This window comes from Anopheles nili, chromosome 2 (assembly GCF_943737925.1).
Source record: "Anopheles nili chromosome 2, idAnoNiliSN_F5_01, whole genome shotgun sequence".
Taxonomy (NCBI): domain Eukaryota; kingdom Metazoa; phylum Arthropoda; class Insecta; order Diptera; family Culicidae; genus Anopheles; species Anopheles nili.
Window position 1 is genome coordinate 35,718,930 of NC_071291.1, and position 70,878 is coordinate 35,789,807.

Below are 70,878 nucleotides of genomic sequence, written 5' to 3' on the forward strand. Positions count from 1 at the left end.
ACACAACAATGGATCCGGTGGCCAGTCGATGGCAGGCAGGGGAAAAAACTCCGCGAACTGTCAAATTTGTTTTATTGTTTAAAAATTACACCACGCGGCCACGATATGCTTTGGGTGGGGTTTTTTTTTGGTAAGATCACACAAACACTCGTTGTGGGTTGGGACGGATCGAACATAAAAAGCTCGTAAAATAAAACCGGATAAAGCTAAAGAACGTACCCATCAATTCCGGGCCAAACAGGACACTCGCACTCGGCTTCCGGAGAAGTTACACGGTTTCGGAAGAAATCGAACGCGGATTGTCGTGCCGTACGATCGGCTTAACTGCAAGCTGCCAGTGGTCGTTAACCGACCATTGATCGATCGTTTCAATTCCAAAAGGACCACCAAATACACCCGATGCTAATCGGGAGGGCGGGAGGCTTCAGTTCCTTCGAAAATCACACCGAAAACGGATACGGCAGATGAATTTCAGCAGAATTTCCCACCAACCAAGCTGCCGTCCAGCGACGTGCTAGACCGATTGGCATTCATTAGCAACGGCGATGGTTGTTACCATCGTTTGCGAGGTTCGCTTCCCTGCCAGGACGATGCGAATCGTGACATCTTTCTGTCCTGCGAAGGGAGAAACCAAACGGCGGGCCAACTATTGCGCTGATTGCATATTAATCATTTCACCGGAATTGATTTCTGGCTGCATAGCGTGTTGTTGGCATGTAAATATCTCCAACCCCCAGCCCAAACGGGGCTGTCTGAGTCTGGTGGTTGCTCATGCGCTTGATCCATTGATGAAGCATCATGCTATGGAATCGAAAATCGTAACGAAAATGCAGTAGCAGCAGCAGGAAAAAGCAACGAAACGGGAAGAAGCGACGGAGCGTACGGAACAACTGCACCAACTTGGGCCTCCGCTTGGGCTGAGGTGTATTCTCCCAAATCCACTGCAACAGGCTGCGCGAGGGCTCTCGATATGTCGCCGGGATTAAGATTGCCGGGATGCTGCAAGTTCCTGGAAGCATCGATGCCAAACCATCAACCGGTGGGATTCCGTGAACGGGGTACACTAATTAAAACTGTATACGGTAATCCAACTGCAATCCGGCCATCTACCGAGAGAAGAGAAAGAGAGACAGAGAGAGCGAGAGAGCGAACGTCGTCGTCGTCGATCGGAGTTGATCTGCTGGCAAATCGTCATCTTGGGCAGGAGCCATTGAGGCAGTTAAATTGTCCAGCTTTTTCGTTTCTCTCGCTAAACCAACCCAAGTCGATGCTAGGTGTTGTGGTTGAAGAGGACATCGCCATTCATTACAGTGAATGAAATTAATGCGAAAAAAAGGTGCCCTTACAGGTAAAGCCATGTCATTACAAAAAAAGCACATGAAGCTTAATAATTGCTGATCAATTTTTGCAGATTCATTTAACGATCTTTGCAATGTGAGTTTAAAATCAAAAATAGGTTTTATTGCTCGTAAATAAATGGCATAGTACCTGCTTGCTTTAATATGCAATCAGTAAGCAAGAGTTTATCTTTTTTGTTTATCCAACATATGAAAAATTTTACCTTTATTTTAATCTAATTTAATATAATTTTCAATGTTTCTCTACTTCTTTCAATGCACATATAGACATTAACAGGCTAACATGTTAAAAGCTCTTTGAAAAAGGGTATATTTTCAAAATCTTCCTCGATCAATCATGATGCTGAAACCTAAAACAAAGTATTCTTCCCATAAAGGAACAAATCAACGGCCTCCATCCCAAAACAGCATGAGTCACCACACCAGCCCATTAGCAATGCGAGCATGGAAATGGAAAGCATGGAAATGGAACCCAAATTCTGATTATGACATTTGCCAATCGGTGTTCGATCAAACCGACCGGATTCGATTGATCGCCGACGTTCCCATCACATAAATCGCCTCGGCGTGCCCGCTCGCGCCCATTCCGAACTATTTTACGGCCCAATAATGACGTCATTTAAGTCAATTTATAGCTACTTTTTTATTTTTGGGTAATCGGGTGAGGGTGGATGGAACGCATGACGATCGTAAAATTATAATGCCATCCGCGGCGGCCGGCATGTGACACACACCGTCAATTTACATACATCCTTCGAGTAGCGGGGGCCAGGCGAAAGGATGAACCCGGTTCTGAACGACGGGCCAGGCCAGAAGGCCGAACACAAACCCCGGTGCTTTAAATATTCATCACCGGACAGAGGCGGCCAGAATATTGAAGCGTACCGAAACGTTTACTACCACAGCGAAGCGTAGTGTGTGGTCGGCTGGCGTGGAAAGCCTTACTAACTCGAGGCGTAACACCGGTGGCACCGCTATTGCAGGTCCAATCGAACTTCTACGCCACTTCCTATGCTCCTTCCTGTGCCATTACTTTTGCTATTATCGTTATTTTATGATAATTCCCCGGACGGCCCGGGGGGGTATAATGCATTATGCTGTCATCGAAGTACGTGAGAATATTTATGAAATAAAATCCAAAACAAAAAAAAATGAAAGAAAGCATTAATTACCGTTCGGAAGGATTCAAATCCCTTCCGAGTGCGTACTGAGCGGGCTTCAATCCCCCAGGCATGCCCCACATGTTATTGGTGTGGGTGTGAAAAACAAGGTAATAAACACGGCCAATGTTTGCCCATTTAGGTGATATTAAGGAGCACTTGCAGTCTTTTAAAAGAGCTTTCAAAAAGGCGCTTGTAGAAAAGTCTTTCCATCGAAATAGTATCCTTACGAAATTGTCAGTGAAGGATGCCTGTTGCTACCGAGAACGGGTGACTGACCATTTTTACTACCGTCACCATGACAACCAGCCATCGAAGTGTGCCACGGAGGTCCACGAGCCATCAACATGACGTAGGGCAAACGTTTCGGCCTCTCGCGGTAGGCTGACCGGCCGGGAAACCACCAGGGACAGAAGTAATAAATCTTCCCGCGCACCACACACACACACACACACCAGTTGGCAGCATGATTTAGACGAGTTCGAACAAAACATCCCATAAAAAGAGGGAATAGACAAACCGAAACCGAACGCCCGAACCGAAGCGCATGATTGAGGTGAACCAAAACGCGCACGAAAAACAAGAAGGGGTGCCATCAGGACCAAACGGCAGGGGGGGGGGGGAGGGAGGAGGGTGGGGGCGAGGGATCTGAAACGAATTGCTTTTCACTTGACGCGATTTGAATAGCTAATCAATTATAGAACTATTTTGGAGTTTTCATTTTCTTCTTCCTTCCTTTTTATTTCTCTCGTTTTCCGCTGCCATCCACCCTCACGATTCACTTGTTCGTATCAATCCCGCCTGGGTGGAGGCAGCCGATATGGAGCCTTTTTTATATTAATTTTTTAAACGTTTCTTTCTTTTCCTCTTCACGGCCCAGAACAAAGCAAGAGAGAGAGAGAGAGAGAGAGAGAGAGAGAAAAGTGTGCTCTTCGTCATGCACGGATCGATGACAAGATCCGTTTTGGGTGGGGGAGTTTATTCGCCTCCCGGTCAACCGATAGACGTGGAATGTGATTCCATGTGTTCTTTTATGTTTTTTTTTCCTTTTGCTATGCTCTCACCGGGACACGCACTTGCGCCTCTAGCGGGTCGGAATGCGATGTCCACGGGGTCCGAGAACCGGAGCATGGCACCGTATCCGTCATTCACCTTCGTGCTGATCGGTCAGTGGCCAAGCTGTCTGGTGCGGTGGTTTGCCAGCGAATGCGTAGTGTCTGACAAAAAGGCGATTTAGATGATCAAATAGATTCATTTCTATGGGGTGCTTTTCCCCTCAGAACAGCCTTCAGACGTGAGCATGAATGATGGATGTGAGCACCCATGAGGCCATGTGGGGGTGGGTGAGTAAGAAAGATCGACCGATCGTTGCAAATAAATGAAATCGATATCTGTTCAGAATCACAATGGCCTTTATTCCATAATTGATACAACAACTACAGTACGCACGCCCTTGCTCCAACAGCCAACGAATATCTTGGTTGAAATATCGTTAAACTATACAGTTTATGTTATATTTAAATTTAAATACTAAAAATTAGTTTATATGCACCATGTTAGCATTGCTTCTCTTTGATTAGCTTCCGAGGAGGAAGAAAGTTTTAAACTTCTTTGTTAAATCACAAGCATCTGGCAAAACGGGAAACAGCAATTTCCTTATTCTAAAAATAAAATATGACAATATGCTCCAAAATAACAGCCATGACTATAAGCGTGTCTAGTGCAAGTACATCCTTACGCAACGGCTATTGGACACTTGTGAATTAGAATTGTTAGACGCGAATCACTTCCGATCCCGTACAGCGCGTCCAGTCTCAACATCGATCGTTCACACCTCCCAAGGAGCTGATCTGCCGGGCTCAGCAACAACAACACCATGAACAACAACCCACCGAACGATCGTGTCTCGCCGACGAAACCGAGAGGATAAAAGACTACACCCTACTGGCGAAAGCCGAAGCTCTGTGGTAGCGGGAAAGAGACAAAAGATGATTTTCTACCTACCCCTCACCGGTTTGAGTGATTTTGGGTGATTTTTCCCCGCCTGGCTGCACGAAGCGAACGAAATGGGCTAGATATCTCCGCTTTGCACCTTCGCACCCTTGTGCGTGTGCATGTGTGCGGCTGCCAGCAGCGATTTTGGGTTTGTGTGCGCGTTTCTCCAAATTCTAAGTCCGGCCGATGCGTCGGCGAAGAGAACTTAGCAAATTTGTGGATTGAAGCAAACGGCGAAGAGTACGGGTAAGTTAAAGAGAAAACTCAAACTGCCAGTGTGCAAGTGCTGTTCTTGGAGAAAGGTCGCATCATTGCAGAGGAAGCGGTACCGTTGAGGTAGGTTAAAAATCATCCCAATTGAAGTTTGATCTGCTTTCTAATACTTTCATTATCTTATTTCATGTTTGCTGCTGCTTGACGAGGGAACTACTATGCAGAACAGGATGTTTGCTCCTGTTTGACGAGAAAATTATGTCACAGCATTTCACCACTGGAAATACTGCTGATAAACGTGAACTACGTGCAATTGGACGATACAGGCAAGCAGTGTTACTGGACGATGAAGGCGTTTATTCCCCGTACACGCAGCTGAAAGACGCCACCGCAAACAAAATAATGAAATAAGAAAAACGCAATAAAATGTACTGTATTCCCTCTTGTAGGTTCTTCCGCCTGCGCGTTTGTTCTGAAAGAGAGCGCAGCCGTAAGCGCGAGCGTAATTGCGCTCGAAGCTTGCGCTCGCGGCTTGCGTTCTCTCTACCTTGAAAGAAACTGAGCTGCAGAAATGAGAAATGTGAGCGAAGGGGAAAAGGGCCGAAGCATGCACGAGCGTTTCCGGCCGCGGTTTCATTTTTGACGACAAAACCGCAAATTTGAAGCCTTTTGAGAGCCTCGGTCGTGAGTTTCTTTTGAGTGATTCTTGGCAGTAGGGCAACGACGACGGCGTTCTGAAAACGAAAACGCCCCACGATCGCGGGTGATTCTTTTTATTGTTATTATTATTACTGTTGCCGCGCCTCTGTCCCGGCTACGATGTCATTTTTCGAGAATTTCGACTTCTTCAGCAGCAGCTCCCAGGGACAGGAAAGACGATCTTTGATCCTCGCTTGGGCGCGGATCGGATGTGGGATAAAAAATGTGCATAATAAACGATTGTCAAATTTCTATAATTGAAATTCATTATCCAAAAACCCCTCTGCCATGGAAGCGAGCGAGACGGCGAACGAGAAACGTTTCCCCCTGGTTGAGACGATGTTCGACAGTGCGTTTGATCGATCGGATAAATTCTGCTGCTCCGTTTGTCCTGTGGTGTGGCGTTTCGCACAGCACTGCAACGTGCAAACGCAGTGTCGCGATTCACACACGCCCGTTGGCGTTCAAAGGGTGGCACGTTTTCGGGGGCGAAAGTCATTTGTCTGGCAGACCATTTGTAACTCGCTGCGACGAACGTTTGCAGACGGGAAATGTGATCGCCGCTGGACGCTTGCTGCAGCGAGCAACCGATCACTTCATGCGCTTTATTCTAGGAGACTTTAGGAAATGCCATTAGATTAGATGCAGATTTGTGAATGTAAAAACACGGATCTACCTTGAAAAAGTCCACGCACGCAGTGAACGATCCGCTGAACAGTTATTTCGACTGCAAGCACCAGCATTCCCATGTCATCGCTGGCACATCGTTAGGCATCACAGCTCGATCGCGATGATTGACGGACCCGTGGCCAGACAGATTGTTGGACAGGCGTCAAAGTCCGATTCCAAACCGTAACCATTTCCCGCACCAAACGCCAAATAACGCTGGTAGGCACACAATTACTGGCAAAAATGACCGAATCCGAAACAGAGTTTTTGTCTTAGCCTTTAAGATCATCGGTCGCTGCTTTCACCGGATCCGAAGCGATCGAGGGCAGCATATCGCGCAACGGCGTCACGCCATCCTGACACACCGGTCGCCCTAGCGAATCTCCTCCGGTCAGGATGAAGTGGCATTAAATCCAAATCAAACATTTGTTATTAATCAAATCCGTAAAATCGATCCAATTTAATGTGCCTCGTCATCGCTCGACTATCAATCACCATCGGCGAGGGTTTCCGAACACCGAAACGATCCTCGTGGAAAGGGGATTGGGATGATCGTGTCATTACTGTTGTTAACGCGATCGTAACTAGAATATAAGTTGGTAGGTAGAATGCGAGAATTACATTTCACTCTATTCGTTTGAAGGCAAATGTGTATGGCGCCATCGAGACGAAAAATGCTACATACAAATTCTAACCAGGTCGGTCGTGCATCCGGTTCTTTCCTGCCGCGAACGAATTGTGCATACAAGCGGTGGATCTTTAAATTGATTTCTTAGATTGTTTTATTTTTCCTGTTTAATATACCGTCTTGCGTTATAATCATATGCTTGTCAATATATACAATTCAATTTCTAGTTGCTGTTGTAATTATTGGTATCGAGATAGTTTGCTATATTTTTTCGCTTCCACTTTGATTTCCGTTTGCTTAGAACCAATACGTTTTCCACCTTGCCGCGTTGCTTCTCTCGCTCGATTCCCAAATCGCTACTATCTACCTTTTTTCCGCTGGAAAGTTTCTGCCTCTTCCTTTCGAATCTAGCAAATGGTTTATACCGTGTCACTCGCGTCAAGGGTTTTGTTTTAACGTTGGCTTCCAAATCCATCATCACGATATCCTAGCTTCGTGGTTTGTTATGCTTTACAATTTTGAATAGGTAATAGTTTCATGATAAGATAATATATTCTACTTCAGAATCACAAAATTTCTTTTATATACTTTTAAATGGAAAAAAATAATATATTGCAACAGAGTGACGATAAAAAGCGTAGAGCCTTATCTAAAAAACATAATTAGCAAAAAAAATATTAGTATAACCTGGAACTGATTGATCTTTGACATCTTTCGCCCTGACAAAAAAAATACATTTGTGTAAAGTTAGTTCATGGAGTTTTTTTTTCGAGCAAATTATATAAAACAATTCGGTTAACTTTGAGAAATATGTATAAAAAATAACATGCTTGGCCAGTGCCCTCATCGGGCGTTAAGCCACAAAAAGAACGAACATTTTGTTGCGATAGATTTGGTTGAATATTGTATCGAGCTTCTTTTTTTATCTATATTGAAACAAACGTTCTCGTTCTTACGTACTCTCATCACACACATGCATCAAACACACCCCACATTCACGCTGGCTGTCGTTCGTTCCTTTGCGTTGGTATCCATACGGTTAACTGCTACATAAAACCCAAACAAAAGTCTTGCGTACGTCGCTAGTTAATTCAGTATAACATTTCAGTAACTTTTCTCTTAACCCTAGAGCACGTGTAACTGTTTCCTGTCGCTTGCTTACTGCCAATCCGCGAGAGGTATCCTTTCTGAACGTTGCCATCAAGCGTAAATAACCGAAAAGGTGGTAGCGATGGTATAGCTCGGAAAAATGTCGCTTCCCCCGTTTGGAATCTTTAAATCGTTAACAAATATTTTTTCTGCAATTTTGCCGATCAACTATTGCTTCTTGAGACTGATAAACGAATGCGTTTGTACCGGGTCCACTGATAACAGCGATCATCCTCACGATCCTGCTCTGTCTAAGATCAAGATGAATGAGTGTGCAATTCCGGAATTAGTCTATTATTAGCAGAATCATCGCTCTAAGCACCGAATTAGCGATTTTTGTTTGTCCTATGGTGCCCTTTTGTATTTTGATGGCTTTCTCTCTTTCTCTCTCTTTTTTGGGATTACAGGCTGGGGGTTTTCTCTAGCGAATGCAGCTACATTTCCTACCTTTTCTAGGCATCTGGCTTTTGCGGGCTACCGTGCAATAGCGGCGGCTTCGTGAGCAGCACTAGTGCTCCGCGTACATCGACAGCATTCAGCGTGGCCGGCTGCCCTACTAGGTACGTTAGTTTTGATACCATAATGCGCCATGAGTTCTATCAAGGGTTCCCTCGCTGGTGTATCGTACCAAAACCATTGAACAAAATAGCATATGCTAAAAGTGTGACTTCATCCGCTTATCTCACACGCGCTGTGATGAGTTGGATTTTACTGACGAACATGTTTTCAGTTCCTTTGTTTTTTTGTCTCTGTTCTTGTTTCCTCAATGCAACGGGCACACGTGACGCCTCCCTAACTGCCGTTGCGCTCTACGGTTTAGCGAATAAAGTGCGAGACAACCGCCCCGGCAAATTAATATGAGATTTTCTAGCTTATGCTCAGGATTGTGTGCTGAACGGTCGGTTTCGGCTAGCAGTTTACCCTACGACGTGACTCAATTATTCACTTCCATACACTTTCACTCGCTTGCTTTTGATTCTAATACCAACGTTTAACGACTTTGGCTCTTCGAATGGGCGATTAGCCACTGCAATGTGATGTCGATGTTGTCCTTTTCTTTGCAAGAAATACTATAACAACAGATCTCTCGATCTTGTATGCTGGAAAGGTTCCTAAAAGTATAAAAAAGAGTATGGAATGAGATCATCTCTTCTAATCTATTTTAGCAGCCATTACTATTTCAATAACATATGAATTGGTTTTAGTATGATCAAATTACACCACTTATAAAAAAGAGGGTAGTTTATTTAAGTTTGAACAAATATTTCAAACCAATAATGTTGTAAAATTGCCACAAAAATAGATGATGGATGTTGACCGTTAAGAGAGGTACAATAACCCGTGTGTTTATGTTCGAATTATTAATAAAAAAGGCTTTCTTATGATTGCCTTATCGTCATTCTATGCTGATGGATGTGATAAAATGCCACAATTACCTGCTGTCAACTACAGGTTTCAATAAATCAGCCCAAAATAGGTGTTTTTTTGGGATTTGGATGGATTGTTAAAAAACATTCTGAATAAATGGGTAGTATTTGCCCTCGTCCTGATCTGATTCTACTTACATTCTGTCAATCAACCCGGTCTCCTCCAATGCCCCGGGAATATCTCGCTTGTTGCCAAGCACTAGCACCGGAATGCCGGCCAGCTGGGGCTTATCAAGCAGCGAGTGCAGTTCGTTCCGGGACGCTTCCATCTTATCCAAATCCGCCGCATCTACCATGTACCTGTAAGCACGAAAAACGAAATGCTGGTGATAGGTGGACAAGCCGAAGCGACTGCGTCAAAGAACGTACACGATAGCATTCACGCCTCGGCAGTATCGCTCCCACATGGACCGGAACCGTGGCTGACCACCGATGTCCCACACCTTGATCGTGACATTTCCTTTCGTCACCTTGCGCATGTTGAACCCGACCGTCGGTATCATGTCCTCGCAGAACTGTCCAGACTGTGGCAGGAAGTAGGAAGAAAAAATGAGAGTAAAAGGGTGAGAGAACGAAAGAGAAACCAAAGGGAAAGCAATGTATCCCGGCTGAGTGGTGTGGCTGCGGACATCGCAACGAAACGTTTTACTGAAAACTCTGATAAGGCCCACCGGTCCACCTTGAGAACCCGCGTGCACACACGTACACGGGGTCGACGAACGAGATAATCTGCTCCCGAAATATGGTATTCATTGTAACACCGCGTTACTACCCGTAGCCGTCTGCAACCGCCTGACGGGTGTTCCGGAGGTGGGACAGAAGCGCAATACGGCATCTCGTGTGCATCAGCTTGGAAAAATAAATCGATAATCGACCATGACGTAGCCCCTGCGGTCGAAGTGTGCCATTTCGCTTGGCGTTGGTGAGCAACAGTCGCGACGTGCAACATTTCAAGCTAAGCGCTCAAATCGGGCGTACGCTGATACGAAATGGTGGTGACAAAGCTGACGCAGTAGGCCGATGACTCATACGGCTGAATGTGGCCCGCATTTGGCCATCGTTGACACATTCATTGGCCCGCAATGATAACAACCCGGGGGCGAGTAATCCGGTCATCGCGCTGTCGCTTAACAACGGCCTTTGAGAACAAGGGCCGAGCGAAAGAGACAGCAACGGGGAATCGAAGTGGGTTGGAATGCAGCCAACAAGGCCCACCTGCTAGCCAGACACTTACGGCGATTACGTTGACAAAGGTGGTCTTGCCGGAGTACTGCAGCCCGACGAGGGTCAACTCCATCTCCTCCTTCCAGAAGAGGCTCTTGAACCAGTCCAGGATGCGATTGATGAGGGCTAGCATGGTTCCGGCACTTGCAAACGGTTCCGGTCGACGCACTGCACCACTACCCTTATTGTGGGTCGATTTTCTCTCGCGTAGCGCACCCGCGTCCCGATGACAAAAGATTTGTTTGCAGCAGCAGCAGCAGCAGGACCAGCAACGCAAATTGTTTAGATTCCGCCGATCTACGCCGAAGGCACTGGTACGGTATGGCTGCTGGGATTTTCACCGACGGGGACACACGCGCAGCCACCCACGCGAACACAAATGATCAACAATAATTGTGAGGAACGACAACACAACATACGGCAACACTTTATTCGGCAAAAAATCACTACGGTTCCGAAAGTAGGAGATACTTTCCCGTCACAAAATCGCTCCTCGGAAAGAGAAAAAAAGATGCTGGCTTTTGCACTATCACTTCTGCAACGTGGGAGGTTGGTCAATCGGCGCTGGTTGACAGCATGCTATCGCTGGGGAATCCAATCGAAAAAGGGAAAGTTAATAGTATGAGATAAAGTGCAAATACAAATTTCTCAAACGTATCCTGCGTAAGGGTAGCATAAATTCATCGTTTATGAACATAAAAATGTGTTCCACATGAGGTGTCTTGAAAGCTAATATCTGATCGAGGATGTTAATAATCGAAGGCAGAATATTGATGAAAAATAGATAGCATTTCATGGCACTATAGTTATTGCTGACTGTGTGAATCAAAAATCGAAAAGCACGGCTCATTTTATTGTAAGAAGCTAAAAATATATTTAGTTGTTTCCAAAATTTCATGGATTTGTACAAATCTCATAACTTTGAATGAAATATTTCATTAGACCAGATTTGAAATTTATATGAAACATTTCATGACCAATTTCAAAACAAGAATGATAGTGATTCATCTCTCAAAAGAATATTTTTATTCATGTAAATTACGTATTTTAGAAAATATTTTGATACAATATTGTATACAGGAATCAATTGCAGTCGTATTATTTTCTCGAGTATTGCCGGCAAAAAATGTGCTCACTTTTACGAGCTACTTTCCCATGGTGATAACACGTGCGTGTGCGTGGATGCAAATGTTTTTCTTTTCGTTGTCATTTTTCGGAAAGAAAGAGAAAAAGTATTCCACAATTTCTCCCTTGCAACGGAACCCTGGTGAATGTCGTGAAATAATATGCAATATACGAGTTTTGCGCGTGTTTTCTAACAAATTACCGCCAGCAGCTGGTACATGCAGGATGTCGCCACTGTAAACACCCGCTGGCAACCAGAACCGACAGCATCGTTCCGGCTGCTGCATGTTCGAAGGCAATCTGTTGTGGCGCACGGAACGAAAATTAGTGCTGACTGTAGTGAAAGCCACCAGGCTCGGGTCGACGAGATGGAGGCTGAAGGCTCGAACAAATACCAGAAACTAGCCACCGAATACTCAAAGGTAAGTAGCAGGACACCCGGCCACAGCTACCGTATTTGCGGGCTTGTTGTGTGACTCTTCCGGGTGCTTGGAAGGGGCGTGTTTTGATACCAACAGCTATCAGTGACGGCACGGTCCTGGGAAGCAGCAATTTAATCTGATTATCGTTCCGGTATCGCCCGCAGCTCCGCGCCCAAGCCAGCGTTCTGAAGCGGGCCGTTCTAGAGGAGCAAAACAAAAGCGCATCCATGCGCGAATCTCTACGCCTGAAAGAGGCCACCCTGCGGAAGTCGGAACAGGAAGTGGACAGCTTGGGTTTCCGGAACAAACAGCTCGAGCGGCGAGTGGCGGCCTTGCAGGAGAACCTGGAGCATGAGTTAAAGAAGGGTACGAGTGGTAAGGCGGTAAAAACAAAAGCTTCCAACAGCGACAACGACACGGGGATATCGAACGCCGATGAGAGTGTGATCGCGGAGGAACTGCAGAAGAAAATTCTCGAAAACGCACAGCTGACAAACACCGTCGAAGATCGGAGTGCGGAAGTGAAGCAGCTGCAGAACCGCATCGAAAGTCTTAACCGGGAGCTGCAGCAACAGGCAGTCGTTGAGCAGAAGTTACGCAAAGAGCTCGAGCTGCTGACCGTCCGTAATTCGGAACTGGAATCGAAGGTGTCGGAAGCGGCGAGTACGGTATGTTGGCACGCCGTTATGGCCATCATTTCGCACGCCTCTATCTATACGGCATTGTTTGTTTCGTTAACTTCGTAGATCGGAAGTGAAGATGGCCTGAGCGTGACGACGGACGTGGAAAATCACTACAACCACTTCACGGGCAGCTCGAACAGTGCGTCCCAAGCGCAGAATAATGGGTCGCACAACGCCAATACGACGGCTGGTGGCACGCTGGACGATCGGGTGGTGTATCTCGAGAAGGAACTCACGCACTGGCGGGCCCAGTACGAGCTGCTGAAGATAGAAACCTCTAGTCAAATGCGAAAGGCATCGAAGGGCGAACAAAAGGACGACATTTTTAGTCAAGGATCGGACGGTATCAACAGGTATGAGGGGTGTTTATCGCCAGAACGGTGGGAATCGAATGTATAATGAATGCAAGCGCTTTCTCCCGCAGGACACTGGAGGACAATCAGCAGCAGAATGAGGCGCAAACGAGGGAGCAGAAGCTAATCGCGTGTTTTACGAAAAGCATCGAAGATTTGTTCCTTGATAAGTGTCGCGCAGAATCGAAATTAGCTTCGCATTTCATTGAAGTACGTATGAAGCGCGTTGATTTTGTGAATTGCAAGCATTCGTGTAACCTTTTTTTACCCCGTCGCAGAGTCAAAGACTGCAGACCCATTTGGATATTTTTAAAAATCGTCTTAAGGACCGTGAAGAAGCCAACCGCGAGGAGGAGCGCCGTATGCGCATCATCGAAGATGAACTGGTACGCCCGACGGCACGTCTCAAACGTTACCGTTTCACTCACCCCGATCCGCTTTATTTACAGTCCCGAACGAGGCTCAATTATGAGGAGCAGATCAGCGTTCTGACGGAGCAAGTGATAAGCTTAAGTGATCAGTTAGCCAAGGCCAAATAAGCCGGCGGGAGGTGGCGTTCCGTTCTTTTTCGTGTTACGGCCACACACCCGAAGCATTGTATCCAGTTCGGGGCGTATGCCACTCTCAGCGATGTGAATATCATGCAAAAAAAAAATCCTTCCGGTGCTAGAAGGGAATGCGCATATGGACGTGTGAGCGCAATATGCGATGGGATGAAAAGTGCAACCGTGTCGAAACGTTTACTGAATGTGTAATAAATTCTTACAAAACGATTCTATGAAATCGCTCGAGTTACTCTTATTTATCCCTAAGCTAGTATGCATTTATTCATCATCCTCGATGCCGTACTTTTTCATCAGCTCCAGTTTCCGTTTCTTTAGCAGCGCGGCCTCGATGTCCTTCTGGCTGGGTACAGGAACGTGTGCGGTGAAACGTGGTCCCAACAACCCCATCGGGTCTTCGGTCGCTTGCTTTTCCGCATCTCGCGTTATGTACGCGTCCGAGCCGTAGATGTCCGGTTCGTCGTCGTCTTTGGAAGCCGTTTGCTGCGAACCCTTGGCACTGTTCCATTCTTCAACCGCCCGCTCGATGGCAGCCTTTTCCGTCTTCTCCTCTAGTGGTAACAGTATGCCATCGTCATCATCCCGATACCCGTAGTAATCCGCATCGATGTCTTTCATCAACTCGGCGCGCGTCTTTTTGGGCGGTGGTGGTGGCTCTTGCTCGAATAGCTCCCGTACGCCCGGGAGATCTTTGGCGGCACCGAAGTACTTGTAGCCGCGGTTCCCGGGCACCTCACGTCCTTCGGCGTCGAACATCCGCGGTCCATACCGGCGGTAGTGTGGTCCGCCGAGGTCCGATATTTGATTCTCCCAATGACGCTTCTCTCGGAGTAGTTTGTTTATTTCGTCGTTTAAATCTCGTATCCGGAACTCTCCTAAACCAGCTGTAAAATGAAAGCAACAAGTGCGTTAGCAACTTGTACAGCATGCAACTAGCCGCTGGAACTAAAAGATTATACCGTTTTGAATTTGTGCTACTTTTTTGGAGATTTCACGGATGATCTCTAGCCGCCACTTTTCGCACTGAGGTAAATCGCGACATTCTGAGGCGAGGTACGGCCGACGCTCTTGTTTACCCGCTTCCGTTTCTTTTGCTGCACGCCAACGCGCCAAAGTTGTCCTGTGCTCGAGATGTAAGTGAGTTATGAGTTTAATAAACAATGCGACTAGAGTGCAACGAAGAAAATACTTACATGGCCTTTTCTGCATTTCGGGCCTGTTGTGGGAATTAGCGAAATGATTAGAATAGTAGCTAAAAACGGTTAATTTTTTAAGCACTTACCATTTTGAAGCCGCGTTTATTTTTCCCGGTTGCGAAATGTAAACAACAGTGCTTGTTTGACAACAACGGCTCTGTCACGTTTGACAGTTGACAATTGTTTCGAACAGAGGAGGTTTACTTTTTTCGTAATTCACCAGAATCATACGCCATATATATATTTACGTCGCTCGCACGGAGTAAATAAACAAGAAACGATCGATGTCATGGGGCTGGGCGACGAACTGCAGCACGCATCCAATTGAACTTAATTCGCCATCTGAGAACTCGTGCGAAAAGCGAACCAAAGAGTGCTATCGGTTTGCGTTACCCCTCGAATCCCAGTGACCGACCGTATCGAACGGCTCGTGTGTCTAGGAAGTGCGTAATCCTGAGTACGGGGCACTTATCGACAGATGGTATTTCGCTCAGCTGATAAGTGATGTTCCCCCTTTTTTCGTCACATTTTTTCGGTACAGTGTTCGGTGCGGCGATGTAACAGTGCCTGATGCTGCGAGCTGCTTCCTAAACAGGCCTCGATGGAACGTGAAGACACACAATCCTGGACAGTAAGCAGTACGACGACGGTGAATAGCAGCCACGACCACGGCCCGGGCTGTGTTACGTTGAAGTGCGCGAGGCGTCACGGGAATAGATAAGCTGCGAATGCAAGATAAACCACAGCTCCACCTGGCACGCGGTACCGTAACACCCGGGCGTATAGTGTAGCCTAAGCGTGTCCCGGATGACGACGGCGGTGACGATGGAGAGCGACGCGATACCGGACGGCGAAGCGATGGCCGCGAACGGTGGCACGAGCAGCAAAATTTGCAGCGTGTGCGGGGATAAGGCACTCGGGTACAACTTCAACGCGGTCACCTGCGAAAGCTGTAAGGCGTTTTTCAGGCGCAACGCCCTTTCGACGAAAAGCTTCACGTGCCCGTTCAACGAAAACTGCGATGTTACGATCGTCACCCGGCGGTTCTGCCAGAAGTGTCGGCTCGAAAAGTGTTTCCGAATCGGCATGAAGAAGGAGTATATCATGTCCGAGGAGGACAAGGTGCTGAAGCGCAAAAAAATCGAACAAAACCGTGCCAAGAAGCGGCTGAGCAACGGCAGCACGATGGAGGACGGTGTCGTGTCCGGTGAGCGCGTTTCACACACCGTCCGAAATGGTGTGCCATCGAAGGTGAAACGGGAGAAATCACTAGAATCCTTCGATGACGGTGACTGCTGGAATAATTCCTCGTCGTCCGAGTATACATCGCAGGAGCTCTTGCAAACACACGGAGCTGGCAGCTTGTCATCGGCCACGACACTGACCATCCTGGAGCCGCCCTCTAATTCGTCAAATCAATCGATCATTTCCAACGGAACGTCGAATGGTTACAGTCGGCTGTCTTCACCGTCGGACCTGAGCAATACGCCTAGTTCTTCGGCATACATTCCTCACAGCTCGCTGTCGTCGGAGGCAGAGCTGCTGTCTTCTGCCGTTGCATCTCTGCAGTCATCGGCAAACGCTGCCAAACCGCCGGAGGAATCGCCTTCATCGCAAACGAACGCCCCAAACGGCACACGAGTGGGCGGAAGCGATGACCGCCTCGCTCCGGTCACGATTGATTCGAGCGCGGAAGATATCGTGAATCACATCGTGAACTATCCGACCCGGGCAAGCCAAACGATTGCTTCGCTCATGAAAACCCCCAAAGACGCGGTGTTCATAATGTCGAAGATCATCAACTCGCAGTGCGATGCGCTAAAGCTGATTAGCCACTTCATAACCGCACCGGGCGATGCGTTGCAGATAATTAGCAAAATAATGAACTCGCCGCTGGACGCGCTGACGGTGTTCGCTCAGTTCATGAGCTCCCCAACGGACGCGCTGCAGCTGATAGGAAAAATCGTCAGTTCACCGGCGGACGTGCTGCAGTTTATGCAGCAGCTCATGAACCAGCCGGAAGACGCGCTGCAAATAATGAACAAGTTCATGAGCTCCCCTGCCGAAGCGCTGCAGATGATCAACAAGATGATGAACCATTCCGACATAGTGAAAACCATCAAGGAAGCGGCCGATACGTCCCAGAAAGATGAGGAAGATCAGCAACAACCGCCGATGTCACGCCCCCAACCGTCCCCTGTGGTGTCGGAGTCCGAAAACGTTGATTCGCTTGCGTCCGAGCAGCAGCATCAGATGATACGCTCCTTGATGCAGGAATCAGCAAACGCCCCTGAACCGGCTGGTGCGATCAGTGCGGCCGCTTCGCCTTCGTCGACGTCCAACTACGAACCTCCGTACACGTCGATGCTCGATCCGCTGCTCTCGAGCACCACGATCTCGCTTGCACATTCCAATCACTATCACGCCGGGCAGCTTCAAATGGCCACCACGATCCAACCGGCGGCGTCGCCAAGTTGCTCCAGCGAAATGGTTGACGTTGCATTTTCCGCCTCATCTACGTTGGGAAACGAACCACCGATGATGGAAGCACCCGCTGCCAACGATTTGGGCATTTTTCAGGACATCGAAGCTAAACCGGTCATGCCAAACACGCTGGAGTCGATTCTCATGCAGGCGATAAAACTCGAGTACGAAGGCTACAACAGCAGCCCGATCGGTTCGAGCACGGGTCAGCAATCGACATCGCATCACCCGCCGGTTGGGAACAATAGCATCGAGTTAAATGATGCTGAAAGGGCCAAGCTGAACGAGCTGATTGTGGCCAATAAAGCGCTGTACGCACCCGTTGACGAAGATCTCGCATCTCTCATCTCCGACGACTGCCGCATGAAGGTGAGTTGTTCGAGCGATCGTGCGCGATCATGAGCTGATCAGGCTTCTAATGGGCAGGGTCGTACACCAAGTTGAAAGCACGCTGGGCGTAATCGAGGGCATGAAGTACCCATCGGAAGGTGGGAAACCTGCTGTGGTATCTAATTTCGCTAGAAAACAGGCCCTAATTTATCCCGCGGATAACACTTCACATCCGATCGTATTTGGGCTCTTTTGGGATGGCGACGGTTTTTGGCATTCACATTGTCCCAGCTACTTTATTACGCCCGGGCCATCGGATTGGATGCCTCAGCCATTTTATTGCCCTTCCGTGGCTTATCTGTCAACAAATCATGGACGGATTAAAGGGCGGGGGTCCGTGCATTTGTATCGTTCGACCGAGGTGGCAATAGAGCGCGGAATGTCAGGCGGTACCGCCGGACAGCTGATAAGCGAAGGGCAGTCGACTGATTAGTGATTGCCGTTGCAGCACACCTGTTGCGCTGGTGTACCGAAAATGTACTCAAACGGGCGGCAATATTTTCGTTCGCGTTGATGTTTTTCTTTATTTTCATCTATTGCTCGAACGTCCTTAGATTAAGATGCTCGGTTCAATGCGATAACAAAGTTTGCACTGAGCTGGGTACGGCAGATTCGCCCCAATTGGGTTGGAAAAGCAACACCATGAATCATTGCATTGATGTAATCGGTGTTGACCTTCGTGTGTTTGATTATTCATTTATCAAGATGCTTGTATTGTATTGGTTTTTTCCCTTTTTTTTGTCATACCATTTAACCCCAGACAAACCAAACTCAACAAGATCCGCAACTGCTAAAGGTGATAAATCTAACCGCCATCGCCATTCGGCGTTTAATCAAGATGTCCAAAAAGATCAGTGCGTTCAAGAATATGTGCCAGGAAGACCAGCTAGCGCTGCTGAAGGGAGGCTGCACGGAAATGATGATTCTGCGGTCCGCGATGCAATACGACTGTGATAGAGCGACATGGAAGGTAGCTTTTCGTTTATATTTCTCATTCTTTTATGCACTAACATCAATCTTTCAACGCGCGATTAGATTCCCCACAGTCAGGAGGAAATGTCAAACATACGAGCGGATGTGCTCAAACTTGCCAAAGGAAACGTTTACCAGGAGCACGAGCGTTTCATACGAACGTTCGACAAGAAATGGCGATCGGACGAGAACATCATATTGATAATGTGTGCTATCACGCTGTTTTCTCCATATCGCCCCAAAACCATTCATTCGGATGTGATCAAACTAGAACAGGTATTAGATATTATTTTACCGGATTATTATTTGTGCAACATGAAGTAACGGGTTGTTTTTGGGTTTCTTCGTCAGAACTCTTACTACTATCTACTGCGTCGTTATCTGGAAAGCATCTACCCGGGATGTGAAGCGCGCTCAGTATTTCTTAAGTTGATGCAGAAAATTTCGGAGCTGCACTGCTTGAATGACGAAATCATAAGCGTTTACCTTAACGTCAATCCATCCGAGGTGGAACCGCTGCTACGAGAAATTTTCGACCTGAAAGTGCATTAAACCAGTCCAGTGCCCAAGCTGTTTATTATCATGCCTAGCACAGTGCAATACCGATAAGCTCCGCGTTGTTGTTTAGCTTACACTCGGGAGGAAACAAGGTGCAAAGTTGTTATTTTTGTAAGCAAACAAAAAAAATGTTACATATAGGATAATATTTGAGCTTCTGTTGGGAGACAAGCAAGGTTCGATACCTTTTATTTGCATTCAAGCCGTTTGCCAGTTGATTTCACTTTCCTTTAATCGTTGCTTTATTATTCCTTTGCATTTATTGCTATGCAAAATTTCCGCCATCCCATAGCAGTAATTGTTTTTATGTATTTTAACGCGATATTCATAGAGTTGAAATTATTTCTATAAAGTAAGAAATTAAATTTTTTAGTTGTTAAAGTGACCGATGAGAAGCTTTAGAACAAGAAAGTATATTTCATGACACACCAATAATGCTGTATTTTTTCACAAGTACAATACGACCAGCGTATTAGCGGGATGCTTGTGTTTAGGAAAGTCTAATTTGTTCCCAAAGGTGACATATGAGAAAATGATTAGGCAAAAAGTGTTTTACCATTTTATATTACTCTGATGTGTTAACCGTACGGAACTGTAAGGTTCCTTGTTAATTTGTAAAACGATGCAATAATAACAGTACAGTGTGCGGTAAATGTTGAACCTCGGTTTGAGTAAGCTTTAAGCTTGTTTCCATTACCTTGCAATTTCATTCAATCATTTGTCGTCTACAGAACGATATAGGACTTGTTGGGAAACGTTGTTGAACATGATTGCCTTATAGAATTGTGATTAAAAAACGATAGTAAGGATGAATAAAAAAAAATGGAGAAAATAGAAAGCAAGATATGCAAACGATTGCCAGTTTTTGTTATACCCTCGATATGGCTATTTAAAATCGAAACAAATTACGTGCTCCTTATATGAGGCTTATTTATTGAGTTGAAAAAAGTAAACAGCCAAGCAAAACTCCGCATCCCGCAAACAAATAACATATAGTTCAAATTACATTTAAACAAAAGATGAAGCGTAGCTTCGGATATTTTCCTATGTAGAGCGTAATTATTTTTTTTTCCTGCAGGAACATATTATTCTTTATTTGATTGCATCATCAGTAATAGATGTATTTTTGAGTATAGTGCTTTCACGTTTGTAAGGGCGGTGAATAAGATGTGAATAAATTAATGTTGCTTAACTGCATGTGATACAATTTGGCGTTGTAGTTGTATATTATAAAAAATATCGAAATAAAAATATAATAATTAGTTGACAACTTTGAGCAATCATTCAAAGGCGTATACTGCATGAGATACGTATACAATGTGATTGGAAACTTGTCATGTTTTTTGTGTTTAAATATGTTTTCTAATCGGTTATGAAGCTTATTGCAAGCACGCAATGTTTTCGACTGGTTAAAATATGTATTTCAAGCAGAAATTTGTGCAAGTGGATGACGAAATAATAAAGGTGTATACAAAATGCATCAGCAATGGCAGAAGCTGGATTTTTTCATGATTTCCATCAGTAAAAGCACCACCGTTCAACATTCGCCTATATTGCCTTACGAAATAAAATAAAGCAAGACAAACAGAAAGCTGCGAGAATGGGTGATTCGCGAGCAGCATTTGGCGATTGTAATAGGAATAGGTTTGCCATGTGAGATTTGATGATTTTTTATCATCACGTTACTTGTCAACACACGTTCTGATGGAGGCGCATGGTAGTTTGTACCGAAGAATGTTAAAGCACCAGGCGTCTCCATCATGTACCGCATGTGTTTCATAGTTGTGTCATTTGATAAAAGAAAAAAACATTTTCGCACTTACCTCAATAAAATTGCTTTTCAGACCAATGAACTTGTAATGTTCAAACGGAACCAGAAAAAATTGCCTTTGGGAAATAATGAGATCACAAACCATGTTTGATTGCAACTAAGAAAGGAACCATTTATGGTATGCATGCCACGTGGTTTGTCCCTCCCATCTTTTCTGCCCACCAGGACCTATAGATTATTATTACAGCTGGTTACGGGCATACACGCGCGAACCAAGCTGCCCCGACCATACACGCTTGTCAGACAAGTGGGAAAGCCGGCACCGGAAGCAGCTCCAGACATAAAACCCTTATCAAAGACGCCGTGGCTGGTAATACGATTATGCTCGTTGAACGTCCGTGGGATGTTGTTTGATGTTTGCAAGCGTCATGTTCGGCAGAATCGTCTACATCGCCAGCGGGATACTTGTTGGGTGGGTGATTTTTCGTTCATGAGAACGATGGTACTTATGCTTGTCGAGATAATGTAGAACAAAGACCCGCCGAAGAGCTTATGGACGTTAGGGTCGTTTTGGAGAGGATGCTCAATTTTGTTGCATATTTGGGTGCACTCTTCACGTTTCGCTCGGCAAATAATGAAACAGGTTTGCCTGATTGCATTCAACGGGATATTTCAATAAGCGGTAAGAACATCAATCGTACCTGAATGATTCGTATCGAGCTGAAGTGCTTGCGATGATAAGAGTGTGCCGAATGTGAGCCCTTGAGTTTCGTCAAGTACATCTTTGAGAAACGAAACAAGTGAAAATACGAGAAAATAAAACCAAAGATTGCAGTTACCTGCAGGCAGTTTACATACTCAATATTGAAAAGGTTATGAATTGTCGTGGGTTAATTTGAAAGAGAAAGTATGTTTCTGCTCAGCCTATTTTTTCCAACCCTCTGATGAGCCTTCTTTCTTATTGCTTATCTAAAATACTTCAATAGCGCCAGTTTTACTCATAATATTATAAGTTTGAAACATGTTCTACGGTGTTACAATGTTTGGTAACGTACCGGAAAACAATCGCCACCAAATTAATGCACTTTTTGAGAGCACGAAATAACTCATAAAACAGTGGAGTCTAGCGGACAATGGCGCTACATAATAAATCATCACCGGGGGACCAACAATCGCCGTCACTAACGCTGTTCTTCACGGTGTCAATTTAAGGATCCCCGAGGTACGTTTTAAAAATAAACCCGTACTTCATCGTGAGACATGAATATCATTTATTTACTCTCGAAAGCATCGCCTCGGCGGGCCAACGGATTAACCGCGCCTTCATTTACACCTGCTGCGCGTAGGGCTCGAAATGCTTGACGGACATTTTTGCAAACACCTACCTTGCCGCGCTAAATCAAGATTGATTACCAGAAATAAAAGCAGCTCTGTTGCTCAGTCTCGGTCTCGGTCTCTCTCTCTCGCGCGCGTGTTTTGTTTTTTTTAATGCCCTTTCTGCTAGTAGCCGTTTCGGGGTGGGATTTTTCACCACAGTACAACGATGGTAGCATCTTTTACGGCGGCCATTGAGAGTGGCTTCTTTCGCGCTTCCAAGCAGCATTTACAAGTGCTGCTCTGCACGGAGGCATTGGTAAGGCATTAAGCTTACCCATTCAAACGCACGTACCTCCTAAATGCATCGCGCGCCAGCTGTGCACACATCCTTGCGTTCTCAGGACGTTCTTGTGCTTTCGAGCGCACGTGAAGCCAAAGTCGAGAAAAGAAGCGATAAATTATGTGGCGAGTCCGGGAGCGATGAAGTCGCGACCCGCGGTGCCATCAACTCTTTCGAACGAATGTAAACGTTCTCGCGAAATTTGGGAAAATATTTTCTTGCCGAGCCAACGGATGCCCGCAGGCGATTGGGGCTCCTTTTTCGGCTGAGAAGCTCGCCGGTTGCGTCTTTGCAAAAATGTCAAAAGGATGAAGCGACGAGATCGGTGAGCATATGTTCCCGCGTTCCCGGAAAGGACTCGCATCCACCGGCAGATGTTTGAATATGCCAGCGTATTTCATATGAAATGTTGGCTACGTTCAACAAAGAAACCGCGAGATAAAATGCTGGTTTAGAAACGCACGCCAAAAACCTTCATCCATGGTGCTGTTGGTGTGAGCTGCGGGCAAATGTAGATTATCCAAGCGGATGGTGGGCTAAATATTTTTGCTCCCATGAATTCTAGCGCTCGCGAGAATGACGAGGAACTGGATAACAATACAACGGTGCAATGCAAAGGCAAACACGTTTAGCAGAAAATTCTAACAATTTCCAGCAACAGCCAGCGGGAGCGTAAACCGTAGGCGAAAACGTCAGCAAATTGTGTGCGAAAGTTCAAAACGTCATTTGTAAATTGTTGCTTTTCTTTCTTCGGCATAAGAATAAAATATGTATGCTTATGTTTCATTCAATTTGCATTATTACAATCAAGTTTTGCCTCGGCTTCGGAGCTTGCATAGGTTATTTCAAAGTATGATCGTATCGGCTGATATTTGCATTTTACGTACAAAAGATTTAACATGCATAGTAAAAAGGCGAACAAGACTTATAGTTTCAATGTTTCAATTAGAGATTGCATCGATTGTATTTAAACTCGCCCATTTTGATACAGCAAATAAAGCCCCCGTATGAAGTGGTGGCTGAAAATATTTCTGAACATATTGCTTAAAAATCAATGTGTTAAAATAGCATTTCATGCTCTGATTTAATTTCTAATGACCAACTTTTATTACTAGCAGCTTTAGACTTTGCTGCAATCATGCGCTGGATGTTCGTTTGTAAAAGCTCCTCTGAAATCACAAAACAGTTGCTGTCCATCATTAGGACATCAAAGTGTTTGATTCGCACGGCCGGGGTTATGTTTCCCAACAGCCACGCGAGGTGTCGCGTGGACTCACCCCGTGTTCCATTTATAAAATGCATTAGCATCATTTGCTCTAATGCGCCTGTAAATAATCCCACAAATTAATGGTGTCCTGGCATCGCCATCCATCATAAAAGCCCCCCCACCCCATAGGGCACTAGGAAAATGGCATTTACACCGTCGGTGACCGTACACACTTTTCCCCGGATGCACCGAAACCTACACCAAAACCCGCTCGTTTACGCGGCCTCATGCACCGAGCTTTTAAAAACACAATCAAGCGCATTATGTCCGGCGAGTGAATCGGCCTGCTGCCGTGTCCGTGGCATCAAGGACACCGGGACCGGGTTGGCTGGTGGTTGAGGCTGCGACATAAATAAAATTTCGTGACCACCCATGTGCGACGTGCGAAACGCTTGTTGGCAACCCGGGTCGAGTCTTCGCACTCCGGACTTGGGTGCGCTCGGGTGCAATAATTTAATGTCACATCACGTCCTCGTGACACCGGACAGGATGCCAAAGCGAACCCCGAGGTTTGCACATTGCACATCCACCAACGTGGTGGAGAGACGGCGCCGTGATAATCTACATTTTGATGCAATTTTATAGATCCGATCCGTCCGGGCGGGAATGCGACCGTATGTGTGACCGATAGCGCTCCCATTATGCGCTCTCGGGCGTGATAATCGCCCCGGTGTGATGGGTTTTCCGTTTGTCCGTGGCGCGTCACTGATTGATGAATTCAATTTCCGTCATTCTTCAGTCTGCCAGCCTACCGTTCCACATGAAGGACTTTCCCCCAGCTGTTTCACGGCAACATTTGTGAGTGTTTAATTTGTAGCTGCTGAAAAGAATGCTTCGTTTTCTCGAGTCCTTGTTGCGCTGTTGAAACGTCCCTGGCTTTTGTGGAATTCGATGTGGAAACGACCACTAAGCCTCGGGTCGCTCGAGTGGCACCGTTTTAAGACTCAACTAAATAAGCATTCCTAGCTCGGGATCACCCGGGCTAGCCTTCGAGAGCGCCTTCCATTTGCTCGTATGAGTCGCCTCAGTTCCCGCCTTTCCACAGCTGGCACTCTCATTTGAGGCATTCATCATATGTTTCGAGGGGCGCCTGGCTCACCGGGCATACTTTCTGGGATGAGTTTGAAACCACACCTAGGCCCCCTAGGAACGGAAGCGAAACGGTCGTGATCATCTTCAAACGTGCACCGGGTACCGTTACCAGGGATTAGCAAATGTAATTAGTTTTACGAAATATTCCGGCCCGCCAGTCTTCCCCGTGGGCCATAATTCTTTCTGCCCTTTTTGTGCGCGTTGTTGTTCGTTTTGTTCGTTCGCTTGTGGTCCCGTACCCTGTCCGTTGGCGCCGGGATGTCATGGCCACACGGCCGACGGGCGCGGGTTTTTTGTTTTTGCCCCTCGCTTCGGCCGTAGGCCGTAGGAGATGAGCTAAATGTTCCATGTACAAGTACATTAACCAGAGCTTTAATGGTCCGACAGCGATCCAACGCGGTCGGAAGGGGCCGTACGAATTTCCGCAAACAACGCCTGGTGGAGCTTTTCCGGCACGAGATTAAATAGAAATATCCGCACCTAATTCCGCTGATTACAGGGATCTGCATGGTTTTGCTAATTTTTGCTCCAGTTTTTTTTTCTTGTTTGATCTTTTATATCGTTTTTAGTTATCAACTTGCAGGCCGCACGATGGCTGTTTGTGAACAAAACGCATTCGTGGAAAACAATCTACCAATCCCACTGGTTGTAATTAATTTAACGTGCAAAAAAAAAAACAAACACTTTGTACTGATGCATTTTATTCAAGCTGGATGGGATCACAGGTGAAGCAATCAACTAATGGAGGTGCCATTAGCCTGTCGTAACATTTCAATACGCTGAATTTAAATCAAACTAATGAGTGCCCGATCTCATTGACGAAAATTTGGCTAGCTTTAGCGTCTATTCATTTTATCAAAGTGATTTATTTTATTTCAGTTTGTTTTATAAGACACATACAAAAGATTTTAAATAGCCCCATCTTTTATATTTGAGCAACATGCATTGTACAAAAAACGGTAACCCAAACTAGCACACAAATTGAGCTCTTCAACGCCTTCTACGCTCTGCTTCATGCCTACTTTGATGAAATTCAAGCGCATTCCATGCCACCAACAGTATATCTATCCAGCGCGGAATCCTACTATGAATCATCCAATGTTAGAAATATCAACAGTAACATGGCTTTTAAGCATGCAAAAGAAAATGAAGCATAATATGTTGAGCAAACACGGCGTCCATTTGAGGCGTACGTCTACGAAGCATTAAATAAAGTTCGCCGGTTGGTGTTTCATTCACACCCGAGGTTTCGCCCAAAAAGTTGAAAGGACATCCATTACGCTTATCTGACGGCAAAAATCAAGCCAAGAACAATGGCCCATATGACACGTTATCACCCATGCAAAGCTGCACCGGGTCCTTTTTCGAACGATGTGTGAAACAAACACCCACACACACACGAACGCGCGCACACCGATACCGGTTGATCTCTTTTGTAAAAACAAAATCTCGGCTGTCTGGAGGGAAATAAACCGTTAATCCACCTTCCGGAGGCGTGACATGGTAGGAAAGTTTTGCAGTCATATCAGAGATGAAACAGCTCCTGTGGAAAAGGATGTGTGTGTGTGTGTGTGTGGGGTGGAGGGGGGCGTTTTTATGCTACCTACCTAAGAACATCGCTAACGAACCACCTCGTAGGCGGGGAACACCAGCGAACGAACTAAAGAACGTTCCACCGGATGAGGCCAGTTAATCTACTTGCTAATTGAATTATTCAGTGTTTCTTCGATCCCGTCGATACCACCTTTCACGGTGGGGGCTGATGTGCTCCTGCGGCTACCATTCCAACAACGGTTTGGCAGGAGGGTTATTCCGCACCTGCCACTGCTGATTGCCCACCCCCGAGCACTTTTTTTTTTCTCTCTTTCCTTTTGCTGCCCGCGTGTCAGAGCATACCGGCTCATAATGCGCCACGGGTTCACCCAACCCGTCCAGACACACTCGCCCGTCGTGTTGCGACGTGGCTGAAAATATCAATTTCACCAAAGCATCGAAGCACGAAGCGTGGCGACCTTTGCCGTGCCGCTAAAGGGAAAGCGCGCTATCGTGTGCCCTTTTTTGCCGCAGCCACAAGGAAGGGGCCTTGCGAGAAGCCACCCTCTGGGGCGCACAGGTTGTGCCAGCAAGGACAAAGGAAACCCTGTCAGGGCGCGTTCCTAACTTTCAATCAGTGTGGCACACACACACACACCCGCCCACGCACACAAGCTTATACCCGTGGGTGGGTGGGTGGGTCGCATGTTGTTCAGTTTTCCATACACGATTACGCGGCTGGTTTTTTTTCTTCTTTTTGTGATTTGCCACGGCCGCCACCGAGAGCTGCTTATAGCCGCGTCATAAATATGACTCTTGTGTTTAGGGGTTTCTCTCGTTTGATTTCACTCCACTCGGCGCTCGGCTCGTTATCCGTGGGGCAGGGATGTCGTACGTGCCCCGATTGGTAGGTGATGGATGATGGATGATGTTTTGTTGGGGGCGAGATTTCAGCGCCAGCAAACTTTTCGTTTTTCCGAGATTGTCGTTCGTCATTGGAAGTCTAGTTTGGGTGGAAGTTTTGCTGGAAAAAAACTGTATCACCGCTCGGTGGGGCAATGAGGCAAAGGAACGGAAGCGTAGCCGTTTTGGAATTTTTTTATGCAATATAAACGCTTCGTAAAAGCTCGCTCATGGGCCACGAAACGGGAGCTGTTACGGTCCTTTGATTTGCTATGGTTTCTGCAAGCGAACGCTAAGAGCGACTGTGAAATTCATTATTATTTTATTCCGCTTTTGGGGTAAGCTCCACACGTGTTATACCCGTTTTGTTGTTTGTGTCAGGCGGGCCTGCGAAACCCAACCGGAAAGCATACAGCAGAAAAGAAAAGTGCAACAGTGTATGTTGGGATCACTGCTTAGTGCAGGCAAGCACTACAAGAGAAGAAGTATAAATGTAATTTCCTGTTGGATAATAAATTTGGAAATATTCCCTTGATCATGAAAGCTAGCAGCGAATGTATGGTTTTTGGCTCACTGGAAATGACCCGGCGCGTAGTCCTGAAGCTGGAAAGTTAAACAGCTAGCGAGGATGCCATTTTTGCGTTGCATTTCATGCATAGATAAGCCGGTGGATGGCATACAGCTGTGAGAAACTTGGCCCATATCTGCTTCTTCGTAAGAACAAGTAGAAACTGCCTTAAAAAGATTTATCGAGTCGCAACGTGAAGCTGCTATATTTTCTATGAAAAGTAAGCAAAGCTGTATGAGCACTGAATACGCCCTTGTCAAGTAACAGTTCAAGCTTAGATTGCTGGAAATGATACAGCTGTTAGAAGCTTAGATCGTCTTTTGTAGCACGTAGTAACAAGTTTATGTGCCACGGTTAGATTTGCCGAATTACCCTCTGAATTAGACCTTTAGAGTTGTAGCAGAACCTGCTTTACTAGAGTTGCCGTAAACTATAGCTAAAGGCATTTAAAACACACGTTTCCATTCACTTTTTTACGATTTAATTAAGCAACAAATCATTCAAATATCGAACACAAATATGCGAAACAACCAATGACATTGCGCAATCTAATTTATTGTGTTCTCTTCTCTAGGTGTTTTGAAAGTCATAAAAAAAGATTGAATAAGAAAATAATGCTTGCATTAACAAAACCTTTGCTGGTACATGTACACAGTTATGGCGCCTAAATGCGCAACGGTAGATAAATCCGGCGTCTCACTTTCCAGGAAGCTCCAGGGCTCGTATTATCAAATAATTCATTCCGGGCAGCACAGCAGCATATCTGGACACTCCAATTACATTCTTCCTTCCTTTTTTTGGGGAATTTTAATTTGGGATGAGCCAAACAAAAGCAACGCCACCGCAACGCATTATTAATTATGGAGAGCTTTTTCTGCGTGCTGGATAATAACGAAAAGGAAACCGTACGGGATGCCTTAATCATCTACCTTCTCGGAAAATTCGCTCTCCAGCTCGGGTTGGTTTTTTCGCAGAAACAATGCTGCCCGCGCAACTACCCAGCCGAAACAAACAACAAACCAAGATTACGGGGGCTCCGGTTTGGATAAGTTTTCATCTCTACCCGGGAAAGCGAAAAGCGCATGGAGCGCGCAAAGGAATACAAATTTTCGTGGCTGCGGTGAATGATTTCGAGAATTTATTGGCTCGCAGGACACATTCCACCCCGAAGGATGATGAAGGTGTAGTGAAATAAATCCGAGACCGTAATCTACACCCTTTCGGGCTGAAGGTTTTTTTTTATTTTGCTGCTTTGCTCTCCCATTTCAAAACAGAACAATCCGTTTCCTATCATTGGGATGCTTTTGGATACCAAAAAAAAAAAAGAAACAAGAGACTATCCGGAAAAAAATGGCTAGTCAAATGGAAACGAGCACACTGGAACCGATCGATAACAAACAAAACATAATTGAGGTAATTACTTACAAAAAAAAAGTAAATCAATTACGGGTTTCCTCACTAATTTCCCGACCAAGATTAGGCGCGCTGCGAACAAAAGCTGGTGCGCAAAAAAAAACCGAAAACCCGGAACCGAATCTTTTTTGCAAAAAAATGAAAAAAAATAATCCCCACCAACCAGCGGAGGGATTTTCCTGCAGGCACCCGCCTGAAGTAATATTTGAAATCACCAAAAAACACAGAAAAACAAAAAAGTGAAGTGAATTAAAGCGAAACCAAACAACGCTGGATGTGAAAGCGGCGCTAAGTTTTGCACTTCGGCGTGAAGTATTTTGGGCGCAAGTGGAGAAAGCTAATTTTTCTTGCTACGAAAGCTGATTTCCCCGTTTCGGGGCGCGTGATGGAGGATGTGTTTCAATTTTTAGATTAACTGCGCGAACCAGCAGCAGCTTGGGCACGCGGTGGGCTGCCGAAACCGGAGCGAGAGCAAACCCCAAAAAACCAGCGAAAGTTAAAATTAAGTATCCCAATTTCCGTTCCCCGGCGCAGCGTTGGTTGCTCCGTTCGCATTTCACTAACTCTGTCAGCTAACCACTCAGGCTGGTGATTAATTAATGTAGGTATGCTCACCGGATGAGTGGGTGGAGATGGAGAGAGCGAGAGAGCGAGAGAGAGAGAGAGAGAGAGAGAGAGAGAGAAAGGCAAATAAAAAAAAAAGCTCAAACAAACTGACTGCCAACCGGCGGGATTAGTTGTGCGGAGAAAAATCCCGACGTCGTCAGCTGCCAACGTGGTGTTACTTTTCATATAACCTTCAGGTCCGTTCGGTGGCTCGCTTGGCTCTATGTATGTGTGCGGGTGTGTGAGTGTGCGTATGGCTTTTCCGGATCGTTTTGTTTTGTACCTGATGAATTAACTAAGCGTCGTCCGAACCTTCGTCACGACGTGAAGCTGTTGCACGGGTGGCTAAAAGCTTTGACATTAATAAGTAATATCGGTACTCGGGATAATCAGCAGTGCTTTCGGGCGAACGCACGATTCGCAGGACCTTTCTGAGGGTAACAAACCGTCACACGCAAGAAACCGTAAAACACGCTCTACGCTGGCCTACGATTCCAGGCAAGAATGACTTGCAAAACGCGAACGGACACCGCTCGGAACAGCGAACCCTCGCAGGAATGTTGTGAGAAATGCGATAAGCAGCGAGTGAAGTAGCGTACACCGTAAACAGCTCTATTTTGTGGAATTGAGGCGTTTATTTTCCGATCGAAGGACGGAGGACCTGAAGCGGTGCAACATCAAAGTTGAAATCCTACCCCATGTGCTCGATGATGATGTCTCCCGTTCGGGTGTTGTTGATATGAAATTGAACCATTCTGGGGGTGCTATTTGATGGGCATTTGACGTCACAAAGCTTATTGACTCACCCCGGTGCAGAACTTTGTTGCCATTCACAAAAGTGAGTCCCAGAAACGGTCCTTAATGGATGCTGTCAATCTGTCGTGTTCGGAGAACGAACCAATTATCGCTCGCAGGCGAAGGTCACGCGGATTCGTTTGTAAAACTACGGAAGAATGCCAAACTGAGCAGAGAGAAAGCTCTCTGTGGGATAAAGCATTACTATATGATCAATGAGTGGGTTGTGTGCTGCACAAACACTCATCGATTGTCACATGGAATTAAGACTGCTTTCTTCTCCATTCTTTCAACTTAAGAATGATGAGATTTCTTCTCTTACCTGCGCGAAAACGATAACAAATAATTGATCAAGGTTACGGGACTCAAGACTCAAGAATCAAATAAATGCTATGGCTTTAACGCTGACTCCATTTTATAGCGCGGTTTTTATGCCGTGGTTTATTGTACGAAAAGGAAATGTAACAAAAAAAATCAGCTCCGAATGATATGCAATTCAGATTAGCGACGTGATGACAATCAAAATTATTGCACTCAATGCAATGTTTCACTCGAGCGATATGCAATCTAGATAAGCTATGAATAATAAACCCGGTTCGGCACGTGATGCTACGAATCAATCAAAAAACCCTTAACGACGTTGATCCACACCCACTTCCGATCTATAATTGTGTGCATTACGGTGCTATTGGAAAAGTGAGCACCAATCACCGACCATGTCCGATGGCATCACCGGTTAGCCATGCACGAGATGCTCCGGTTATCGTCTTTCCCCGATCGGTTCATAATGCTCCAAAGCATTACGAACTTTCGCTCTTGTTTTTTTTTGGTCTTTCTTGCAAAACCCTTTCAGGTGGCGCTTTCGCTGTAACGAAACCCGCCCCACATAGCAAAAGTGAACGAAGCCATTTTATGAGCGTTGCGAAGATGCATTTTTACGTGCATCCTCGTTTACGATCGAGCACCAGGCGCTGGCTTCAAAAACCGATCGATCGGTGCCATCATGCGCTGGGATAAACGGCAAAACTTATAACGAAGCGAACCTTTTGGCCTAAAAGGTTTACGTGTTCGGTGGAGTGCACGTGGCCCGGTATCGGGGCCGCATCAAAAATGTATCGCTCGCTGCAGGATGCAAACGAGCGTGGCTTTGTAAAATCAATTTTCTTAGCAAATTGAGTGCAACAAAAGCGCGAGCAGCAGCGGGTGAAACAACGTTGCTCTTCACTTTAAAACTTTACGCAAACTTTGGCAACGCTTAACGGCAAGAAGTCACTTTCGAGCTCGGGAAATAACCATGCCCCCATCACGTTCGGGTTTGGGTGGAAACTAGTAACGTTCCTGGTCGCACGGAGGTCAGCTTGGCGGTGACAGCTCGGATAATAAGGATTTCATTAACTTAATTCAATAATGCGATGGTTGCCCGTGGGTAAAGGACTCTAAAAAGGGAAGCACACGCGTGTCCTTCACGGTGGCAGTGAACTGCTGCAAGTCATCCCCAGCTCGGAGTCGTGTATGGTTGAGTTCAGCGAGTCACTTAAAAAAACCCGGTCCCATAAAAAACATTGTAACCAACAGCGCCCGAAATCGTGAACCCTAAACCGGACGGAATGTATGATTATTCTGGCTTGGCATCAATCAAACTGCAACTTTATTGTACGGTGGGATTATTTTGTATGCTTTACACTTAGTGTTCCGGCGTCCGGCAATCCGACGGACCTGCCACTCCTTAGAGCGCCCTTCTTGCTTTTACGACGGAAGCTGGAAATAAAAATCGCCCCGAAAAAAAAGCACCTTCCCGCGTGAAACAAAGTCCCGACCGACAATGTTTCGCTCGGGCAATCCGAAACCCTCGTCCCCGGGGATGCGGGTCTTTTTGTGCTTTATGTTTTTCCTTTTTTGTTCGTCTTCTTCCTTTGGGCACTCAAAAGGCTGGGGGAAAAAATCGAACCACAAAAAGAAAAATAAAGGGAAAGCAACCGCACGCAGCAACCATGCGCCACTTCGCTTCGCCCATTTTACTGCGGGGCTGGAAATCAACAAGTTTTTTATCTCGTGTTTTCCATTCCACCATCTTTCACCCATCCACCCACACCCACCTACCTGCCCGAGAGAGAGAGAAAGAGAGCTTGGGGGTGCTTTCTTTGCCGTTCGTTATGGGAAAATTATTCCGCTCATTTCCCTCGACATTGTTGCGTGCGGGAAAAAAGTGCTCCTTTTCGCGCCCATCACCCGGCACCGGATCCGTTCGCGGTCGTGGATGCTCACGCCTTTTGCCGATGATTTCCGCACGGGTGGCCACCGGCAGGATGGGGTGCTTCCCTGTTTGTATGTGTGCCTGTGGGTGTGTGGTGATTATCGTTACATTTGTTGCAGTCGGTATGCTGCGTGAGCCAATGCGAGCGCCCTCTAGCGGTGGGGGAACGATTGTTGCCTTTCTCGAGCCACAAATCGAACCTGTCTTTCTGCAAACCGAAGTGACCGAGTGGCCCCGAAGCAAAAACCCAATAACTGACCCTGCAAGTGGCCGCAAATGTTCAATCATTGCTCCCCCCGGAAGCAATGGTTGTTGTTTGCGCGTGAACCAAAAACCGACGGTGCGCGCTGCGGGAAAAGTTTTCGGATGGCCGGATGGTTTGATGATTTAATTTATTCCATTCTTCAAGCAGCTTGCCATAATTACTACGGCCCATCGTTGGCGCCCATTTCCCGTTTCCGGAAAGCGGGTGTCAACATCCGGCTTGCTGATTCGGGTTGGCCCGATTTATCGACCGCGATTGGCACGCGAACCGAGCGAAGGAGGCGCTTGTCCTGTCGGTTGCGGGACTAGGAACATTCGCCCGGAGCTTGATTTGCAATTATTTTCGAAATTAAAAGTTAGATCGTTCACTAGATGACGGGCGATTGTGTTTAATGTGTGCTACGAAATGAACGCAATTTTCTACGTGCTTTTCAACACGTTGTTGTTGAAAGTTATTAAAATAACTCCATACAAAACCTGCAAAGGCTACACAGTGTGCCAGAATGACAGGTAATTACATTGCATAGATTTTGTACATAAGCATCTTTTCAACCCAAAATTAATTCCTCGAGTGCTAATTGTTCCTTTAATAAAGGAAAGTCTCCTTGCTGTCCATACTGCACTCTGAAGTTTCCTAACCATTGAAAGGTCTTCGCTCTCAAATTTTATAACTGCGTTTTCGAGGCAGCTTATCCGAATGATAAAATACGCCCATCGGTTGGGAAACAATAGAACTAAGTACCTTCCACCGAGTTAACTCTCCACATTCGTTCCTTTTTTCGCAAGTGAAGATACGAAATGACAATCATCAAATAAACTCCACTATCGGATACGAAGCGATTCCGCGAACATCGAACACACCGACGCCACTGATAAAGGCGGTTAAGTTTCTTCTGAGAAATCTCACGTTTGGTTGCGTTCCAGCGTCAGCTAAGCCCTTAAGTTATTGCTATTTTCGTTTCCCGAGAACACCCAAACAAAAAACAAAAAATAACAACCATCGTTCATTTAGACAAGTGCAAAGCTCACGCACCAGCTGCAGGCAGGTACGTGTGCGTGGCGAAAAAGCGAATTAAAATAATTCCATTACACGTGACGTTTCCTGTCACGCGGAAACTGCGTTAATTTCTGTCAATCTCAATAAAACGCAATGTTCATGGACCCATGTACGTCGCGTGGAAAGTGATTACACCGGTGTAACCGATGCCACCACGTATCACTCCATGTCTGATAATTCATCAACATCGATCATACCCGCGCGTGGAAATGGGGGTTCCCTTCTCTCATTCGTGTCGAGGAAAAGCCGAGATAATTGGCCAACGCGGTTCCATCGGCGCGTGGGCACGTTTCGGGAGGATATTTATCGAACATTTGCCCACCGCACCATGGAGCACCAATTTTTCGCACTCCATTACAACGCACACGGATCGTGAACGCACAATGAGCGAGTTTTTCCGATGCCCCCACATCCCACGAGGGCAACGTCCCTAGGGCCCCCCTTGGGTGGGAAAGTCAATTTTAAGTGAAGGTGACTTTGTTTTCACGCCACCACCGTCACCCGGGGGAGGTGGAATGGCTGCAGCATAAAAGTTAAACATTGTTTCCGGGCAAACTTTGGTGGCGCCCTTTTGACGCGCCCTCTGTGCGGGTGGAGCCGTGAACCCTGCGGCGATGGTGCAGTCGGAAATTTAATTAAACGAAGATTAATTTCATATTTATCAAACTGCGTGAAGCGCGCGCGGGTTTTTTGGCGGGCCGCGACACCGCCACCCACCGGCGATGCTAATAGAACCTGAAAATGGTGCCCGGCCTTTGGTGTCCACCTTCTTGGCTTGTTCTGGTGGCTGACGTTCGATGCCGGGGGATTCTCGGTATGTGCGTGTGTTTGTGTGTGTGTGCGCATTCCTTCCAAAGCCAGCGAAGTGCGTCATTTGATTAGGCCGTCCAACGGAGCGGCACACAAAGCTGGCACCTGGCTGCTGGCTAGGGTGTTGATAAGAATAAATTCTTCTCCGGGCTTATGCTTTCCCAGCGTGTGCTTTCGACTTTTTTTTTCGAGGTGGGAGGCAAAAAATTAGGCACCACGAATCAGGGGGCCGTTTTACCCAAACAGGTTTGCAATTAGCTACGTTATCGCGCTACGGCACGCGTCTTATTGAAGGGGAAGCCAGTATTTGTAAGCCACCGTGGGTGGTCTCCTCGCGTGGGGCGTGTGTGAATAAGCGTGAGTAAATATTTTGCGAAACCGGATCCCCGGATGCATTTCCGGATGTCCGGGGCAAGCGGATTGCCAGCGCGATCGTTTTTGAAAACCAATATTTGAACAATTGATAACGAGTTTGAACGAATTTGAGAATGTTGATAAAATGAATGAGCTTAATCGCCTTAAATTCGCCTGTAATAAATCCACTGTTTTGGTCTTATTGAGTCCGTACAATGACCAAAAATTTCTACGACAAAAAAATAATACGTTTTTTGCTGCTTTTAAAATGCAGCCCAAGTGCAACACTTGACTTCTTGTAGTTTGACTGGTAGATTGTAGTTACTGTGCCATATTGCTTTTATCGAGATGAACAAGATGAACACATTTCCATACCAATACAGTGTTATATATTCTTGTTAGAATTTCAGGTAATTTTATCTTCAAACTAGGTGATTAGGATAAGCATTGAAACAATTAAGAAATGCTCGTACGCGAATGTGCGTTAGCTAGATGAATTAAAAATAGCTAATTTGTGTGAAAAAGCTTTAAAAAGAGTAGTTTGCATGCGAATGGTGGTTTTAGATGCAAATCTCGACTGAGCCTCTCTCATACGCTTGGTCAACTATCTAGATACGTGAAAATGCCAAGAATACCTTATCAAGGCAGGCCATGACCATAAAACGGTTGTTACATCATTTAAGAAGAATACATGAAGAAAAATATCTACCAATATAGAAAAATGCACTAATTATATGCCTACCATAGGATTTTGTGTCCCTCAAAACTCAGTGATATAGTAAAGCTGCAAGTGTTGCACAGTTATACAATGATAATGCCGCAATGAGAACAATTATTGATAATTTAATCATTAACTATACAACAAAAAATCAAATCTAAACAAAAATAAGCAATTGGAGCTCAAATTTCGTATACTTACAGTGTCATCTTCTCAAAAACCAACCCGTTTTGCGATTAGATTTAAGCTTATTTCTTTCTCAACTTGCGCAAACTAGCGCCCGAAGAAATTAGATTAAACGAAAAATAAAGCACACACACACACACGCGATCGCTTGGTTTGAATCGTTTGTGTTCGATTTGATGTAGTTTTATTTCCTCCACTGATCTGTTTGTTTTCACTACAAACGGGAAAACAAAACATAAAATATACATAGATATATTTATAGCTAGCTAACTAAACTGAGTAGATTTTATCTTACATTTTGGTTTACGTCCACCTTCGTGCCTTCGTTGCACGGGGCTTTATTTTTTGTAGCTTGATGCATTTATGTGTAGGTCCTTCTAGCGTTTGTTTTTCTTCTTCTTCTTCTAACAATTCAATCTACCTCTCCTATTCTCTGCTCTGCCTGCATCTCGGCACAACTATCCACATCGCATCGCATTTCGTCGTAGGGCTCTCAGCGTACCGTTTTTTAGTGTGTCGTAGGGAAAGCGTGTAGTTAGGCTCCATGCCCGCGCTGGGGGCAAGCTGGAGGCTGACGATCGTAAACCCGCTGGCTAATGATTTAATACTGATTTTTGTGAACTTTTGCCACCCCGATAATGCGAGTTTTTCAGCTAGGTTTTTTTTTGCTCAGCGGGTATTTGACCACAATTCGCCCATTCCTGCGCGATCACAACGCTCTGCAACGCCGAGCACAACACATCGGTTCAAAACATCGATAGAACACCGAAACTAATCTAACACCGATTGCGAGAGCTTTCCCCGCTGCCTGTTGCGTGTTGTGTCCACTCCCCTCCCCCCGTTTCACACACACACACACACTTACACTCATACACCCAACATATATACCACGAACGCGAACCGGATCCTAGCGATCGAGCACGCTAAACATCGATACGATAGAATAGTGCTGGTTGTTGTTGCTTCCCAACCCATTTTTCCCACCCCTAGGGAAGTCACCCAGTGCCTACCCCACTGTTATATCACAAACATGCACACTCACACACACACACAGCCACACATACACGCCGGTAACACACTCTAACCGACCGATCGCGTGCCCGGACGTGCCCGGGACACAAAACACAACCCACTACCAGTAGGCCGTGGTGCGGCGATAAATCCTTGCCACCCACGCCACCCCTCCCCCCAGCCCTCCACCCCCCTTCCCGCCAGCAAGCTGCTTTCCGTGCGCAATTTTTTTTATTTTCCATTGCCCATTTGTGCGATTGTTTCATCCCCCAGACTGCCTGTGTTCAGTCGGGGGAAAGGACACGCAAGAAGTCGAGCGATGGAGAATGTATGTGTGTGTGTGTGAGAGAGAGAGAGAGAGAAGAGAGAGAAAGAAGGCGAGAGAGAGAGAGAGAGAATGTGTCGGAGGGTGATAGCTAGCTCCTAGCAATGCGTTGTGATGGTGGTGGTGGTGGTGGTGGTGGTGTATGTACAAGAAAAAAAGAGGACACCCTAAGGACTAAGGAAACTAGAGCTAGAGGACGCCCCCCAAAAACCCGTCTCGTCTGTTGGGACGGCCGTGGCCATGGCCGTTTCGTGATTGTTGCCTGCATTTACTGTGCATGTATTTGGTTAGGTTTTGTTCCGTGTGTGCGTACGTTCCGTATCGCAAAACAATCAAAACGAAAAAACGAAAGAAACAACCCTCACAGGAAGCTTTCGCGGGCACCACCATCGTGCGTGATGACGAGCCGCTGCGAGCCAGGATCACCGTACTGGCTGTGGTAAAAGTCCTCCCGCATCATGTTGTTGAGGCTCGAACACCGGAAGTACAGGATCTCCTGGAACGGTTTGCGGAAGTCGCGGTTCAGCGTGGCGTAGATGATCGGATTGAGCAGCGAGTTGGCGTACCCGAGCCACAGGAAAAAGGACGACAGCGTACGATGGTCGTCCTTCATGAATGGGCGCACCAGTGCGAGGATAAAAAATGGCAACCAACACACGGTAAACGCGGACATTATGATACCGAGCGTGGTCGAAGCTTTACGCTCCTTCGCCAGCTGAAATCGTAACCGTTTGTTCTGTGGTGAACCACCGGTTGCGCCCTTAACTGCACCCTTAACGGCACCTTTTACACGTTCACCCGGACCAGCGGCAACTGGCGTGGTCCCCATCGTCGTTGTCGTTGGCTTCCCCGTCGCTAGTGGCTGTGTGGCACCATTTATCGCACTCTCGAGCCGCTTTTGGGCGCGTTTTTCCTCCATCACGATGCGCCGAGCCGCGCGGAAAATCTGGAAGTACACGAACAGCATGACGGCAAGCGGGATGTAGAACGAACCGAGCGTGGCGTAGATCTGGTAGAAAAAGTTCTGACACACCGAGCACGCCGGTTGCCCGTTGATTTCGTGCTCATTCCCGAGGATCAGCAACGGTGGTAGTGAAATGCAGGCCGCAGCGAGCCACACCAGCACGATGCAGGCGATCATACGCCGAGGCGTTCGTTTGACACCATACTCGAGCGGTTTCGTGATCGCCCAGTACCGATCGACCGAGATGGCACACAGATTTAGGATGGAGGCCGTACACGAGAGCACATCGAATGCGACCCAAATGTCACAGAACACCTCACCAAAGCGCCACTCTTCGAGCACCTCGTACAGCAGCGCCATCGGCATCACGAGAAGCGCCACACAGAGGTCGGAAATGGCCAGTGACACGAGCAGGTAGTTGCAAGGACGACGCAGTTTGCGCACGAGACACACGGCCACGCACACCAGCACGTTACCGATCACGGTGCCAACGATCACGGCCAATAGGACGATGCTGATCACGATCGTCGACGCGGTCACGTCTGGAGAACCGTCGGGAGGTCCTGCAGCCGACGGCGACGACGACGGCGACGACGGCGACGATGGCGTGGAAAACCCAAAGGGCCAATCGGTGGGCCACAAGGCCGCGGTCGCGTTCGCATCCAGGTACGCTAGAGAGCTCAGGTTAGCGCCGTACACCGAGTACGGCTGGGCGGCAGATTCGGTCGTGGCGGCCGCCGAAGGACTCGGCCCGATTAGCAGCAGATGGGCGGCGGTTGTGGCCACGGAAAGCGCCACCGGGACGCCGTCGAGGTCCGCACGGTGCTTGCTGGCAGGGACGCCGTTGGCCGGATCCATACGCACGACGGCACGACGATGGCGGTGGCGTGGCTTCAGCAGGGACTGGGGGCTGCTGCTCCGAGGATCAGGCCCCCATTTCCCGCGGTAAACGGGTGGACGGTCACGGGAAAGCGGTCTCTCGAGGATGCTTTTCACTCGAAGAACACACAGGGCACAACGTTGATTGAATTACCTACTGAGCGGCTTGCTCGAGCCCATCCGGCTGCAAGGGCACAACACGATCCTCGGCGTCGTCGGTGACGCTCCTGTCGAAGCTCCTGTTTGGATGGAGGAATGAAAAGGAACACTGCGGTTAGAACCAAACACCCTCCTCGTCGGACAGAAATAAACTCGTGCTCAAAAGCTCTCACTCACCTGCACTGATGCACTGCCGTTTGTTGCTGCTGCTGGTGGTGCGTAAAGCCCGCTCAAGGATGCACACGCGATAGCGCCGAGTTGAGCGAGGAGTTAGACAAGCAAAAAAAAAATGAGGCCGCTTCTTGATTGAATTACTGTATCATCGTTATCCCTCCCGGGGAGGGCACTCTTGATAATGCCACCGACAATGCACCGGATGCGGCGCAGGACGACGGCAACCGGTTGAGTGGTTTTTCCAGTACCGGCACTTTGATCACCGGATTCACGTTCGCTGCCGTCATCGGGTGCCGTTGCTCGTGCGTGTTATCACCCCTGTTCCGGTGGTAGACGCCCTTACGCGACGTGTGCCCGCAACGTGAAGGGTTCTCCTCCGTTCGACTCGCTCCGGTGCCGGTGGGTTTGGACCGCTAAATGTGTTCCTTTTTTTTTGTTTTTTTGAGAGGCTGTTGTCGCGAAGTAGTGCACCTGGAGGGTGATTTTTTGCGAGTGTGCGTTAAGGACGATCTGTCACGGCGTTCAGTTGGAGGTCGCTATGGCGCTATGGTGGGTTGTTGGAAAATCTGCAACGAGAACGAAACATGGCATGGTTGTGAGTGCACAGTGCATTGGGAAAACGAAATCAGCAAGAGCCAAAAAAAATGTGCGCCATCGAATAACTTAATCAAAAACATGTCAATCAGCAAAAAAAAAAACCGCAACATTTTCAATCTAGTGCCCATTTTTTGCCCATCTCAACCCGCCGCTGTTGCCCGTAGCAACCAGCCAGTCGCTTCTGGATCATCAGGGCACGTTCTTCAAGAATTGCGCCCTAAAAGCTTCTTCTTACAAACAGCAGAATATTACTCCAAAATGGTTGCAAAATGGCGACGGGCCATATTTCCCGACCATTCCAGCAATCAATAAAAGCGAATGCTATCGCAGTAATGCCACCGAACGAAGCTCGCGGACTAGAAATGATCATATTTATACGAAACTCACCCGAGCCCCGAAACGGCGGGTACAGGTGCAAACGTTATCGCTGAAAATTAGTTTTCGCGCCGGAATCGAAACAACGGGCACGATAAATTAATTTTCCCACCCAACCACCTGACGGGACCTGAGAAAAGCGAGTGGTAGCGAAATTTGTCGAAGAAATTTTACAACCCCCTTTTTGCCGATTCCACCCAAAGTCAGCACGGTTTCGCCGCTTCAAATATTTGATTTTCCCACTAAAATAAACGTGCGGGGGCACGGATGGATCGGGATGCCACCTTCCGGTCGTTAAGTCTCAGCGCGCGCGGATACACTGTCCGCCCCGGTATTGGTTTTGAAGGGACTTTGAGAAAATCAATAACGCGCACACGTGCACACACACACACACCGTGCTCGTGGGCGCTTTAATGTGTGCGCTGCCGAAACACACCAGCCCGATTCTGCCCTGGGGGTGTCCTGCGGAAAGCACACATTGCGCGAAAATGGAAACCCCGCGCCTTTCCCGACCGTGCGGCCATTTTGAATCCTCCCGGCGAGCAGCTGCTTTTCCCTGGTTCGCTCGAACTGGTTCCGTTTAATGGATTTTCACCGGTGGCCCCCTCCCCCACCCACGGGGCGTCTGAGAGCCGTCAAGTCAACGGAACCTAAGCCTTTGCCGAACCCTTTTCCCGGGGCCAGCGGCTTGTGGTTTGAATGTTTGCCTAAAACACTCCCACGCGGTGGGAACTGTTTCCAGCAGACCGCAGGACAGCGGAGTGGTGTTCTGCAGGGGTGGTTTGTTTTGCGAGAGTGAGAGAGAGAGAGAGAGAGCGAGCGAAGAGACGCGATAATAAAAAATAAACACCAGCACTGAGCCTCGGGGGGGCGAGAAAAGCGAGTTTGAAACGAGAACCGGCTTTTGCACGAACGCTGCTAACTTTACGCTGACTCGAATGGAGGCGCCTGGTTGGGGGGGGGGCCTCGTATCACTTAATGACGTTTCTAAAATTGGTCTCATCGCAGCTTCGGAGAAATGGCAAACTGACACCTCGAGCCACTGTGGAACCCAAACGCTGGTCGATAAAAACAAAACGAAAAGCATAATCTAGATCGGCTTGGCATGGGGTTGATGGGCGTTTCGAGTAGCGCGTTAGAAAGAAAATATCTGTGTACGTTCGAGTAGCATTTTTAGGGGTTTTTTGTTTTATTTTAGCTGCCATTTTGTAAGCGAGCTTTCGATTCGTCTTTATCAAGAGCCACCAACAGGTAGCGACGCTGAAACCTGTATATGTAATTCTCTCCGTGTTCGAAACGACACGTTTCTCCGGGTCGTGAATAAGGTAATTTTTAATTGCGGAAAAGCTTTTCGCATACTGATACTGAGAATGGGACTTCTGTTCGTTTGTTGCGTTCGAAGCGTGATCTCATGGAATATGCAAAATAATTACAAAAGGAAAGCATACGCAAAGAATGAACAACTTTTCGTTAGTATGCAAATGAACAATGGTCCTTTTTGGCCTTATGTGAATTGTAGTATTATTGTAGTATTATTAGTAAGCCCCCTTTATTACTATTACACAAAGTTGTATGCTTTATAGAAAATGATTGAATATTCATCATCAAGTCATTTCGCTAATGGAAATGCGCAAAAGTGATGTGCAAAAGACGTGCGTGCGACGTAAGAAACACTTTGTTCAATGTACTTTACCATTAATTTCCATGAAATGCATGACCTGTTGTATGGGGGTTGGAATTACATACGGCTTATGGCATGACCGTGGCTTGGCACCAATCATATGTGCATGTTCAAAGCATTTAAAGTCTTACGACGAAAGTAAATTGCATATCGCACAAGAAGCTCACCCACATACGGGGCGATGTTCGCATTTTAATAAATAATTCACACCTTCCAGTGCGCATGCACTGAGCAAATTCCAGCATCGTATCCATCGCCCCCTTTCTGGCTACGTTTATCGAGCGCATGAAACTGGCAGCATCCTGGCGTCCTGGTGCGTTGGCAAAAAGACCACCCAACCAATCTGAAGAAAGGCTAAAATTAATGCACATGACGGTGGTTTGTGTACCGAGCACTTCGGTAAACAACGCCCGAGTGCTTCTCCCATGGTCATGGCCCAGCACATTCACAAATGGCCCATCGCCTGCACCGAAGTACTCGTCGATAATGGCCGCTTCGGTTCCATTAGCAAACGGCCGCCCGGTGCGCTCGGTGCCACGCCGGATTCTCCCAGACATCCTTGTTACGGCTGCCTTGTTTACCCTGGAAAACCTGGAAGAATGTTTGCCCACGGTGTCTCGGAAACAATGGCAACGTGCAAATTAGTTTCTAATCTGCCAGCGCGCCTTGGGGGCTGGTGGGAAGTTTTCACACTTCCGCTTCTTGTGAAACTGAAATCCGGCTTAACGCCGCACGTTAGCCTCATGCGAGTGATATGCAAATTCTGCCACCGGGGAAATGTACACTACTCCTTTGCGCAAATACGCAAACCTCGGATCGTGCCGATGGGTTTTCGCAAACGAAAAACATGCTGCAATTTGCACGTGCACACGAAGGAAAGAAGCAGTCATCGCATACCGGTCGATTTTGACTTTCGCCTCGATCGGATGAACATTATGCTTGATCGAGGAATGAGCATTAAGAAGGTGCAGAACTGGGAAAACGATGTGCTTCAAGAATGTGCGATGGTCGACTAGGAACCGTGTGTGGTGCAATTATGCTTCACTACCGTAATTCATGGCCGTATGAATCAATTCGTGTGGAGTTTTCACAACCACTGAATCATTCAGCTGGCTTAGGCAGCTTTGAACGATCCATAAATTTGGTCTAATTTATCCACCACTTCACGCGGCTGCCAGAACAGTTGCAAAACCTGCCGAAAATGGGCGAGCAAATTTGCGGCATGTGATAAAGTTTATGGCATATTTTAATGCCGCCATGCGAAAATTTACAGCGCTCAGAACAAAGCGAACAAACGCAAAGTGCTCGCTCGTGCTCGTGTATTCAAAAGGCAAATATTCCGCCAAGATGGTTTCGCTCCAGACAAACCATGTGCGTGATGAGCCACAAATTAACGATGCTGTGGTGAAGTTTGCGGTGAACATGTACGCCTCCACACACGTCACCGTCGTTGCACGGCCGCTGTGCTTACGCCGAAGTGTGTGGGAACAGATTATCAAATTATCTAGCCAACGTAAAAGCTTCCGAAAGAATGATGCTCCAGCTACGGTCGGTCGTTGCCGAAACCTTCACGGCCTGTGGCGCTTTCCGTTTGCTGTGTGTTTTCTTCCAGGGTTCGTCATTGTGGCTGGCACGAGCGAAGAGTCGAAGATTATGAGAAAGGGCGCGGAAGCAAAGGCTCGTTAGAAATAACCGCAAGCAGCTCGTTGAAGCCATTTACTTCGCGTTATTTAACTCTTCAATCATTTGTTTATTTTTTTTTGCTACCATACAGATGGTCTTTAGGCTCGTTTTTAAATATCTATTAATTTGCAAGTGATTTATATATTTAATGGAAAAATATCTAACAAAAATCTATCACGCAAGCCACTGCTGACAAAAACCAACGATGTATCAAAAAAGGATCATTTCATTGGTCATTGCTTTAAACTCAAAAATATAAAGATTTATGATGGATTAGAGATGAGACAGTTTGATCTGAATAGATCCATTCAAGCGGAGCTAAAACTCATCGCAAGTACATCAAATAGCGCTGAGGGTAGTTTTATATACCCTTTTGAATGCTTCCATTTTGCTGCCTGACTTTTCTATTTTGATTTAGCGCAACATTTTACTTTTTTATTCGTATCAGTTGAAAATGCCTCCCTTCTTTTATAGCGACAGTATAAATAATCATTGTTTCTCTTCTTTTTAAGAGACATTTCCTTGACGAAAAAAATATTCTTCAAAGCTAGAAAATACGACAATGTTAACTGCACGCTTCAAACATTCAAGGAGCTCCGTTTATCCTGATGCCACTTCATATTTATATAAATTGAGGGAAACGTAGTTTTGACTACGAGTTTTTGTACCTCACGCAGAACATCAGCTTTTGTATTGTAGCTGTTTTGATTCCACGATCACGGCATATACAACGCATAAGAAAAAAAAAACAAATCCACCTCCGAAAAAAGCACATCCATTTAGATATATGCCAGCTTAAACCGACCATCAATCGGTACATACTTCCGTCACAGTGGCCGCACACTCCTGAAACCTTTATTTATAAACTCATCCAGCTCCGGTGCGCTTATTATTCATGGGCAGAATAAAAGTTTAACTCCTGGCTCCTACACACCCGAAACGGAACGGAAGGGTTCCCGTAGTTGAGTCCGACAATCGTACACGTGTGGTTCATCTTCGCCCCGGACCACCCGACGACCAGCGGATCATCTCGGAAGGCTGAAATAAAACTGCCCTTGAGCGGGGTCGTTTGCATGAATTTCGTACGTCCCATTCCTTTGAAAACAAAAAGAAAACCTTTCGCGTGCGCGCTGGGCAACAAACCGGCGTGCATGAATCAAGGGCTGAAATCCTACGCCATTTGTTTTCATTTTCAGGCTGATGCGGGAATACGTTATCCTACCGAAAACGCGCACGCAACAAGCCTGTCTCGGGCAGCCATCGTTCCGGATAAACCCCGGGGCCAATGTTGAACCGTTCCACCAGCGAACTCTTCCAGCCAGCAGGTTGGTAAATGTTCGCCCATGAATTTTCCGCCCACGAAGCTCCAAACACCATTCGGCCGTTCGGTACCGGGCCGGATATTTATCTCCTCCTTGGCGGATTCTATATCTTGCAGTATCATCCCGTTTTCTTCTCCCATGATACCCGATCGTCCCGGATGACCCGGGATGGCCAAACTCGGGACTCATAAAAAGCCAAACGATAGTCCAACTGGGCCGAAGGCCGACCTGCTTTATAAATAGCAGCGCGGTCAGAATATGAGTGCGAAACATTGCCCCATGTTTCGCGCGCGCGGTGGTTGCACCGACCGAAAGTGAGATTACGATCCGCTCGAATCGATTCAATTTCCTTCTCAAAACGAGGGCTGGGAAATTGCCCATCCAAACCGCCCAACCGGTTACGGTTAGTGTTCAATAAATACGTGCGTTTAATGAAGAGGCGATCGTCTCGGCTAACGGCGGTAATGGGTTAGCATACATTCCGAATGGTTGCGGTTCGGACGACGGCGTGGAAAGTTGGATTAATGTGCCCTCCCCCGAACGGGTACGGCTGAGATTGTGTTGTGTGCTGGGAGATTGTTTAAATTCGTGCGCCCGAGGCAAGATTTACCACCCCGAGAACGGACCACTTACGCTCGATGTTGCCCTGCGGTGGAGCGCGAAAATGTGCCCGCTCGAATTAGTACCGACCGAGGGAGAAAGCATTGTAAAACGAGATTTTGGGGCCAATTTCGGTTCAATTTCAATCGAAAGGGTGATTAGGACTGTGAGCAGCTGCTCGACTCGAAGTTCGCTAGAGTTCGGGATACTAGCGAAACATCCCAACAGTGACCTCCTTTTCTTAGAGTCTTTTTCCCTGGAGGGCTCACGCAGGTCCTTGCCCAAAGCCGGCATTTCCATCTTCATGACAATGTCCTTCCGTGCACCATTGGCCAACGATCGAACGCAATAACAACGGTAAGCACACGCCCGATCAAGGGCCCTACGTTCCCCGAAGCGACTAGGGACGCTGGGAAAAAAAGGTCACAAGGATATATTAGAAAATGAGGCTCGATGGCACCACCGGTGGTGGAGCACCAGCGCAGCGGGAAGCGAAATTTCCCAACGGGGTTTGTATTCAACCGCACCCGGGGGCCTGCTGATATTGGTTCGGGATATTATTGCATCATTGATATTTAATACTGGCCCGTGTTCGCTAGCGGTAGGTTTGCAGCGAAGAAGCCGCAACCACCGTTCGCACAATAACGCCCAGCTTGTAGCGGGCCAAAAAAAAAAAAAAAAGGGTACGAAATTGAAAAGATCAGCCCCAGGGAACTTCCCGCACGCGATGGGAAACATTTACCTTCACTTTTTCCCATCGCATTCGGGTGGAGTTTGAGCTGCTCTTTTGCCCGAAAATGGACATCAAACTCTCATCAAACAAGCGCAAGGAAATCCTACAGCCCTCCGCGTCCGCGGTGGCAAACTTTCGAGCGGGTCAATCAGCAAAGTTTCCCTTATCTCGTCGCCTTTGGTCAACTCAGATTAGCGCTTACCGGAGTGGAACTTTTGGAATGCTCACCGAACGGAATCAAACGCCACGCTGAAGCTGATTCACAGGTGAAACTTTTCGTTGCATCCGAGCCCGTTCGGGTTCACACTTCAAAAGAAAGGAGGATGAGCTAAATCACGGCGCGTGGTCGGCGTCATATGGGTGGGATGTTTCGGATTTCACAGGACACCTGGTGCTGCGAGTGATAGCGCGCGCTCATAATGTGAAAAGTTTCAAGCGAAGGGAAATCAGTTTTTCATTTTCCATGGCTCGCGTTTCACTCGCAGCCCTGGTTTCCGATTGCTTACATATGTCAATTCGAAGCGGGAAGGTGTATAAAACTGATCAAATGAATACAAAAGCGAACAAGAGAGAGAGAGAGAGATAGAGAGAAGCTGAAAGCGCTGTACTTCCGTCGATTATCGCTTCACCTTTGCTGAGTGTGCAGTTGCTTTCTCTTTATTCTACCGTGGAAATTGGATTGGCTGCCTGCAAACCCCGGACAGTCGGAGGTGCTTTACATTCGATTGCACTTCCAGAAGAGTCCACCTGCTCGTAAACCGTCCGGAAATGCACGCAGCTGCTTCCCGTGCGATCATTATTTCATGTTTATCACTCCCCGATGCTGCACGTGGCGCAACAAACACACTGCGGTCCGAGCTCGATACGAAATACGCTCGAAAGCGCTCTGGCAGGTTCTCCTTGTGTTCTTCACCGGTACACGGGCGCACAAAATTTCACGTTCCCCAAGGCTCCGTGGCTGCTGTTCGTGGCAGAATGACAAGAAAACAACGCCCCACCACTTCGAGTCAGGTCCGTCGAGGTCTCCTCTCGGGCCCAGGTGGTGTGAGGCAAAGCACACAACACGCCGGGATAATAAAACCCAAAATCCAAGCAACGACAAGGCGAACATCCGTGCGGAATCCTCCTCCTCAAAGCCACCTACACCGGGATCGTGTGTAGTTGTTTTTTTTTTTTTGGCTTCCTCCGTTGTTAACGACTCCACCCGGCTCACTCACGTCCACTCGGCGCACTCGCGTGGATCCTTGGGGAAAGGGCTAATAAAACTGATATGGTATGATGTTGGATATTTTCCCACCGGGCGTAGCCCGATTCCGGCACCACAACTTTAACGTCGAACCGTCGGTGCGCGCACACGTGGCTCGAGCACACGGCAACAGGCTTTTGCCGGCAAAGATGGCACAGCCGAGCTGCCGAGTTTGTCTTCGAGTTTTGCGAGTTGCCTTGTTAAAATTCTCAAATAAAACACCCTGGGGGCTGTTTTTTTTCTCTTGTTGGCCAGAACCTCTCCTCCCAGTGGTATGCGTGTACATTTTTAATTCAACTTTTAACTGAATTTTTCACATAAATTGCTCCGCTGATAAAACAATCCCGACCGAGAATGCCGCGCGTTGGCGATCGATTGAGCGAGCTGGAATGTCGAGTTTGTTCTTAAGCTAACAAACGGTCGTACCGTTGCGAAGGTTGGATGAATGATATCAAAATGAAACGAGGGAATATTGATTTCTTCTTCAATTTGTTAAGGAAAGCAGTGCAGGCGAGTTATTCGTGATTTACATTCCGTTTTGAATATTGATAATAGATTTGAGAGTTTAAGATAAGGTAGTTAATCAATGCTAGTTTTGTTTAAACGCAAATGTTTGTTAACTTACCTGCAGTTGGATTTGACAATAATTTTGAAAATGACCCTGGTAAAGTACAACCCTCACTTCTTAATATATGTTTTCAAGGATAAGTTTGCTAGCATATGTCTCCAATGTTGAGCACAAGCAAAAAATCTCTATTGACAAAGAGCTCATTTGTCAAATGGTTTTATGATAGGATCGTTCTGAGCACGTGTGCACGCAAGCACCGGTCGCGTCAGGCATAAAACAATTTTGAATGATTTACAAGGCTTGAGAATTCGATAAGGTTGTCTGTAATCTTTTGGTTTAGATTTTGTTTGTGATTTATCGGGCTTTTTTTGTCTCCCAAACGCCAAGCCTTTCTTGTGCCTTTTGCTGTGCGCTGTTAGAGCGGCGTTTTTTTTTATCTTCGACATTTTTGAGTTCGCTGGAGCATGTTTTATAACAGCGCTGGAGAATGTCTAGAACTCATGTGCCATATGGGCGTTTCTTACGCGAGAGTTTCATGTGATATTTGCGAGCATGAAAAATAAGCATGCACATATCATCGGAGGGCTTTCAGGAGGTTTTTATCAACGCTAGCATAAGAAAAGAATGGATGCCATTGTACAAAAGCATTCTTAATATTAAAGCAAAGATATATTTTCGTCATTCATTTAAATTCAAAAGCGAAAAAATTGATAAAAATTGAAATTTAGTGATTGGGTGGCAACGGTAAGTTATTCCAAAAATTTGGATGTTGAGTATGCTGCAAAAAAAGCAAAATATTACCCTGCATATTGCACAATACGTGAAATATTCAGTTATCCTCACAAGTTGCTTCGTTTATACGAATACAATAATGACCATTATGCTAAAAAGAATAAACCATTTTGTTAAGCTGATAATCAATTGAATTATGCAAAACGTTTTTAGCTAAACATGAAAGTAGCATGAAAGTTTTTTAATACTATTTTGCAACATGACCACAGTTTGACGAATAACATAAAGTTTTAAAGCTTTTATTAAAGCCTAGTCCAATGAATACAAATAGACAACTTTAGTAAAATCGAAAAACATCATAAAGCATAAAAATGTCCTTGATTTTAAAATAATTAAAACTATTTATTCAAAATGTTTTCTCTTGTACGACATTCTGAATTTCCAACGTCAAAGATTTTATACTTTTTTCTATTCCACGTCATCATCACATCATCAGTCAGAAACTATCGATTCGCATAAGAGATATTTCGAAAAATTGCCATCAACACTTCGCCAAGTTAAAGTTTAGCTCGATAGCGCCAAGACAATTTTGCACTTAAAGTTTAGCATGATAATAAAACCCAGCTCCGCACGTTGCGCGCTTTTCGACTCACATCAATGGCTGCCATTTCGCATAATGTCGTTATGCCGTGTACGGCCAAAAAGTAGGAAATAGACCACCATCAAACCAAAGGCCGCCAGTCTCTCCTGTTTTCTGCCGTAGCGGATCCCTATATAGTTTTGAATTTAATTCGTTTCCAGACTTGAGCCCCAAAAACACGCTTCAGAAAATAAAAACACACGACCGGTTCGGTCGCACGTGCGAACACAAGCAAAGCTTAAAACAACACACATCGTTGGCACGAAAGGATACGGTTACGGCACCGGCACGACAAGAGGGTACGGTGTGCACGGATAATGGCATTGTCATCATCATCGTCAACATAAGTTGCTCAGATCGGCTCGAGACCTAGGTGCGAGGTTGAACGAGGTAAAAGTGGAATATTATGTAGCGAGTAGAAAAGCTTCTTTTGCATAGATTACACCACGTGGTTTAGACGGTCATACTCACACACACACACAGCCGCATCCGCGCTTGCTTGCATAAGTAGAAGCGGTTTTTATGTGGCCTCGTTTCGTTGCTATCTTGCCTACCTGGTGTAGGCAGATTACGGTTGAAACCCACCACCGGCGATGGACTGTAGTGTTGCTGCAAGCGTAGGCTTTATTGATCATATAACAACCAAATGCGCTCGTTACTTTTACCCACACATCGTTACCGCTGAAAGGTTTTAGGCGTTTTTATGGTCGAATATTAGACCGATGAAAAGTTTCCCATACGCAAGTACAATGCCTCATGGTGATTTGTAGTGCCGTTGCATTTAAAGCAAAAAGCTTTTGCAAATGTTCTATCACAAGTCAATTTAGTGCTTAAAAAAAAAGGGTGCAAATTGGGAAACCGACTCCACTGATTATGATGAAAATTACTCCTTCCTGCTTTAAATCTAATTCCTTTAACAGGATTTATTTACCCCACTCGATCGTGGTCAGCATCATCACCCAACCACAATGGGCGGCGAGTAGCGTTTTGCAAACATTTGCAGAAACCCCGGTTCGGGGAGGAACAAACTGTTGTCCGAGAAATAATTAATTTATTTGTTGCCGAGCAGTCACAATTTGCGTTTGGCTTCAATCTTGTTTAACTTCTCCGAAATTTGATTAAAAAATCAGCTCAACCGTTTTTTTTTTTCGCCAACATTTCCATTCGCATTCCCTACGCTTACGCTACGTTCAAGGACCTAGACCGAAGAAAATGGGAGCAAAAAATTGTTAATCATGTCGTGCTCTACCTTTCGGGAGGCATTTTGGTAACAACAACAATAACAACAAAAAAAATCATTCGCCAGCATCCGCGCTGACGGCCTTTTCCGTGAGGTATCTAATAATATTCGAGAAGGGGAGTCGGTTTTCGGGTGGCCCAGGCTTGGGTTTAGATAATTTCCAAAACAAAAGCAAAACAGCGGCAAAAAGGCAAACGTAATTTAATTTGTTTCCCAAGCGCATGTATCATTTTCGGTGCCCGTAGACCCGCAGGCCCCGCGAATTATGAGTCACAAAGCGAGAAAATAGCTCGCGGTCAAGACGTTTAGCCAAGGCGGAAGATGGGGTCGGTTTGTTTTGTGCGCCGTGTTGAAGGGAATTTACTTTTTATACGCCCCCCAGAATCCCACGCCGGCCGTGTAGCGAGTCATGAGACAGAGCTGTCATGGCCGCGGTGGATCCTTCGGTTGGAAGCATTGACAGCGCGCCGAGCATTCGACAGATCGAGTGGTATGCAAATATTTTTTTCCGCTCGACCGCCACTGAAAACCCCGAGGAAACGGCGCTGTCAGCGAGGCCTCGGCTGCTGTCGGTTGATGGACATTTGAGTAGAAATGTAATTAGTAAGAAAATAGCGAAACGTCACGAGCGGAGTGCCAGCGAGCGAACGAACACGGTGCAAAGGAAATTCATACTTTGTAGTCGTTGCGCGAGAGCAGAAGGTCCCGGTTTCATTTTGCCACGCGTCGATGGCGCTGAAATTGATGCCCGGGAGGTTATTTGTGTGCCGTGCCGGGCGCGTCCTTACTTCCAACGAGATTAAAATGGGCCCAAGCAACGAACGAAAAAGCATTCGTTGAGCTGTGCTTTATTGCTATCAGCTTGATTATTATTATTATTGCGCTGACCTTCAAGAACGGTGCAAGAATACGGTGCTTTCTGGCTTCTGTAAGGGCGCGCAAGTAGTGTTTGTTATCTTGTAAATCAATGCGCACTATCTGGACGACCGTTTACGGCGCATTGTAACCGAAAGGGACGCATTAACTTATCTATCGGCAAAGGGCACACTTTGCTGCACGTTTCGTTTTGACCAATTGTTTAGGCGAGTAAAATGGATGTATGATACAAACGAACATGCACTTTTGTTCTGTTCAAGCGATAAAATGTCAGCCAAAAGTTAAAAAAACAGGTACCTTATAATGTTCCCAATCAATGTTGGGTTTGGAAAACCATAAAAGCTCATTTTCCACATGCTAACGATAGATACTTTTAAGTCGCATGGCCTTTGCTGCTGTTGCCGAAGGGATTTTGGATCGAGTTTGCCATGACAAAGCTTCCCTAGTCATTTATGAGGGACAGCCAGCAAGAGGCAAAAAACAAAATGGCGTAACAAATGGCTACGAAAGTGCCTAAACCTTACAAGCAGATTGCTTTGCGAATTCCTCTCCGAGCTCACGCTGATAAGGTGTAAATATTTCCAACAGCCAGCAGGTATGCATCGCCGTCATTGAACCAAAGCTCAGCTGCACACGATGGCGTCGGGCGAACATTACTCGAACCTACCGGTAACGTTATCATAAACGGTAACTAAACCACCGCCAGTACAATTCGCGTGACAAATTGCTTCCGCTACGCACGTGGCCGGGACGCATTCAAGCAACCGAAGCACACTAACGAGTTCGGCCGTTTATAAACCTAACGACTTCCTTGACCATTTTGTGCAGTAATCGCGATACAGTGCACGGCCGCCACCGCTCGCATTCATTTATTTCCACCCCCAACTCACCCTCTTTTTCTCTTTCTCTCTTTCGCCTTCCCGCTCACTCACCAATTCATTGGCGAACTTTGGAGTCACGCGCACGGTGTGGTCGGTTTTCTTCGCTTCCAAGCAAGTAGTCTCCAGGCCAGGCCACTGTCAAATGCACAACCGAGCCAAAACCGGACCAAGTGGTCGCGGTTGGCAGGACCACACACATACACACACGCACACGTACAGAAACACACGCCAGCATGGCGGAGAAGTGGTCTCGTGCGGCTAAGAAATATTTTATGGTATCCAGACGCGCCCGCTCCGGTTCCCGCTGTTTCCCATCTTCCCGTAACCCCCATCGGCCGCCCAAACCAGCTCCTATCCCCGCAGACCCCCCCCCACTCTTTCATCTCCTCCCCATCCCCCCGCCCAACCCACTAATGGGGGCCACTTTATCTCGAAAGGTTTAAGTCTCGACTCGTAACGAGAATTTATTGCACTATTTTCGGCCCGTGTGTACAAATCTGCTGGATTTGGTTGATGGTGCGTTTGGCAAATGTTTTCACTCCCTCGCCACCGTCGCTTGCCACGCCACGCTCACACGGTGCGGGGTTCTTTTTCTTTCCTTCCGGTGGGCTTTATCACGAATGCCCCGACGGCAGGCTGACACGGTTTGTCTCGTTTGCATTGTATCCGGATCACGATGTGAGTCCCAGTTTTATTATAGGTTAGAATTCCGTCCGGTGCCTCAGGTGTTTAGGGTTTTTATTGACATACATACACACACCCACGCACGCACACACGCTTTCGTGTGACGGTTTTGCAGCAAATCAAGCTGTGTACAGGATGATGACCAACCCCCAAAACGGGGTGATAATTCGCCGAGCAATTGAGCACGGAAAACAAATTGCATCACCCCCGGTGCTGGGTGCACGAGTCGAGAACAATAGAGCGAAAGTTCTGTCATTTCTGCCGATTGCTTATCGAATCTCACCGCCTGCTGGGGGTTAGAGGTTTTTCGTCCTGTTTAAGCAGCCCGCTCGTAGTGCAGACCGATTGAGACATATCACAGGAAGGAAACACACGGCCAGCATTCCTTCAGTCGATTCCAATCTTATCCGAGAAACGATGCCGTTTTGGCGTTTCGTGTCGTTGCGTGACCTTTTTGTGTCCTTTTCCACCCCACCGAGATGCTTTCGGCGAGATCCGGGACGAAATCGGCTAATGACGCGTTACGATTGTTCCGCCTGGCTGGGCGGTCTGAATTCGGCAAAGGCTAATTAATTATCGATACGCAGCGTTTCGCAGCGAGCTAATGGGCTGCGAAACGACTTGAAACCACGACGGGAACCGACATGTAATCACCACCGTCCAGCGGAATGTTTGCTGAGTTCGGTACGGCGTTTTGGAAGCAGCTCCACAAAATGAACCCCTTTTTCACACGCGGTGACGTTCGATCCCTCATCAGCCCAAGCGGTCAATTGAATCGGTGCGGTGGACGAGCAAATCTGAGTCAATATTAAAAACATGTTAACGCCCGCACTCGGAAACCCTACGCGTCGAGATTTGAACCCCTTTCGGAAAGCGACCATCGAAGTTCCGGACTTTCCCTTGTTATGTGGTTGTTTTTTTCTTTTGCTTTTTGTTTTCTCCACTTCGCCTCGGCAAAAACGGACCCCCGTCAGGAGTAATTGCGTCCACGAAGCTGACTCAAATTGAGTAACGAAGCGCTTTCCGCTCCGTTTAGCGCCAATCCCCGGCACCGGAAGGGCACGGCTAGTATGCGTGTGTGTGTGTGTGTGTGTGTGTCCAGCCAGGGAAAAGATCGATCGAACGGACAGGCCGCCATCCGAAAGGTGTTCGGTTTTTGACCGACGAAAGGCTCATCTTGTTTGCGTGCGGCCTTCACGCGCCATCCATCTTTCCGCCCTCGAGGGGGCGGATAAAAGGATTATCCAGCGAGCGAAAGTGAGAGAGAGAGAGAGAGAGAGAGAGAGAGAGAGAGAGTGCGCATGAGAAAACCAGAGAGCGAGAGATATAACGAAACGATGAAACGCATCAAAACGCTCGCGCTTGGCGGTGTGGTGCTTTGAAAGTTTCGATAAAGAGCCCAAATTTATGTATCCGATCTTGCCGGAACGTGCCGGGAAAATTGAATGTTTCACCGTACCGGGACTTGAACCTGAAGCCGCGGTGGTGAAATCTCCCATTTTCAGCCGCCAATATCGATCGCATCGGTGCCGGGAACCTGATGAGGCTGCCTTTTGGGAGAGTCCTGGCAGCGTGGTTTTATGTTTAAAAAAAAGAAAAGGTAGCCCGCCGGCGTGTTCAGCCGCTCCGATTTCCAGCCACGGTGGGAAAAAGGCATACCAGAAAAAATCCTCGAAAAAAAAAGCCCGACCGTTCGTCGGATGACAATTTGCAGCGTCGGTAAAGTGAAATGAAAAATTTAGCCACAACCTTCACTTGCCATCGGCACAAATTGCGTCATGTCGCGGCCCAACAAGTGCGCCCAAACAAGCGCACCCTCCGGCGAGCGTACGCACAAAATTTAATCAATTTCCATCTGGTTTGTTTTCCCTAGCGAAAAAGGACAAAAAAAACCCGCCACCCAAAGGCCCGCATCGGGCTTCAATATTTTCGCATGGTTTATGCGACGGTGGCATTGTTTTCTTCCACCATTCGCTGGTGTTGCTTCGGCTCGAAGCTTGAATCCGTTTTATTGAATTGAGTGCTTCCGTCACGTCCCGCGATTCGGGTGCTGATTGAAACGTTTTGACGATTGCGTTACACCACCAGTGGGGGTGCGCTTAAGTATCACCCAACGTGCGGGTGGGCCACCATTTTCGCTCCGCCACCAACATTATCGCGATCACGAGCGAAATCAAATCCTTGCGGGTGATACTTCAATTACAGTGCAAATTGAAAACATGCCACGAGCCCATCGGTGCGGACAGCCATCGGTTTTAAATTAACGCATCTGTGAATACCCTGATCCGGGGGTGGGTGGTGGCTTTTTTATTGTTGTTGTTTTTTTTTCTAAAACATTTTATGCTTCACAAAGCGAAAACGATAGCCACCAAGAGTGTATTTAATGCGTTTTGCAATAGGACCATGGGAGTGGTTAAATTGCAAACCGCAATCCACCGAAAGGATACACTGTTTTCCAGCGCTGAATTAGGATGTGTAAACGCTAAACTCATTTTCGATCGGTAAGGCTTTGATATTCGATGTGCTGCTGCTTGTGTAAAAGAGAAGAAATTGCATTATGGGGCTGTGGGGCATAATGTAGCCGATTGATGCAATTAAGCGGATTGGCCGGTTTGTTAGACGTGCATTCAATTTCAAGCTAATTTGAACGCGTGAAACACGAAACGCGCCACGGGTCAGCAAATCGATTATTAATAATACACTCTCGGCACCGCACAGCATAGCGGTTAATTAGTAGGTTTGAGGATCAAACGGTTCTGTTGTTCGGTGGAAATCACTTTCATCCTTATTACAGATGAAACTACGCGTTAATAGAGCTTGCAGGTACCATTCTACGTACCTCCTGGTGTTCACCATCACTCCCTGCTCATAATAGACAGAAGGCGAGGAAAATTCCTACCTAACCAAGGACCTAACGAACCTTTGGCACCTCATCACGCCACCGTTCGCAAAGGCGAAACCCTGGGATGCTCTAGGGATCAAATCAAACCATAAACTAATACACCACATCTTTACGATTACATCCCGCCCCAGTCCAGCTTGCCGGTGGCCATGTTATTCGCGAATTCGCGATGCTTATCAGGCTGCGTGGGTAGCCGGCGCAGCATTTTACACATTTTATAGCTGATTAGTTTTTCCTCCACCACCGGATCTGGGCGGGCAAAGGTGAGCTTTATCAGCGTCGCCGGTTCATAAAATCGTCGCACGCTCCAAACCAAGCCCCAGCGGGCAACCCGTGAACGCCAGCTACATCATCGGTCGAAGCGGGTATTTATGTACCGGGACCAATCTCGTCCATCGTTCTGGTGTCTCACCTGAGCACGCGTCTACCACGATCTGGTACCAGCTGGCCAACCGAAACGCCAGCCAGTCTCGGTTTGTTTGCACATCAGCAGTACGCGTTGGGGTTGCAGCATAGCATTAGGTGTGACTCGAATGTCGGGTTATCTTTATTTGTCGTCGTTCAATTTGCTGAAACAACGCGACCAGTCGTCCTCGGCAGGTACGGTTCCCCCGGGTGGGTATTTCGTGGCGCAAGTTTATTAGCCACCACCAGTGGTGGTGACTTTTCCATCGGTGGCTCAGCATCACGCAGCCGTGTCCGTGCGCGTATGTGGGCATGTGAAATTTATGGGCTCCTCGAGTCCAGTGTGTCGTTTGGCATGTTTTGTGATGAGCATAGCCGAGATCGACTCATCTGGGATGTTTTGCTGTTTAGCCTACTTGGACGGACGGGATTGGGTTTATGGGTTTCATACAAATATTTTGAAGCCCTGTTGTAATGGTAACAACGGAAGTAATATGGCGCCTGGTCGTGAATTACAAGCGATAAAACAGCTTCAATTCGAGTGCTCAAACACGCCAAATATTTGTCTCGCACGGCACGTCAAGGATTACCAACTCCACAGTGAATCGTTTACAGCATTTTATTTGCAAGCCATTGAATTTCCCCCTGCTCAACGAACAAACAGTAGTAGATCAGTAGTAGAATCTCCTTCACACGATTAGAAGGGCACAATTGCACTTCGAGCGTAAATTATACGTAAATCGTACGCTCGAACACCTGATCAGCCTACCACAGAGGGCGACGGCGTGTTTGGTCAGGGAAATGGGAAATCCATACGAATAGGGCCGGCCCCCGCCGGGTCGCTAATCGACTGGCGTCAACCGAGCTGCAGCTGCTAGTTAGCGTTGGTGTTGCTTTTCACACGTAATTAATTTTGCCACCCACCATCGAACACGGTAAACATGGTCCCGCTTCAGGCACGCGCCAGGTTCCAGCTTCGTAAGCTTCCGGCTTGGAGCATAATCAATTTATCGCCCAAAACACGCACGATGCGTGCGCCAATGCAAAACCGAAATTCAATTACACGCGGCCGTTGGTGTTAATTTTGCGCGACCAAAATTACGCGCCCCTTTGTTCGCGCGACTACGCCAGCAAGGGACAGCTTGTGGTGATGGGTTTTTTGGTTCGATTGCAGTTCTGTTGTTTGTTGTCGGTTGGTTGGTTGGTTGTTTGTGTGCTAATGAGGATGTGCGATCGTGATGGTTACGATCCCGTGATCAGCCCCGTAACTTCCAGCGAGCTCCAGCTGGGAAGGGCTGCGTTGGGCTATTTTTAGTCTTCACCGAAATAACCGCACCAACGGTGACGGCTTTGGTACGGGGGAAGGTAGTAGTTTGTGCTTTTATTTTTACTATCTCCTTCGGGGACGCTTTCCTCCGAGCGAACGACAATCAGGCCGGGCAGCACTCATCAATCTCACTGTCAGAGCATGATTGCTTATTGAACTAATTAATTTGGCACACTTTATTTTCCCATATCCGCGCCAACCGTCCGATAACGACGCTGGATGGTCGGTCATCGGGACGAGAGAGAGAGAAAGAGAAAGAGAAAGAGAGGCCCTCTTGCTGTATAAATAGAACAAGCGCGTGAGGGAGCATATGCTTGTGTGCCGAGTGCTGGAGTGGGAGTCCTCCAGCCGGCGATGTAAATCATGCCCAAGCGCCGGGACCATAGGAATGTCAATATTATTATATAATTGGCCACGAAGGAAGGAAGTGAACATTCGCGAGCACTTGGAACAGGCGCGGACGAGCGACCATCGCTGTTATCTATGTTTGCTTGCGCATTGACAAAGCGATGCTGGCGGACGGTATCGTGTGTTTAATTGTTTCGTTACCCAGCGAGTGGGAGTCACTCGACGAAGGGTTGGCCGGAAGTCGTCAGTTGGGTGGCCAGATCGACGCCTGGATGGTGTAAAGCGCTGATTGCAGGCCGCAACATTCCACACACCCAGACACACACACACACATCCATAATTGTTCTATGCGGTGATTTGTAGCGCTTAGTAGCGCCGCTAAGCCGACAACCGTGTGAAAAATGTTGCGGTTGCCTGGACGGGCAGGATCTTCATCCTGCACGAGCCGCGAATGTATGTACATGTTTTTTTTTGTTTTTTGAAGGCACATTTGATTCGCAAGCAAACATTCTTTCCCGTGCGGCGTGGGTTTGTAAATTAAAATTAAAGATAAATGCAACACCAGCACCAGTGCCGCTTGGCATGCAACGTTTGCTGCGATCTTATCATACCACGGCTCGGTTTTGTGCCGACCACCACGCAGTGCATGTCAACTGCAACGATGCACCACGAGTGCAACCGGGGCGCGTCTTGATTGTTGCCATTTTTCTCACAATCAACGCCACCGGTCGTGTGCGAGGGTCACGGGCGGGTTCTCGTTTAATCGGCTAGAAACTGATGATGCACTTCGCCTTCACAGCGGCCACGAGTGATATCACGCCCGGCCGCCTTTTTTTTCCCGTTTTGCGGTGAACGCTGCAACGCTGCCATTATTAGCGTAATTGGACGAGGCGCGCGAGCGCGCTTGGTGCATGCCCTCGATGACCTCCGTTTGCAAACGCGATGCAAACGTTCCCACCCACGAATGGATCCGAATGCACTTTTGGCATCGTGCGAGCGGCAGTGATTAGCTGTGACACCTGAGAGCAGATTATCTTGCCATTTTTTTTTCATTTACCCTCTCCCTGGCTCGTGACCGGTTGACTGCTGTTGTCCTGCAGCTGGGCTGCATCTACTGTAACTGCTACTTGAACAATAATGGACGAAAACGGTGAGCCGAACAATCAATTTAAAAACGAAACAATCTAAAATCCATTTCCATCCATCCCGAACGGATGGCATGATAATGGAGTGCTTACCCAAGCGGTGAGCTTAAGCATAAAAACTGCACCTCCCTGCAGATGCACCGGGATTGCATCCGTTAAATTGTGCTTCTGCGCTTCTGAAGTGCACTTTCCCATCCACCGGCGATCAGCGCACGCGGAAAGACCGGTCTCTCTCTCTCTCGAGCACTCGAGCAAGGCAAAGGTCTTGCATATTCATTCGCCGGTCGGTTACTCATTTAAGATTGATCTGCGGCCGCACTGTTAACCCCTTGGGCCACTCGTCACATCGAGCACCGTCGGTGATGGTTTGAAGCCGGTTGGATGAGCCGAATGGATGGATTCCAGCGGGCACGCAGAAAGCCACTTGCATAAAATCAATATCACAATCGCCGGACGGGTGCTGAGAAACCCGAACGATGGCTGCCCTGGGTGTGAAATATAGCGGAAATGGCACTGCGGGAGCTCGATTCGCTCGATTCCGGCATGCACGTGGCGTGGAGCGCGACGGGTTGTTTGAATCAGCCCGTCATCGTCGAACCTCTGGAACCGGCACTTGAACGCGAGGCGAGCGATCGAGGCGCCTCGAGGGTAGCCTAGTGTACTTCACCTTTTCTCACTTCATCGACAGCCAATTAGCGTCGGTTATGAATAGTGATTTGGCTTCATTGATCGCACTTGGTTTGCGTTTTGTGCGTGGTTCTCGCAACCAGCGCCCTCTGGTGGTTGAGCAGCGAAAGATACACGCTTTCATACGTGGTGAGTTGAAACGCAACGAATGCTTGCGGAAAACGGGTGCTGGTGATGCTGGTATACGAGCAAAAAAAAAAGAAGGAAATAATGTTACCATTTCCACTAGCAAACGCTCACGCTGCTCTCTTTGTTGGTACTTTTTGGGCATGCTAAAAAGTCTAACGCATCCATTGCGACTGGCTGTCGCCAACAAGCACCCTGTGCAAATATGTTATGTTGTTATGTCGTCACGAAACCAGTCACCCGGTGATTATTGTTCACGTTCTCGGAAACCGGTTTTATTTCCCGCGAGGCACTCTTCTGTGGCGTGCCACTTCTTTTTTTTTCTGCGCCATCTGTGCCACGTCGGATCGATCGGTGAGTTGGGATAAATCGTCCTCAGCTCCTTAAAACCGTTCAACGAGCGAGCCTGGCCTGGCACGCCTGGTAGAGATGTTGCACATTTGCAAATTGCTTCCTCACCGAAAGCCCATCAAAAGGCGGAATCCGATGCTTGATTAAACGTTTTCAAAAGTCGCGTTTTTCTCTAGCCATTTACCACTGCATTCAGCCTGTTACGCTTCAATACGGAGAACAGAACGATTGCAAACTAGTGTGATTAGCCGTGTTTTGGTAACGAAATAAGTATGGCACCGCATCAGGGCGCAGCGTTGAATGAGCTGCATGATGCATGACCATTTTAATTTGCTGCGCTGCGGTAGATTATCCTAATTATATTCCAAGCTACGCTGTAAGCATCCGCAATAACTTTCGCGGTGCAGCTGCATCGTTCTGGTTCCCTTGTTCATCAACTTTGCCCCCCGCCGTACGGGTGCTTAAATACACTGCTTGTGGCTTGGCGCCGGATGGCAGGGCCAGCCCAGAAGCCACGCTCATCCGAATGGCGTTCCAATCACACTCCATCCTGCGGGGAAAAACGGTTACGAACATGCCACGCGTGAGCCTCCTTCCGGAAAATTCACAACACCGAGTGAAAGCGCAGCGCAGCGTTGAGGTGCTTTTCTTGCTTCCCTTCAGAACGTTAGCGTGGCTGGAAAAACCTTCGCTGTCGCCTTGCAACGACTGCCGTGTTTCGTGTGATTTTCATACCCTCTAACCTACCGTTAAGGGGTGTGATGGGTTTTTGCCACCGCCACTTGAGAATGAGCTTTCGAGAGAACGGGGCGCCCGTCAACCACTGGCGCAAATTAATGCTGTCAACGCAACAAATAGTTCGCCAACACACACACCCACGCACACGCACAATTGTGAAGCACCTCACGCAGCTCATTTACCACGGGATTTACGCCACGATCCGATTGACGGCGCCATGTGCTGTGAACGCGAAGTTCGAAGTGGCGCTGTTTGCTTGCACCGGCATCGTCCCAAACACCGGAAGCCAGCTGAATGAGGCAGGTAATTTTAATGAGACGAACTATCTACACGATAATTAGCGTACCGCTTCTTGATGTGTCCCCCCCCCCTTTTTTTTCGCGCTTCCTATTTGCAATTTGCAGGGCGAGTACCGAGCCGGTTGCTGATTGTGTTTTTGTGTCCTTTTTTTTTTTTTGATTTCGTACACACCTATCGCACCGAGAACGAAATCAGCAAACAAATGCCGAGTACGACCGCGTGGCGACGAACGTTCAACAAGGGTTCCGGCCGAACCGAAACACTACAAATAGCATTCTGAAAACCCGGCGGTTAAGCGCTCCAGCATGAAATGCACCACCCGCAACGGCACCGAACGGGGGCGCACATTTCGCCGCAATGCATTCCCGTTTGCAGTGTGCATTCGCGCTCGATGACGGAGACAGTCGAGAGCTGGCCTCTAATTGGGTTAGACTATCTTTTTTTTTTTGATTGTTTTTCGTTACGTTTTTCGCTTTACACTCCCACACACCGTTAGAGGGCATCGTTTGTGGCCATCGCGGAATGCAACCCGCGCAAGTGTGCTGTTGGGAATGCTTTCAGGCACCGGTGCTATTTCGGGGGCGAAAAGCGAATTGTGAAATGTTGGTTCGTGTTTCAGTAAACAATTTGTGTTGATCATTAGCCACGAAACAAGAGGAAGAGCGAGAGAGAGAAAGGGAGAGAGAGAGAAAAAAATGTCCCGCCATTTCCGTGCCATCTGGGTCAACGAGCAGTTGATTTTCCCGTCGTTGAGGCTAATTATGCACTCGTATTATTCCATTCCATAGCTCGATTGGCATAATTCAACACTCGCGAAGGGCGAATGGATTGATGCTCAACCATGGTCCACGAGTGACAATCAAATACTTCCAACTGTTTGGCGAACCGGTGTATTCTGTTGGAGTTTATCCATATTTCGTATTACCAAGAAGCGCTTGGTGATGGTCTTGTGCCATTAAAATGTTGATAGTATATTGTGTTAACTCTGAAAGGTGGTTTAGTGGTGTTGATTCTTGAGGTTAGCTAAGACTTGGCTTATATGCTTTTAATTGTGATGCTGCTATCAATATCTATTTACATTATGTGTTTGGCTCGAAAACTTACTAAAAGCTCATTAACAAGCTGTGTGGTTAGCAAGCGAAGAGTTATTTCAACTGATTAGCACACAAACTTTTTGAAGCATGTTTAAAACATAAATATTCGTATGGAATTGAAATACTTAAAGAGAACTAAGCATGCCATGAGATGTAATTTAAACTTCAATACAGAGCCATTTAAGAGGACCTAACGTCAGGATGAACTGAAATAAGTTGCTTGTTGGAGATTTCTAAACCAAAAATCTACTTTCTGCAAGTACAAACTGCGATCGCTTTCTGGTACTAAAATAATACAAAACTGCAAAAAAGTGGTTGAAAAAATAATAAACGATACTTCTGCTTTGAGTCCTCTTTCATCTAAGCGAAAGAGACGAATAGGAATAGGAATGTCGTGTTATTTGAAAAGCAAAAAAAACATAAGCATTTTATGTTCCTCGCAGGAATAGAAGATGCACGAAACGCATATGAGGTATGGGCGGAATTTACGGAAAGCTCGTCGACTATGCTGTGTTCGGTATTCAAGAAAACGAAACCCATGGAGAAAGAGTTTTCAGGATAGATTTTAAAGCACCACGATCACCTTGACGCTCGGAACAACAGACCTCCCAATCTCCCAAAGATACGAAACAGTTGCAACTTTCACGACTTTGATGGGCTCAGCCCCATACAGAGACCTCCCCAACCCCGAAAGAGGACGTTGCAAACGAGCCTAATGTCTTGTTTGTGTTGGCTTACCCAGCTCAAGCACAGCTGCCTGCCTGGGGTCGCAAAATTGGCCCCTCAAAGCGATTGTTTATCTTTCTACGGGCAACCCACCCGACGGCATCTCACTTTCAGGCCCGTAGCGTAATTGTTGATAGTTTCGACGAGACTGATGGGAACACAAATTACAAGCACCATCCGGCTGGGGTGGTCCGGAACTCTGCCCAGGTGTTTTTCAGGGCACCTTGCGCCTTGTGCCGTGTTCCGGAAAGGTTATGGAAGGGCAAACTAATCAAATCCCAAATCCTTTCGTCGGCCGGGTTCTCGGCGTGGGACGGTGGGGTTTTATGTAAATCATCATCCCTAAACCCATCCCTGTTTGGTGGCTTGATCTCGGACCGTGGGTTAGTGTGATCGCATTTCTTTTTGTGCCACACTAACGCCGGCATAACGGATAACGGAGGCAATTGCGTACACCTACACTAATGGGCTCTTGTGGCAAAAAGGGGCTAATGCGCATCCCGACGAGCTGATGGACGTCATCGCGATCTATTACACGACGGGCTTGGGCATCTTTCGATGGAGATTATCTGCCAGATGTGGTGTATTATCCCGGGTCCCGGGATCACTCGTTAAGCCCTTAAGGCATGCAGCTTCCTCTCACACACGGTCCTTGGTGAGGGCTTGGGACTATTACTTGGGAAGATTAGTGTGGGAAGAAAGCGTCCCGGTTCGTATCACTATCGAAGAACAACGCCTTTGTTATTGCACCTGTGCTGTATTAAAACATTAGCACGAGTCCGGTCGAGTGAGCACAAAGCAAAAAAAAAGGGCATAAATATTCAAACCCCGGAATGGTGGCTGGTTTTGTTTCCGTTCTTATTTTCCCGATGGTTCGTTGGTAGCCGTACGACCAGCAATGTCCTTGCATAAATTCCCCCAGTCTCCAATTGAGGATTTTCCCATTCAACCGTGACGAACGTCATACGTTCATAGGGCATCAGCTTCGAAAGGCGTTTAGCCAGCATACGTGATAGGTTCCTCAAGCAAGAGCAATTCCCGTATCATGCAGAGATGCATCCGAGAGGGTCTGTTTTTATCAGTCCACCAGATGGAGAGAGAGAGAGAGAGAGAGAGAGAGAGAGAGAGAGAGTGAACGAACGATTCATCGAGCTGGCTGGCTGGCTACCGTGGCCGGACGGGTACCAATGCCGGGAAAGTGCCGTAGCACATTAAATTATTCCGTACGACAGTTATCGATTTTCCCGACCGTGTCCGCCGGCACATCCGGTGCTACCCAGCTACCCGGATGAGGTGTCGGGGAATTGGATTAGCTTCGGGATGCAGCGATGGTCCGATGCCGGCAAAATGAGTCCCCGTTTCCAGCCAACCGGTCGCGTACGTGGGTACGGTTCCATGATGATGAAGTTTTGCCGGATGCAATGCCGGGATGCTTATGAGCGCATTTTCCCTCTCGTTCGCTCTCACGCGACCGAGGGAGGCGATAAATAAATCAAAGCTGCACCACGCGCGGTTGCACCGAGTGATCGGTTGATCATGCGATGGATGTATCATAACAATTATTGGCGTGTGGGTGTGGTTGTGCGCCCCGAGAGAGTACGAGACAGCGACCGGATATGCATGTGGCATCATTCGGGCATCATTCGAACCGCATATAGGTATGAGCAGGTGCAATAATTACATGATGCATGGACATTACTGTGCCTTGCATCATTGTAGATGCAGGGAATAATTTATTTTATCAAATAGCTTTCTCGTGCTCGCTGGTCATGTTTGGCGCACATAAATTTTGCAAATGTGTTTGAATAAGCACACGCAATAAATTACATTCTACAGCACGAAATGTGTTGACATTGGTGAGGCGAATGCAATTTGCACAGTGCTTTTGCGGGAAATCGAAATATTATGCTTTATCGTTCACATATTGTGCAAGGAATGATTTTCGACTGTTGAAAACAATTTAAAAGGGAATAAGCAAACCGAATCTTTGCTTCCGTCCATTTTACATCCTTTAAAGGACATACATCATAATTTACTGATTCTTCCGGTTTTAAACTGCGCACTTTTCATTGCTAGAACCTTCAGCAAATACATGATTGTTTTAGCTCCATCATTGTTCAATGTTTTAGAAGTAAAGTTACACGTTCAGAGTATCATTTCCACGATGGAAGAGCTTTGGAAAAGCACACAAACCAAGCAATTAATCATTCACCGAACCGTTCCACCGAATGAAAGCTGATTGTGCGCCATTGTTTCAATGCACTCTAGCCGGGAGCATCTAATTCCGTCACAGTTCTCTTCCTCGTGATGGCCCAAAAACCCTGCCTGTTCTCGTTGGCTGACTCTCGTGGCTGGGTTCGATCTGCCCTGGTCGGGTTTTATCTCCCTTCCCGTCGGTCACTCGGTCAGCGTGCCCGTGCAAAGGTGAAGCAGCGCGAAAGAATGCAGTTGTTTGCCTCGCATGCTTGCTGCTTTATTGCTTTATGCCCAATCGATGGCGGCCTACCACAATCTTATCTGCACCCAAGTGCTACGATCGCTCCAAAACGTTCGATCATAAATTGGTGGCGATAATCAATCACCACGCTGTTTTGCTGCGAATCGCGAATCACATGCAGATCCTGGAGTCAACGTGTGCGAAGTTTGTCCTGTGATAAAACTGGGATGATTGTGCTGTGATGAGCTTCGGTTTGGTTGTTATTCGATTGGGCGAGTTTTTTTTTTGAAAATGTCCCACGTTTCTTTTTGTGAAAAAAAACACTCAAAACAACTCTAAATGAACGCGGTGGTGAGGAATTTAAACCCACACTGACTACATGATCGTAGAACGATCAATGCCTCAGAGATCAATGAGGGTTTTTTAATATCTATTTCAGGATACACTTTAGCAACAAAGAGTCCCAAGACTGTCATACGACTCCACATCGAAAGCGACCCACGAAAAGGCAATATCTGACTGTTTTCTGCCAGCCTTGCTCTTGTTCTGGCAGAAACTGTTGCAAAACGTCCCACCAAAGACGCACCAAACACTGGAAACCCGATGATCCCCGCAGGCTCATCACTTTCGTCACAAGAACCCACCGAATGAAAGGCCCAACGGCTGGGCTGGCAAAAAAAAACGAACGCAAATATTTAGGGGCTAGCGTTAGTCCGCGCACGCGGCCCCATAGAGTACCAAGTACGATTATTAATATGTAAACCAGCAGCATCGTGAATGGGTACGGCGGTGGTGATGGTGGCCCGGATGGAAGTAAACAAGTGGCACCACAGGCGCAATAAAGAGCGTGGCAAATATGTGCATTTTGCCGCAGACAAATAGACACCGGCTAAATGGCACTTGACGGTGTTGGAACCCCCTGGCCCTGGGTGCGCTAGTTCGTCTGGGCGTTCCCCTTTCAAAAAGGGACACACACATTTCGCTCACTCGGTGTGTGTGTGTGTGAGTGATGAGTATGTCCTTGAGTCGTTGTGTACTTTTGCACGCGGCGCATTCTGAACGCCTCGGGAAATGTGTTGGCTCACACATCAAACGCCTTCACCGCTGCGGTGGAAAGCGAACTATTCGCCGTAGAATAATTCTGTGTTCCGAAAGGGAAAGAGAGTGAGAGAGAGAAAGAGTGTCGAAAACGTTGGTGTGGAAATAGAGCAACAGTTAAACGGTAGAAGGGATGCTTGAATCGGCCCTTATCGTGTGATGCTGAAAAAATGGTACATCAAAAAGGCTATTACGAGCTATTTTCGATGCCTTCACGAACTCAGCCTCAGCCGATTGCAAAACCCCCTTTTCTCGCGCGTGTCAATCGCGTACATCTGCACGCGTGGCGTTGCTGGGGAACTTGACCCCCACCCCACTCGTCTGCCTCCCCCCCCCCCCCCCCCCCCGAAAAGCAGCATGTAATTTATTTTATCTCAAGCGTCGTAAGAAGTCACACACCTTCTTCGAAGCAGAAATTACAATTTTCCCACCCGCCATCGCTCGATCCAACATCGCAACACCGCAAGTCAGCTAATTAAACGCTCGGCACCCACCCAGCCTCCCACGCACGCTTCCCTAGCCCGAGTGGCTAGTGAGGGGGCCGCCGATAAAAACGCCGTGCTTTTCCGCAGTGGCAAACCATAAAAAAAAAGCCAACAACAGCAACCACGCATCAAGCAAGCGCCTTCAACGGCAGATACCGAGACCCGGGCGTGTGGCTTTGATCTGCCGGATCGGTTCTATTTGCGTGGAGCATGTAAACATCCACCACACCATCGCCAGCCAGTGATCGGCGGGAGGAACGAATTTTTTTTTGCTCCGTTGCTTTGCTGCTTCCCTGCTCGTTTCTCTTTCGTTTTTTCAAAGCGTTGGAAAACCCCCGTTAAGCACGGCCGCTTGGGCGCGGGATCACGCGCAAGGATAAAAGATGAAAGCGGCGATCGCAGGATCGGATGCCTTGAACGGTGAATCCTGAAATTCCCTTTGGTCCCCTCGTGTAAGTACGAGAACGAGAACTTACAGGTGGCTGCAAATGAAACGAATCTGGCAGCAAGAAGCGTTGGCTGTGAGGAAAAAGAGGACGTGTGCCTCATAGCCAGCGCCGAACTTCTCCTGGGGCGATTCCGTCGAGCGGACCCTTGAGAAAATGCACACACACACACACCATGCTCCTCTAGTGGTTGTTGATATTTACACCCATGCTTCGAGCGGTCTGTAAGCGAGTGGGGAGGGGCGGAAAAAAAAGAAAACTCTCGCCCCAGGGGAAAGAAAACAAAACCGTCTGGATTTCGGTCGGGTTTTTCGCGCAGTAAACAACTCCACACAACCAGGTCCAACCCAATTTGGCCAGACAGGCGGCTCGCGGGGACTGTTTACACGCAAACGGTTTGGCGTTAACCTCGCGTGGCCACTTCCCGGCGGCTTGGCGGCTGTCCGTTTCGTTTGATTTGTTCATTCCGCCGTGCATTCCCGGCAGCCGCGCTTGCTTGACGTTTTTTCGCGTGATGGCGAACGGCTTTTTTTTGTTGGCCGCTTTCTTTCGCAAGGTTTCGCACGCCTCAAAAAGCCATCTGTAAATTCGGGACCACGCGCGCAAGGACACGCTTTTGGAACCACTGTGTGTGTGTGAAATATTTCACGCAAGAGGGCGCTTTATTCCTGTTAGCGTTTCGATTGTGTTCGGGAAAACCATCAACCCACGAGTGGGTCACCAGATCGCACGGTTGATGCGTGATCGTGGTGTTGTGGGGAGAATGAAGCAAAAAAAAAACCCCCACGGGAGGGAGGGCCTGGAAAAATGAACGCACCATCATGAATGAAATGGACGCACGCACGAGCGCAACCACGGGTTTGCCGCCGCCGTTTTGTCGGCTGTGTTTCGTTTATTTATAGACAATCCGATGCGATGGCGGCAGATATGCCAGATTCGGCTGGTAGTTTTTTTTTTGAATACGGGCGTTTTTTTTTTGCGTGTGTTACCGACCAGGACCGTTTGTCCTCGCTGAACGCTGTTGCATGGGACGATTTTTCGTGCTGAATGTATTGACCCAAAAATCAACACCATGCTCACCGGTGATGACAGAGTGATGATGATCGTGATGACGATGGTCCGATGATGGTCCGCGCCAGTCCCGCGTGACACACTTTTCATCGTACGGGCGGCCCTCCCCTTTTCCGGGTGAGGCTAACGATTTCCATTAATACTTGTCTCATGGATTATTCCATCATAGATAATGTTGCTTTTGCGCGCGCAGGACTGCCGTACGCCTGGCGGCCCTGCCTGACAGCTTGCCGTAATGTGGCGCTGGAAATGGCGGGAGCGTACGACGATTTTCCGCCCCCAGCGGGCGCCAGTGTCCGGCTTCCGGGCGAAACACGAAAACGGGGAAAATGTTGTTTTTTATTCGCTCTGGGGGTGGGTTTTTCCCAGGGAAACATTAACGTCGCAGCCGCCAGTCGCGGGTGCCTTTCAGCTGTCACATCGCCACAGGCGAAAGTGATGGCGATGCTTCGCTGGGGAGGGCGAGTGGGCCAGATTTAACGATTTGCGCCCGTTGTACGCCCCCAGGCCAGCCTTCTTTAAAGTGGTGGAGGTCATACCGGCCGCGGTGGCTTTAATGGCAACCGAGAGCGGAGAGCAATTTCGCGCTTGACTGTGTTCTTTCGCGCTCCGCTCGATTGCATAATTACGCGATGCACTCGTGACGGTGTGGAAATTCGAACGGAGGAAAAAATACTCAACCAGCCTTGGGCGGGTGGAGAACATTTTAGCACATTATCCTTGCAACACACCCACACACAGGCATACTCGTGCCCGAACTGCGATTAAACGCAACAGATAGTCAGGATCGGCGGTGGGCAGGATCACGATTAGTTTCCCACAAACACTCCGTTAGCCGTTTGTTCACCCGCAAGGCAGCCGCCAGTGACACGGCAGATTATGCGGCATGTGGTTTTTCCGCATGTAACCGATGGAGATGAGCAAAAAGGGGTTGACATTATCAGCGTCCCTTAGGAGCGTTAGGAGCGTCGAGACACCGAGACACCCAGTACGGCCCATCGCGCCCTTATCTTGTGCTTTATTTTTTGATGTTAATTAGATTTTTCGGAGGAGCTGCGGCTCAAGCAGCCGTTGGGCTTCATTCTCTCTCTCTCTCTCTCTCTCTCTCTCTCTCTCACACACACTCTCTCGCTTTCGCTGGCCCTCGATGGTTAGCTGCGCTGAGAGGTGAAGATTGTCATATCTGATACGCGTTACAGCTCGGCAGCATGTTGGGGGCTACCCAACACAAATCAACCTGCTCGCCAGAGCCGCAGGGCCCATGCGATATAAAAAAAAAAAAACAAAAAGCGCACCCTCGCAGATG

The 70,878-nt window shown here is 47.4% G+C and overlaps 5 protein-coding genes across 5 annotated transcripts; 2 read left to right on the plus strand and 3 right to left on the minus strand.

The window, feature by feature from the left end:
- Positions 1 to 6,871: 6,871 nt before the first annotated feature.
- On the minus strand, positions 6,872 to 11,004 carry LOC128722064 (ADP-ribosylation factor-like protein 8). Its single transcript, XM_053815883.1, has 4 exons — positions 10,533 to 11,004; positions 9,668 to 9,822; positions 9,437 to 9,598; positions 6,872 to 8,983 (listed from the first exon to the last, which is right to left on the minus strand). Exons 1-4 carry the CDS (start codon positions 10,653 to 10,655, stop codon positions 8,863 to 8,865), a joined length of 561 nt encoding a protein of 186 aa, XP_053671858.1. The 5' UTR covers positions 10,656 to 11,004; the 3' UTR covers positions 6,872 to 8,862.
- A 969-nt stretch (positions 11,005 to 11,973) lies between these two features.
- On the plus strand, positions 11,974 to 13,873 carry LOC128721993 (centrosomal protein of 63 kDa). The gene is made up of 6 exons (XM_053815804.1): positions 11,974 to 12,069; positions 12,234 to 12,737; positions 12,816 to 13,105; positions 13,177 to 13,315; positions 13,384 to 13,491; positions 13,555 to 13,873. Exons 1-6 carry the CDS (start codon positions 12,016 to 12,018, stop codon positions 13,642 to 13,644), a joined length of 1,185 nt encoding a protein of 394 aa, XP_053671779.1. The 5' UTR covers positions 11,974 to 12,015; the 3' UTR covers positions 13,645 to 13,873.
- Positions 13,874 to 13,923: 50 nt separating this feature from the next.
- On the minus strand, positions 13,924 to 15,093 carry LOC128722125 (pre-mRNA-splicing factor ISY1 homolog). Its single transcript, XM_053815963.1, has 4 exons — positions 15,085 to 15,093; positions 14,862 to 14,884; positions 14,628 to 14,788; positions 13,924 to 14,552 (listed from the first exon to the last, which is right to left on the minus strand). The coding sequence occupies exons 1-4, from the start codon at positions 15,091 to 15,093 to the stop codon at positions 13,930 to 13,932; spliced, it is 816 nt and encodes a 271-aa protein (XP_053671938.1). The 3' UTR covers positions 13,924 to 13,929.
- Positions 15,094 to 15,671: 578 nt separating this feature from the next.
- On the plus strand, positions 15,672 to 19,262 carry LOC128721992 (nuclear hormone receptor HR96). The gene is made up of 4 exons (XM_053815803.1): positions 15,672 to 17,717; positions 18,499 to 18,708; positions 18,774 to 18,986; positions 19,062 to 19,262. Exons 1-4 carry the CDS (start codon positions 15,672 to 15,674, stop codon positions 19,260 to 19,262), a joined length of 2,670 nt encoding a protein of 889 aa, XP_053671778.1.
- Positions 19,263 to 38,213: 18,951 nt separating this feature from the next.
- LOC128721926 (5-hydroxytryptamine receptor 1-like) lies at positions 38,214 to 39,674 on the minus strand. Its single transcript, XM_053815729.1, has one exon. It carries the CDS (start codon positions 39,672 to 39,674, stop codon positions 38,214 to 38,216), a length of 1,461 nt encoding a protein of 486 aa, XP_053671704.1.
- Between the last annotated feature and the right edge of the window lie 31,204 nt (positions 39,675 to 70,878).

Coding starts and splice junctions, on each gene's coding strand:
- LOC128721992 (XM_053815803.1), top strand. CDS start 15,672: ATGACGACGGCGGTGACGATGGAGAGCGACGCGATACCGGACGGCGAA. Junction 17,718..18,498: donor CCGACGACTGCCGCATGAAG/GTGAGTTGTTCG, acceptor ATTTAACCCCAG/ACAAACCAAACTCAACAAGA. Junction 18,709..18,773: donor GTGATAGAGCGACATGGAAG/GTAGCTTTTCGT, acceptor ACGCGCGATTAG/ATTCCCCACAGTCAGGAGGA.
- LOC128721926 (XM_053815729.1), bottom strand. CDS start 39,674: ATGGATCCGGCCAACGGCGTCCCTGCCAGCAAGCACCGTGCGGACCTC.
- LOC128722125 (XM_053815963.1), bottom strand. Junction 14,789..14,861: donor CGAAATGCAGAAAAGGCCAT/GTAAGTATTTTC, acceptor TCTCGAGCACAG/GACAACTTTGGCGCGTTGGC. Junction 14,553..14,627: donor AGTAGCACAAATTCAAAACG/GTATAATCTTTT, acceptor TTCATTTTACAG/CTGGTTTAGGAGAGTTCCGG.
- LOC128722064 (XM_053815883.1), bottom strand. CDS start 10,655: ATGCTAGCCCTCATCAATCGCATCCTGGACTGGTTCAAGAGCCTCTTC. Junction 9,823..10,532: donor CCTTTGTCAACGTAATCGCC/GTAAGTGTCTGG, acceptor TTCCTGCCACAG/TCTGGACAGTTCTGCGAGGA. Junction 9,599..9,667: donor CGAGGCGTGAATGCTATCGT/GTACGTTCTTTG, acceptor TCGTGCTTACAG/GTACATGGTAGATGCGGCGG.
- LOC128721993 (XM_053815804.1), top strand. CDS start 12,016: ATGGAGGCTGAAGGCTCGAACAAATACCAGAAACTAGCCACCGAATAC. Junction 12,070..12,233: donor TAGCCACCGAATACTCAAAG/GTAAGTAGCAGG, acceptor TATCGCCCGCAG/CTCCGCGCCCAAGCCAGCGT. Junction 13,492..13,554: donor GCATCATCGAAGATGAACTG/GTACGCCCGACG, acceptor CTTTATTTACAG/TCCCGAACGAGGCTCAATTA.